The sequence below is a fragment of the Neltuma alba genome, unplaced genomic scaffold (assembly GCF_004799145.2).
Source record: "Neltuma alba isolate B1F8T4 unplaced genomic scaffold, ASM479914v2 tig00012284_pilon, whole genome shotgun sequence".
Lineage (NCBI taxonomy): Eukaryota > Viridiplantae > Streptophyta > Magnoliopsida > Fabales > Fabaceae > Neltuma > Neltuma alba.
Window position 1 is genome coordinate 146,670 of NW_021636805.1, and position 72,089 is coordinate 218,758.

General features: G+C 31.3%; 6 protein-coding genes across 8 annotated transcripts; 3 read left to right on the forward strand and 3 right to left on the reverse strand.

Moving 5' to 3' along the window:
- Window positions 1–5,000: 5,000 nt before the first annotated feature.
- LOC114725848 (transcription factor bHLH75-like) lies at window positions 5,001–6,273 on the reverse strand. Its single transcript, XM_028912418.1, has 6 exons — window positions 6,040–6,273; window positions 5,765–5,893; window positions 5,623–5,688; window positions 5,387–5,455; window positions 5,212–5,292; window positions 5,001–5,119 (listed from the first exon to the last, which is right to left on the reverse strand). Exons 1-6 carry the CDS (start codon window positions 6,271–6,273, stop codon window positions 5,012–5,014), a joined length of 687 nt encoding a protein of 228 aa, XP_028768251.1. The 3' UTR covers window positions 5,001–5,011.
- Window positions 6,274–9,120: 2,847 nt separating this feature from the next.
- Window positions 9,121–19,957, reverse strand: LOC114725854 (putative membrane-bound O-acyltransferase C24H6.01c). 3 transcript variants are annotated; one of them, XM_028912422.1, is made up of 20 exons: window positions 19,879–19,957; window positions 19,371–19,667; window positions 19,206–19,264; window positions 18,880–19,061; window positions 18,732–18,780; window positions 18,167–18,270; window positions 18,018–18,082; window positions 17,421–17,491; window positions 15,294–15,353; window positions 15,024–15,137; window positions 14,663–14,787; window positions 14,519–14,570; window positions 12,994–13,056; window positions 12,795–12,904; window positions 12,629–12,721; window positions 12,446–12,527; window positions 10,550–10,627; window positions 9,901–9,976; window positions 9,771–9,820; window positions 9,121–9,657 (listed from the first exon to the last, which is right to left on the reverse strand). In XM_028912422.1, exons 2-20 carry the CDS (start codon window positions 19,528–19,530, stop codon window positions 9,616–9,618), a joined length of 1,635 nt encoding a protein of 544 aa, XP_028768255.1. In that variant the 5' UTR covers window positions 19,531–19,667; window positions 19,879–19,957; the 3' UTR covers window positions 9,121–9,615. The 3 variants fall into 3 exon arrangements, with proteins under 3 accessions (XP_028768255.1, XP_028768256.1, XP_028768257.1); XM_028912423.1 differs by having other exon boundaries at window positions 19,857–19,882; XM_028912424.1 differs by lacking the exons at window positions 9,121–9,657; window positions 9,771–9,820; window positions 9,901–9,976; window positions 10,550–10,627 and adding an exon at window positions 11,506–11,679.
- Window positions 19,958–24,469: 4,512 nt separating this feature from the next.
- Window positions 24,470–25,943, forward strand: LOC114725855 (myb-related protein 305-like). Its single transcript, XM_028912425.1, has 3 exons — window positions 24,470–24,626; window positions 24,764–24,893; window positions 24,978–25,943. Exons 1-3 carry the CDS (start codon window positions 24,476–24,478, stop codon window positions 25,582–25,584), a joined length of 888 nt encoding a protein of 295 aa, XP_028768258.1. The 5' UTR covers window positions 24,470–24,475; the 3' UTR covers window positions 25,585–25,943.
- A 14,222-nt stretch (window positions 25,944–40,165) lies between these two features.
- LOC114725844 (uncharacterized protein DDB_G0271670-like) lies at window positions 40,166–41,278 on the forward strand. The gene has a single exon (XM_028912414.1). It carries the CDS (start codon window positions 40,392–40,394, stop codon window positions 41,217–41,219), a length of 828 nt encoding a protein of 275 aa, XP_028768247.1. The 5' UTR covers window positions 40,166–40,391; the 3' UTR covers window positions 41,220–41,278.
- Window positions 41,279–52,502: 11,224 nt separating this feature from the next.
- LOC114725842 (uncharacterized) lies at window positions 52,503–54,359 on the reverse strand. Its single transcript, XM_028912413.1, has 3 exons — window positions 53,364–54,359; window positions 53,018–53,095; window positions 52,503–52,815 (listed from the first exon to the last, which is right to left on the reverse strand). The coding sequence occupies exons 1-3, from the start codon at window positions 54,129–54,131 to the stop codon at window positions 52,810–52,812; spliced, it is 852 nt and encodes a 283-aa protein (XP_028768246.1). The 5' UTR covers window positions 54,132–54,359; the 3' UTR covers window positions 52,503–52,809.
- Window positions 54,360–68,770: 14,411 nt separating this feature from the next.
- On the forward strand, window positions 68,771–69,271 carry LOC114725849 (uncharacterized). Its single transcript, XM_028912419.1, has one exon. It carries the CDS (start codon window positions 68,771–68,773, stop codon window positions 69,269–69,271), a length of 501 nt encoding a protein of 166 aa, XP_028768252.1.
- The last annotated feature ends 2,818 nt before the right edge of the window (window positions 69,272–72,089 follow it).

A 72,089-nucleotide genomic window follows, 5' to 3' on the forward strand; every position in this document is an offset into this window, starting at 1 on the left:
TAATTAATTTAACTAATATTCTTAATCTGTTCAAATTAATCTTTTATTAAAGACCGGAAATAGTATGTAAGGAAAATTACTAACAAATTTCTCGTAACAAAATTTATTGCTTAAAGTTACAGCCTCCTTTAGATCAAGATCTAAACTTTTGAGCAGGTTATTAGACTACCTTAAATTATTTACAAAAAGAAAGATATTTACATATAATTGAATAATGTTACATACTTTGTATAGCAAGAGATTTTTTAGCTTTATATATATATATATATATATATATATATATATAAAGAAGCGGGTCATATTTTGTTTTTTTGAAAATTTATGACATAAGACATTTATTGAAACCAATGTTTAGAAACCTGAGCCGGACCGGACGGTCCGACCGGTCAGACCGTCGGCCGGACTCAGCCACGGCTCGGTTTTTCAGTGGGAGCCGTTTTTCATATTAGACCGTTTTGAACCGGAGAAAAGCAGCTTTCTGACCGGAACCCGCTTTTAAGCCGGAAATCGGAACGGATCTGTAAGAACCGGACGGCTAAACTTGTAGAGGGAAATGGGTGAAGAAAAACCAGAAAAAAAAATCGAGAAGGAGATGGATGAAGGTTTGTGGCCGTGTCTTGGTCCAGCTCCTCCAGTCCCTGCTCGTCTGTCAGTCGTCTGATGTGTGTTTCTTTGTTTCAAAATCCAAGTTGAATGAAATACAATGACCAAGAAGCTAACAGCAACGAGAATGTGAGAGATAAAGAAGAAGAAGTTAGGAGGCTGATGGTAAAAAAAGGTGTGAGAAGCAAAAATAAAAAATTGAACGGGGTCAGAATATGTGAATTGAAATAGTGTGAGAGATTAAAGTTGATTAGACTATTTGTCAGGCAACACCAGATTGGGGCAGGGAGTAGGCTGAAGCTAAACTAATATTTTAATATTTTTTTACTTGACGGTTGATATATGGACATGTATATATGGGCGAAGCATATTGTAATGGTAATTATATTACATTTTTTGATGTTTTATTCTTAATTTTTTATGTATCTGTTGTACTTGTATTATTATATATGTATATAATATTATTTTTATTTAATTATTATGTAACCGGTCCGACCATCGGTCTGACCGATCCAATCGTTTAAACCGTGACCTGTTGATCTTTCCGGTTTGATGTCCAGTCTGGCTTTTAAAACATTGATTGAAACTCCTTCGCTATTATTTTTTCTTTTCGAGAAATCATAGGTTGGACTCATTTAATTAAGATGCATTATAAATAATATATAACAAAATATGTTTTTTTACCTGGAAACAAAATATTGAAATGCCCCCCTTCCTTATTAATTTTTTTTTAAAGAGAAAAAAAATTGAAGATGTAACAATCTAAGTAATGATTAGGGGTAGAAACAGGTCAGGTTAGACTAGGCCTCACCCTTAACAGGCCAAGCCTGTGGTGAGACCTGTTGGCCTGAGCCTAACCTATGGTCTATGAAAAGCCTTTTATTTGGGCTGGACCTGGCCTGTAATCAAGCTTGCCCTGTTAAGAAGCGTGTATTTTTAACAAATTGTAAACATACATGAGTCAATTCAAAATTACAATAACTTAATCCAAATTATCCGAAATACAAACAAAAAATATAAAATAATCAAATTAACACAATTGTTCTTGTTACAATTACAACAAATCATCAAACAGCAAAACATTAAATCTTCAACACAATTTTTTCTTCTTGTTCAAACACCTGAGAAGAAAAAATCAAATATATATTTGATTATAACAAAATTTAATAACTAATAAATATAAGAAATGGTATTATTTTTAGAATTCAAAATTTGTACCTTTGATTTCTTTTTCAAACCATATTTATTGCGAAACCAATCCCTACTACAAATAAGTGTTTCAAATTTCTAACACTTGTAAATTTACAATTTTAACCTAAAAAAAAAAAAAAGCTTAGGTCACCTGACAGGCCTAACAGGTTTATTATCAGGCCTGAGCCTGGCCTAATAAGATAAATATGTCTTTTTACAGGCTCAAGCCTGTTCTGATAGTTAAATAGGCCAGGCCACAGGCTCCTGATAGACCACTTCTAGCAATGACAGAGGGTTTGGGCCGGCTGCTTTAACCAATAACCACAACCCATGAGCTGAGTACGATGATGGGTGGAAAACTTCATTGGGTCAATTGGGCCAATTGTGAGAGTTCTAATGGATTGGGCCGGTTGCATTAATCATAACCCATGCCCCCCAAGTTCTATGCATTATTGTACCCCAAAAAAAAGTGCTTGCGTTAACCATGTTTTGTTCCTTTGTTATTGGATCTAGAGTTTCAATTGAATTGTTGCAAACCATGACTTTAATTCCCTACATCTCTAATTTCAACTAATCAATCTTTGTCTTTGATAAAAAATAAAAATAGAAATTTAGTCTTTAATTACTATTCAGTTATTAATTTTGCCCTTAGAATAATCTTTTTAACTTGAAACAATTCGACTCCTACTATTTCTTATTCACCTAATAAAATACTAAATTCTAACTGGTTATAATTATTCTAAATGGATAATTTAAGAAAAGGTTTATGAGTTAAAGTTATATTTTCTCATTATTCTTTTAAACCCGTAGTATCCCGTACGTGTGAGTTCACCTTCCTTGCTAGTTAAGAATCCCAAAATTTATTCATGAAGCCATTGATCTATCTACAATCTACAATTCTCGTGTTGTTATCACACCGCCATACGTCTCTAATTCATCAGCTTGTCCACATCAAGGTAATTTCCATTTAGCATAGTTGACACTCTGATCTCTTTAACACTCTTTTATTATTTTCCAATTTAAGTTCATTAATTTATTTGAAATGAGAATTTAAATCTTTAACACCATCAAAGGAAGGGCAAGACTCAATACAAGAGAGACAAGTATATATTCATTTGCAAATATTCAACTAATAACAATATAAAATAATGAAGCAAATGTTATATACTACATCCGGTCCTAATTACAAGAGTTAGTTAACTAATTTGAGAAGATTAAAATAAAAAGTTAGGTTAGTTATTTGTAATAAATAGGTGTTGTTTTTCCTAAAATATCTTTACTAATCAAATGTATTAGCTATAACTACCATTGTTAGAAGGACTACCTTGAAAAAAATGCATAAATATGAAATACAAAGTAAATTGGGGTCTTATATTTAGGATCAAAATACAAATTAAATAAGGTCTTATATTAAGAATCGGAGGTAATATATGTTTATTGGCGTAGCATTATTTCTCCTGAGCTAATTGTACCAAAAGTGGTGAGGCTTGTGATAGAAGTCCCTCAAAAGCTAAATTAAATAAAACTTCGGAAAGCTATACTCTAATATAATATATATCATAATTAATCATATTCAAGTCAGGCAGGGTTTTAAAAATCCTCTAGCTACTTCAATTTTTTGTGTCGGACGGGTCACTCTGAATTGAAGTGTCCCTTTTAATCAAGTTGTCTGTAACATATATACATACATACCTCTATATATATGTGTGTTATTTAATGCAATGTATTTGCCCTTTCACAGCTCGGCTCCATCGATCCCACCGTTTCAATCTCTCGTCGGTAATTCAGATGTCCCCATCACCAATATATACTCTTCCGATCCTGAATATAAGACCCAATTATTAAATTAATTTTGGTTCTAAATATAAGACTCATTTCTTATATTTATTAATTTTTTTTAAATTACCTCTATAGATACTTCTTCAACCATAATCAAGTAGAAGAGGGAAAATGGGTATTAAGAAAGATTATTATGGTGTCTTAGAAAAAATGTATTACTTTTTTTATAATTAACTAACTTACCTAACTTCCTTAATATAATTAAATTAGTTAAATGGATCTTATATTAAAGATCGGAGAAGCATATATATATGGATCATATCTAAGTACACTTTTCTGTTTTTTGGTAGAAGTAGACTTTTTTTTTTTAAAATTAGGTGACAATATCTAAGTAGACTTTTTGGAAATAAATAATTGAGTGGACTCTATATGATTTCGATGAGTCCCATGCATCTTAATATTGCTAGAAACATCTTCATCATCTGTTTAATCTCCGTCATCTACGTACTGTCGTACATGCTTAGTCATTTGATGACCCACATTTCAAGATAAAATGTTCCGTAACTTTCAATTGAAGAAAAATGCGCGTGTTTGTGTGTGTATGGTTTAAAAGTTTATGATCACCGACAGTACAGAAGGAAGAGGGATCGTTTTCAAAGGTTTATCAAAATCACATGTTGTCCCTGTCAGGGTAATGCATGAGAAAGGGATTCATGCGTAGATGATTCTTTCTAGGAAGTTGTACTCCTTTATATTTAATGTGATAGCTTTGCATGCTTAGCCCCCTCTTCTATTGTGTACCAGCCTTCATTAAATTGTGAGCGATATGAAAGGGATTGCAATCGATCTCGTATCAGACAATATTTATAGATATATATAGTTAATTCCAAAAAAAGATAAATACAATAAGAAATTTTGAAAACAAGAAAAAACAAAAAGAGATTCATGAGTATCTACTGGGTTAAAAAGATCTTTTATTTTAAAGAAAGTTATTAAAGTGTAAGAATTTACGACCAACAATTCAGCTTTTTTTTTTAATTTAAAAATGGATTCAAAATTCACCCAAACATTTGATATCATGTTACTTAAAATGAACTGTATTTCGCTCTTTTCTTTTGGGAAAAAAAATCAATCAAAAAACCCTTTGCAAATAGTCCTTTTCAGAGCCATCATCATTCATCAACAGATTCTGATCGATATATCAATAGGCATCCAACTGAAAAACCTACTAACATAAAAAAATCAATATATTCACAGTCCATGAAGAAATTTGTACCACTCAATTGGAAACTAAAATCGCGTAGCATCTGATATTTTATCAGTCAAACATTAATTATTGAAGCTGCTTAAAAACGACTCTCCATGATATAGTATATGCCAACATGGCAGTCATATGCATTATCCCAAATAACACGTACGATTGTCCAAGTACAAGATATTAATGAAGTGGCCACGTTGGATTGAAATAAGAGTACCCTCCATAGCCTTCTTCTCCCATATTCTTCTCCATCTCTTGGGCTTGCCAAGTACTGTTATTATCGTTCCTCTGCGACATAGAGAGTTAATTAAGCTCATAAATTAACAACTTTAGGTCTGACCTTTAACTATAATTATAATAGTATAGGCAATGAAGGATACCGGGAAGGTTTCGGTGACATTGAACTCAGAAGCGTGGAAATCATAATGCATGGTTGCTGCTGTAAGCTTCATGGAAAGAAACTGAAAATGAAGGGAAGATCTTATAGTTCAGCGTGTTTGGATAAAATTCTCTTCTTTACCTTCAGAAAAGCAATATTCTGACATATGTTCTCACCTCAATCTGTTGTTGCAGAGATTGAACATAATCTATGATCACATCTAACATCACCGCCATACCCATTGTCTGCAAGTTCTCAAAAATGACATGATGATCGAGTTATTAACTTATTACGTCGTATATCGAACTAAGATTCCCCCCCCCCCCCACCCAAACACACACACACCCCAAAAAGGATAGGATAAGGATAGTTTAGAACATCTGATAATATTTGTGTGTATGTATATACTTACCTTGTAGCAACCTGGAACTAATTCTTGCAAACATCTTAGCTTCTCGTTGATTTTCTCTCTCCTCACCTAGCAAAGCGAAAACAAAGAAGGTATTATTTTCTGGAATAGATCCCTTGATTTCCTTTAATATTTGAAGGTTTACCCTTTCTGCTAAACTGTGGCTATCAGTTGCTTGGCCTCTTTTCGCTCTTACATGGATGACGTCTTTTGGTTTCTCTTCAAATTCTAGTCTGTCACTGTTTTTTCTCTTCCTTTTGCTCATAACCAGGCTCTGCAGAAATGGGAACAAAATATAGGTGAAAACATAAGCACGAAGAAAGAAAGGACAGAAGTAGATGATATGATGTGTGTGTGTGTGTGTGTCTCTCTCTCTCTCTCTATATATATAGATATATTAATATATGAGGCGTTCTTAACCTTGTTCTTGTCAGCAGAAGAAGTTGCAGAAAATGGAGGAGAAGAATCCAGCAAGGTTTCTGATATAGGCCACGTTTCTACATCTTGGTGAACATAATTAGGAGAGACAGAAGAGTGAAGAGCCTGTGGATAAATATTGTTGGGGCCGAGAGGGAGATTAAGGTGTTGATCCGAGAAGGAACCATTGAAGAGAGCCATGAGTTGTTGAATATTGGATGAGGAATTTTCCTCCATCTTTTGCTCATCACCCTTCACTTATACTATCTTCACAAAAGCGTCCAATTTGGTGGGATAAGGACATAAAGGACGGTCTTCATAAATAAAAGCACTTCCTTTTCATTCACCCTTTTTTTATTTATATAATTTAGATTTAGATTCTTTTGATATGGCAGTAACTGAAGTCTATATCAATATCATAGATATCATAAGTAAGATATATGTATCCTTTCCATCTGAAAAATATGAATATACATATATATGAGATAAAATATCCAGATCTATTAATTTATATATCATTTCAAGGGGACCTACAAGAACATGATTTAAGATGACTAGATTCATATATACCTCTCGCCTTTGAAATGACACTGCCAATGATGAAGATGTTATTGTCAAACTTTGTCGTTTATTGACAATTTCCATGATTTGCTTTTCAAGAAGCCATAGTTTTTCCTCAGTACGCATGGTAATAGAAGTTAAAGATAAAGTTCACGTCATTACATAATCTAGATATTTATAAATAATTGCATTTAGAGAAGTTTTTGAATTTCAATCTATATTTTAATTAGAAACAAGAGTTTATTTCCAGCTGAAATAAAATTTTTTGGAGGTAGTTACAGTTGTATTTTAATATTGAAGATGCTAAATGAATACGAATATTTATAACATACTCAATTATTCATATTTCAATTCTTGGCCTGAAAGAGTACAGTATCCAACTCAAAAGAAATATAAACTATGCTCCAATCTGACCTTAATTCGACAAATACACAATTTTTACTTGAAATTGGGTTCTTTTTACCATAATTTAAAATCATGCTCTAAACTGTTTCCACCAGAAGTCCTTCTTATTCTTAATTTGTCAAAAGTCTAGCATATTAATTTCAACTTCAAGGGGAGAGAAACCTTGATTATAAAATACTCTCTCATGTCTTTATCATTAGATCGTTTTTCACGATCTTTAATATAAGACCATTTGTCTAAAATCTTAACATTGTATTTAAATGTTCTTTGTTGTGATGGATACGTTTTAACTAACAAAACAACTTTCTAATCTATAATAGATTTTAAAATTTTAATTAAATTTAACGGGATTCTTTACTTATACTACCTCTGGTCCTTAATATAAGACCCCGTTTGACTTTTTGTTTGGTCTTAATTATAAGATCCCAATCTATTTTGTCTATCATATTTATACATTTTTTTCCAAGATAATCCTTCTAATAATGATAATTTTACCCAATACACTTAATTAGCAAGGATATTTTAGGAATAACAATACTTATTTATTACAAATAACTAATTTAACTTACTTCCTTAATCTCCTCAAGTAAGTCAACTGGGTCTTATAATTAGGACCGGAGATAATATAAAGTTTTCATTATAATGAGGGACCAAAAAAGTATTTCTTATAATCGTAATATTATTTGAGTGATAGACATTGGACAGCAATCATAGTTTGATAAATTAGTATTTCCTCTAGTTCAAAATATAAGCTAAACTTTATCCATTGCATTTATTAAAAAACTAATTAAATCAATTTAAAACAATAAATATGTAAGTCATATATTTGTTTTTCCTAATATACCTTTATTAACAAAGAGAATAAATAAAAGATATAATAAATGAATTAAAGAGGAGAGAGAATATATGGGGGTAAAATTGAAAAAACCTCATTGAAAAAACCTCATTAAATGCTTGGACAAAAGTGAATGTTATCTTATTAAAAAAAAACCCTTTTAAGAAAGTTTAGCTTATATTTTAAACCAGAGAGAGTATTACACAGTTTTGATTCTTTTTTGCTAACTATATAGTTTTTATTCAATAATTATAGTATGGCCAAAATGAACTCCATAATTAGAGTCATCCTAACTAACAAATTTGTGAGCAATGTTGACAGGAAACTTTCTCTTTATGGAAATCTACTCTTCCTAATTTTCTGGTTCTCCATCCCTTGGGAGAATAAATGAGTAACATCCCTGTCATTCCATAACAAGGTTATGTACTCAGAAAATTGTACAAAATCCATGTTTATCATCTTTCAAGTAATCTTTAGAAAAAGCTATGCCTTTTTTTTTTGGGGGATTTAGATTCTTAAATATACTTCTTCCTAACCTTTTTTTTCCTTTTATGGAAATGGGCATATTAAGCTTTGTTCTTTTACTTGAAAAAGGGATTTGCTCATTTTCAACAAATCTAAATTTGTTGAAACCAGAAGCAGCCTACAATATACTTTCCTCCCTAAATATGATCCCACAATTTGAGTCATTAACTTGAAACTACACTGTTCCATCCTTGCCTCAATTTTTAGTGACTTGAGAGACAATTATGATTTTGAATTTATAATTGATTTTGACACACACCCACACACGAGTATTTAATAAATTTTGAGATAACGATGATTTTATGTTGATAATTAATAAATCAGCAAAACTACTAAAGAAAGGATGAAACCTAGGAAGGCAAGAAAGAGCTTTTTTGACCAGATAAATACTCTTCTTTCTATAAATACTCTCCAACCCTCTTATCCAACAGAGTGATATAATAACGAACCCTATCTTTGTAGGTCGGGTGTGAAGCCCAACCACATGGATAAGTAAGGCTATTTGTCAATTTTCATTGAAGGGGAGATAACCAAAAACAAAAAAGAAAAACCAAGGCCACTTTTACAGTTTATCTAAGAATTATTTATTATCTGTCTCACTGAAAGATAATTAATTCTCAATTTAATCATATTTTAAGCGAGACTCTTTCACTTGTCTCTCAATAATTATGATCCAATCTATTGCCATTTTGAAGGATAATGTAAAGCAAATATTATTTAGATAAAAACAGAGAGGAAGAGAAGAAATGGCAGGTGAGTATGAGATATGAATATTATATCTTTTTAGGACCATACTTAAATCCCGCATATTGTCAAGTTCTCTTGCATTCACAAGTCATAATGCAAAATGGGGCAATTAAATGGGTTTCTTTTTTCCTCTTTCTTTCTTTCCTTCTTTCTTGACATCTGAAAGTAAATAAACAGGCAAACATAACACTACACATTATTCTGGCGAAACAAAGAAAGCAAAATGCAATTATCAAAATTCAAAAGCAATGAAGAATATTCGTTTTTCTGGCCAGACGAAACTGGTAGGTAAAATGCTTAATCCCGAACCATTTACTCATAATCCATTTCCAATCAGCTTTACTTGTTCTTTTTCCTTTGTCTTTGATTTTGGTTTTGCCATGAAAAAAATGAAGATCAGTTTGATAACATAACCCAGAGAACTCTGTGATGTAACTTCTAGCACATCATGAGAACATGGAATTTGCAGATTGGGATAAAGTAATATAGGCAACATATGTCGCCGTTCAAGGTGACCTTTGCTTTGCTTCAGCTATGTGGAACATAAGCTGCAAATATTTCGGTCAAATATTAAAATTATAAAAAGAAAGGGAAAAGATATCCATACTACTTATTTGAAAATGTGGGCTACATATCAAGTTAAATGCTGAAGATACCATACCTTCGTTCCCACGTAAAACGACAGAAGTAAGCCACCAAGAACTGGCAGTCCTGTGAGGTGGAAGTTCCAATGAGTAATGGATTGTATATAACAGCATTGGAATTCAAGGATAAGGATACTGACGTAGTACCTTCTTTTCGAATGAAAGAAGAAAGCAACCAGTTGATGCCTCCCGGTCCAATAACAAAGCCAACCAGATTTGCCACCTGTCAAGAAAAATACTCGAGTCTTACTCCAAAAAAGCACAAGAAACTGAAAGAGAGATCTCGGCTATAAAAGTTCTAGTATTTTCACCCAGCTTCCAAGCACACAACATTCCTCCTAAAAGAGCACAAATTTAACGTACTTCTGATAGAAGTCAATAAAGATCTTAAGTTACACAATGTTGTTAAACGACTGTTATTCTAACGATGACATACAACTTGGATCCCCTGGTTCTCGATCATTTTGATTGTAAATCCTAGTAGTCCACAACTACTATGCTTGCTTTACACAGGCACAACTTGTGTTTGTGAGGGTCCTCCTAGTTCATAGCTAATTTCAATTCGATGAAAATACCAGTGATAAAACAGAATCGAAATACAACAAAGTTATATTGCACTACTTTTTCATAACATTTTCAATTGCTCCTGATGGCACTTCTTTTTATACATTATTTGAGAAAAGACATCACATGCACAATACCAGATGCAAAATCATTCATGAAGAAGGTAAATAACACAAGGAAGAAATATGATATTCATATATGCCATAGTTTCCTAGTTTGATAAAGGGCAAACCATGAGACAGGTAATTGTGACAGCACCAGCAACAGCACTGAGTTCACGAAATAAATATTCCCCAAAACCATTTTCAGCCTGATAATCATAAACATGATCGCCAAAAGTTAGAAAGCAAGAATTATGACTTTGAACTAATATTCATGATTTAAAAAAAAAAAAAAAAGGGACATTGCTGAGGGCCTGAGGCGCTTACATATTCATAGGAAAGAAAAGGCCAGTGGGAGGGAGGCTTCAATGAAAACACAACTCCAAAGGTAATTCATGAAAATTTAAACGCAATTTGTATGCTCAAATTCGATCCAAATCAGGCTACTAACACAGTTAATCAGATTATGATTTAGTAATGTCGGAAGTCACATTCTTACCTACAGTAACAATATTAGACATCATACAATGGTATAATACCACAGTTGACTACTTATCCTATTTATTGACTGTATTCTACTCCTATGGTTAGGACTTTCTTTTTATTTCCTTTTATAGCCTGATTTATCTCGTGATTTTTCCTTTTCTATAGCATTTCTATTTTAGGTAGTTTTCTTGTGCATAGTCCATATCTATTCACTGTGCAAAGGATAAGTTCCGCTAGTGAAATTAATTTTGTTCTATTTCTGATGGTATCAGAGAAACAAGTACCCTATTTTTTAACAGTCAAAATGGCCTGACTTGGGATGCACCCCATCCCAAGATGGGTCCTCAGAGGCATCCTTCTCCAAACTCGTGTGAAATTTGCAACTTTCTTCCCAACTAACTAATAAGCACAAAACTCAACTGCGGCCAACTTTCTAGAATGGACTCGAATCTGTTCCTCTGGTGATCCACAGCAAAGGTAAGCTTGGCTGCTTCACGGGGTCAACAAGAGCACCAAAGGAAGGAGAAGCAGGCTACTCAGCCTGGGAGTCAGAAAATTAGTGATGTAGATTGGCAGACTCAGTTCCATATCAGGTTATTGTGCTCAGGCTGGGGGGAACTTGCTCACTTGACAAAGCAAGAAACAGTCAATTACAGTTCACATCAGTGTAGATGCAGAATTTTGAACTCTTGCTCAAAGAACTCGTGATATAATTTGATTGAAAAGGCTAGTGGAAGAACTGGAAAATGCCCAGTATCAACCTCATGAAGCTGTACTGCAACGGGAAGGTAGCAATAAGTATTGCTCAAATCTTGATTCACCATGATCAGATACAGTGCACGTTATGGTAGACTGATATATAATTATATAAAACATGGAAGATCAGGTAACTTGTACGACCTATGTTCCCAGTGAGGAAAAAAATGTTATATGTTCTAACCAAAGAGCATCCTAGACTAAATTTTGCGAAGCTGATTGACAAGCAGTGAATGACCAACAGCCTAGGCCAACTAGTGGATGAGTGTTGACTACTCATCCTAAAGTACTGGCCATGTTATACTCCTTATTTTTCAGAATTGTTTCAAGGATTTTATTTCCATTTCTAGTCTGATTAAATTCAAGGTTTGTTTCCAGATTTATAGCTTCCTTGTTAGGTAGTTTTCTTTCACATAATTTGCAGTATCCACTCTAATAGAATGAGACTAGAGAAAATGTCCTCTGTTCTACAAGAAACATTGAGCTGGTCACATGGCTTCCAGTGATGCTAGAAAATCGGGAGAACTGGTAGAACCAGTGAACTGGTCACATTTTTTAAATTATACGACTAGTAAATACATTTTCAATGAAGATTTTGAAGTATTAATAGATATTATTTTATTTCCATATAATACTTTTCTTTGGATATAATGATCATTTACTAAGTCAACCATGAAACCAGGAATTGGTGTCTTGACCGGTTCAGTGGCCAGTCCAGTTTTCTTAACATTGATAACAACTTGAATCAATTGAAGATAGAAAGGCACAGAAAGATATTGCATGACCTGAAATGCCTTTGCTGCTGACTTCAGCACCAACTCAGGGATAAAGAATAAACATGTCAACCAAGCCCATGACAGAAGCTTCCTAAGGACAATGAGGGTTATCAAACATAAGCTATAAAATCAAACAATATGCCCTTTCTATCTATGGAATGGATACAACTGACCAACAAGAGGAGAGACTACCACTCCAAATCATGCCAGATGGCAACAAATGTGAATATGACCCATACATTTAGCAGCTTCTTTTGAGACCCCCCAAGAGGAATGTACATGTACCTGCACTTCTCATCAGTTCAAGCCATCATAAGGGAGAAGGAGAAGAAAATCAAAGCAAAGGAGTCAGTTGCACCTCACAAGCCACTTGTTAAAGGAAGCATGCCAATTTTTCCAAAAACCCTCCAAGCTGTGGCAATTATTGATACACTTTGGCATATTCTCTGGAACCTCAATGCCATTTATCTACAAGGCATGGTTCCAAAGGTTAGATCTATATAAAATCATAGTCAAAATACAAGCCAGAGGCTTAAAGGTCACAGCAGGAAACATACCAGTGACCAGAACCGGAAATAGCGCCAGATCAGTAAGAATTTTAGCCACATGAAGTTTAAGACCTGAAACAAATTAATGATAAAGCCCTATGCTGAGTACATGATAAAATGAAAAGAAGGACATCTAATGCTCTAACAGAGCAAGACAGTAGGAGAGAAGTGAGGAACAAATCAACTTCTATCATTTATAAAACTGTTCCTGTAAGATATTAAGCTTTACTGAAAGATCACGGCCACAAGGATCCTAGCTTAGCTCATTATCAGCCTGTTTCCTTCTAATCATATCGCATACAAGCCATAAGTTGGATAACTTGTTACTTTTCAAAAATTAGCCCAATAACATCCAAAACATTATTCTTGAATGGTAAAATTACAGTAGAGGAAAACCTGAACTAAATATATTTTTGGCAATCAAACTATATATATTTCTATTCTATTAGGCTTATATTGGACCTGATAAGATTTAAGGGTTTCATATCAAAGGCTTTAAAACAAAATTTCTACTTTTATGATTTTACATTCTTGACATAATTCCAGCAGAATTTCCTATTCACAGCAGGTGTAGCAGCCCTAAAATCTCCGTGTTATTCATATCTTTTGTGTGTATATTATTAAAATAAAGATCAAGTTTATCCACACAATCATTGAATCTTTTAATAAATGTATGTTATTTGGTCCATTCCTCTTCTTTAAACAAACACAAATTTTAGAATAAATAAATTTCCCAATTGCCAGAAATCACTCCTTTCGGTCCTTTTTATAAGAGACTTTACACATTTCTAGAAGCATTAATTACTCATTTGCCTAAAACCCTTAATTATGTAGAGAGACAAAACAACACTAATTTAATAATTTTCACTGAGGAAGGGTAATTTTGGAAAATGATTGAAAATATGGACATATTCAATTAGAGTAACTGATTTTCTTAATCCGTGTGAAAGTTGTTAAATGTCTTTTATAAAAAGGACCAGAGGTAGTAGATTGAACACAATCAAACCTTAAAAAGTCTTCAGTCTTAACCAAAACTTGAACTTTTAGTCTAATACAGCCTAAGACACCGTCATCATGGTGGTGAATGTGTGACAAAAATGAGAAAACTAATAAACTGCAACACCTAGATAGGGTAACGCCTTAATGTCATGAGAGCTGAAGTAATCTTAATCGTTAGGCAAGGTTAAGATCTTGCCAAATGAGCTAACCATCAACTGAAAATGCTTTTTGACTTTTTCCTCATCAGAAGCATCATAACAGGTCCAATCTGTATACGGTGATTATTATTAGGTCACAGATGGGTTATGTGAATAAACCTTTCACAAAATGTGTGAATCCAAAGAAAATTCTCCGTTTGATTAATAGAAAATGTGTCACTAACTTGTTCCTGCTCTCTGTTTTTATATATACAATTAACAATCAACCTGTTTCAGAAACTAGGCCACAAGGACTGAGAATCAACACAAAAAGTAAACATTGCTTGACTTATATTGTACATGTTCTCATATTATAGTCCAGAAGAATAATATCTTACCCCATATCCAATTATGAATACATCCATGGGAGACAAGTGCTTCCACAGACCACTTATAAATCAAAAGAAGGGGGAAAAAAATCAGCTACCCAATAACAAACACTAAATATGACCCACTGTTTTGCTGAGTTTTAAGGAACTGACCTGATTGCGAAGGCATTATAATAAAACAAATGTGTCATTAACTCCATCAGAAGAAGACTCAATACCCAGCGGAAGCCATAGTATATCACATTTCTGTTTAAATTACTACTCCGAGGAACATCTAGCTGCAAGCACATCAGAAGAAGCATCATTGGCAAAATAACATATAATCAAACAACCGTACAAAACTATTGACAGCAAGTTATGACACATGAAACATTAAGAACACATCAGGCTATAAATAACTCGGCAATTAGACTTTAGTTACAAAAACATTTATATTTAACATTTATTCCTCAATTTTTAAATAACCAAACAGCCTGAACACGGGTATGCTACAAGAAGTAACTTAGTCACAAACCTGAGAGGCAAAAGCATTGAAGCTAACTATTGGACCAGCAATGTAAAGTGGCGCATATAGCAGATAACAAAGGTATGTGTTATATCTGAACTTGTCACTCCGCAAGCTTCTCTCCTGGTATTGTAACCACAGTATTGCACAAGAATGAGACTATATGTTTTACAGAAAAGATAATTATATAAAAGTAAGCCTAAATAAAAGCATAAAGCGGAATTCAGCAACTACTATGAAAATCACTTATGACTTGATCAATTAGCAAGCTGATCTAACCTGCAGAATTTGGTAGCAAGGTTTTCCTGATTTACAAATTTGGCAACGTTGATAATGCTTCTATAATCCACAGACAAAAAACATCAGCAAAACTAACTTTTGAGAATCACATAAATACCCAAAAGAACAGAGCTTTAAATTTATATAGAAAAAGATTTCTGCTGTAAAGTCAGAAAGAGGTACATGACACAATGTTCATTAAGTACTTGCAATTGCAAATGTCTTGCTCAAACAATACATGCATGGTAAAACAAGCCATGGCTACATTACCAAACATAATCTATGAGATCATTAATTGAAGCATGCTAGAATATAGGATGAGTTTGACTTTCTTCTTTGTTAAATTAAACTACAGAAGTCCCACATAGGTCATATCTCAAGTCAAGTATATACACACCTTTTTCTCTTTTACAAAATACAGGCAACACGAATCTACCTTGATATCAAGGCTTTACAAAGCATTCTCTTTCTTTTATTCTTTATATGGTATCCAAGCTTGCAGAGAGAGAAGAATAGGCCTAGCGAGTTTTCAATGGAGAAGCAGCTGCGATGGTGCCATTCGTGATCATAAAAATCAATGCATCCATGGTTTCAGCTGCCAATTAACAAGGGTAACACCAGCAGTTGCCAAGCTCGTTGGAATCATTCATGGTTTATATTTATGTTGGTCTAGAGGTTTCAGGAAAATATATCTTCTCTTTGATGGTATAGAAGCCATTGTTCTGATAACCAGCAGTTGTGATCACTCACACCCTTTCAAAGTTGTAGTAGATGAAGCTAGATTTCTTATTTGTAGGGATTGGCAAGTCTTAGTAAATCATAGGTCTAGAGAGGAGAACTTAATTGCTGATTAGCTAGCTTAGATCTCTCATGGTCTTGAGGGCAATTTTTGCTTCTTTGATCACCCTCCATCTCTTCCTAGGCTAGCTGATGGAAGTTGATGAAAGAAGCTTTAAATTGCTAGAGTCTGTTCCATTTGCATCACTTGTTGTTTAATGAATTCCAGGGTTTAAATTTAAAAGAAAAAAAATTTGCTCACATCTCCAGCAGATCTCTAGGCCCTCATAATCCCACATCTACCAATCACCCTCTAAGGCAGCCCTCTGGCCAGCTTCTTCAGTGGCCCTTCATTCACCTTCTCTGGTCTTCTTTCAGCCACCTCCTCAAGCCATCTCCTTTTTCTGTTTTTCTAAAAGAACTTTTTTCATGTTACTTTTCTTCAGCTGCACATCGCTCCAATGCTCGTCCCACTGCGTCTTTGTTGTAACGGTCCTTTTCTCCAGTTGTATGTCACTCTACCCCAAGTAGAGCTTTTCTCTAGCTGCATTTCGGTTTAACCATTTTCTGCTATACATATTACCATTCTGTTTACCGTCTTATAGCAGAAGTGCTGTTTCTCAACCTACTTGTTGATATTCCATTGGGGCACATATCACCTTTTTGATGCTCCAGCCAAGTTCAGATCTGTTTTCCTTACTCCAGGTCATCTCTTGGCTGATGATGTTCCCTGGTGATGAGTCAACATGATGCGCATGGAAGTTGTTGTCAGGTATTCTATTCGCTTTTTTCTGCTATGGAGATATTTTATTTGAGCTTCTTGTTTTCCACTTCAATAAGGTTTTATTAAAGGTTTTTCATCTCAAAGGTTGCATACCTAATAACAAGCTTGGTGCATTTGGTTTAGCCCTTCCATCTTAGATGGCAAGGGGGGGACCAGAATATAGCATTAGTCTGTCTTTCTTCTTTATTAAATAGACTACAGAAGTTCCCGTATTGGTTGTTTATCAAACTAAAAAAAACTTTTCCACCTATGAGTATATGTAACAAATGCCTCCCAGAATATCAAGACTTTCCAAAGCAGCCACTGTCCGTTTTCTTTCACTCCTTGTAGGGAATCTAATACGTTTTTATCCAAATAATAAGAAAATTTATAGCATAAGCTGCTAGAGACAATGCATGCCTACTAACTGAAAAATTTACAATAGTATATGATATTGGTATTACCACATGGCCATCGCTACAACTTCAGCAGTTTACACATATGATTGCAGAAATAACATATACACGTAACATATCCAACCAAATTACTCTGAAGAAATGAAAAGGTACCATAAAATAATATAATACCTCCTGATCAATATGAGACTCTTGATTTAACCCATGATAATCCAATCCAAAGCTTATCATACGCAGAACAACTGCCATAAATAACTGAACTTAGCAATAAAATCATACATACCAAATTAATATTTTCTTCTTGATGCAATATTTATGTAAATTAGAATGCAAAAATAAGCATATTTAATTTTTAAATGTTGCTATCAGCATAGGTTTCTCTTGGCATGCATGAATGGGATTTATACCATCTGATGTTAGTTTGGCTTCCTGTCTGATAGTATGGAGACTCATGTTCCTCGATGAAAGTACTTTTTTTTTTTTTTTCAAATTTCTTTTTGGGTTTTGAGTCCCATTTTATACCTAAAAAATGAAGTTATTAGCTTACAAGTGATTATCAAATAATGTAACTTGAAAATAGTTTTAAAGTTAAAAGAGATTTGAATTAAAAAGTTTCAAGTGTATGCTGATAACATAATAAGTTCCAATTTTCATATTGTGATAGAATAACAATTAAAAGACATGATAAATTAATAATGACACGTCAATAGAAGGTTCTGAGCTAAAGATACTATATTAAAATAAAGAAACAGTGAAGCAGACAAATACCAAAGTTGAAGCAAATGTGCCATCTAAAAGTGCCTCGGTGGTTGTCCAAAAATGCCAATTGTTTCCTGGAGCGTAAATGGATCATTTTAGTAAGGAACAACTGATAAATTGCAAACAACAGATCAGCATAATATATCTTACTCTCTCACCCAAATGTAGAGAACGGATATCCTTCATAAACACGATTGCAAAGAAGAAAAAATAAGTTATAACTCCAAACTATGAGTGTAAAATACTTCTTCCGTGCAAATATCTGCAATAACATGAATTTAGTACATGTAAATACAGAGAAGAATTACTAAATATGGTAAATAAATGACACAATACAATGCTCATCTGAAAAGAAATCCATTTTATTCATTTGGGAACAACATGAGAGGAAGTTAAGATTTCTTCAAGAAGCACTAACTGACTGTTAGGGTCCTAAAATTGTGTTTACATGTACAGTAAGTAGTATTACACGAAGAAACTTATACATTGAAATCCAAACAACAAATGAAGGCCATTAATACCTCAAAATATCCCACAGATGTTTCCTTATGGTTTCTGAATAGGGCATGCTATAAAGGATAAAGCAGCCTAAGGAGAAAATCTTCAGTCACAGAAACTATACTTCATATAGTATATCACTGTGATGAAGTACAAAATTAAAACAATAATACATGCATATGCTAATACTACAGTAATATTTGTTCATTCGCCCTTTACACGCACCTTTACTAGAAGAAAATTAACTGTGGCTATTGATAGGACAAAAACTATGCTACAGAGAAAAACAAACAAAATGTTAGAGTGAAGAAAAGAATAATGTCAGTAGTGGGAGAAAGTAAAATAAATGCATGATAATTTAAATAAACCGTACCATGCTCCATGCAGATATGATACGTATATCAAAGAAAACAAAAGCCAGACAGTGGACATTCCCCTCACTTTTAAGCTAAAGAACGATCTCATCAAGTTCGCCAGCAAAGTGAAAATTCCAAAGACAATAGTAAGAACAGGTATATTTCCTCGAAAGTTCCTCCACTGGGCATCTGAGACATCCTTTATACAAAAAATAACACCAAGGGTAATTGACAAGCCAATATTGATTGAATAAGTTAAGCAGTAGATCTTACGCAAAAGCAGAAATGGTTTCAATAGATGACAACAAAAAATTTGAAAGAAAATGAGCTACAGACATCATACATTGAGGAGATGAGGTGGAAGCCATCCTGGACGTAAGCCATAGAGCCGTTGGTAGTAATCTGTGAAATTCAAAAACCACAGCACATTGCCCACCAACCAGGCAGAAGGGACTGTAAAAAGAAGGGGGGGGGGGGAACTAACTTATATATGGTCGAAGAGATATACCATTAGAAAGTTGAAGAGACCGGCGGATTATGATGACATAGAAAACAAATGCATAAGCTATTAGAAGGAACAACTCCCTTTGCTTCCACCGTTCACTCATACTACGCTTATTGCATTTGCCATCATTCAATTTTTCCTTGTTCATTGCTGATGTGCCCATTTGCTCCAATTCTCCGATATTAGTTTCCCATAATTAACCCTTAGACACCACTCCTTTCATGCGTCCAGGTGTTCCAAATTTCTTTCTAAGTGAGTAACATGTCTGGAGTATCACTCCCAACTTTGAAGCAGTAGGGCCTATAGCGGCACATAAATTGGAATGATCAAATAAAACCACAAGATTAATTGATTCTGCGAAATACGTCAAACTTGCACCTCGAATAAGATGAAATCTAAAGAAAGTAGTTAAGAGCGCAGGTACTCCATTATTGCCCCAAAGCGTTAAAAGTTACATCTGAAAAATAAAAATCTATCGAAGAAAAAGACCCTGAGAAAAAGAGAAAGTGACCATGAGCGCCGGATTGCCGGAGTTCGCCTGCAACACCACCCGAGGATCGTTCCGTCGGCGAGAAGCTCGGCCTGAGAGAAGATCGGAAGGAAACTGCTGATGCTATCAAACGCACCGTTTTGTTTTTTATTTTTCGATTTTATATTTTCATACTCTCGGTTTATGGCCCAATGACTGGACCATCCGATGTTTTATTTTACTGGGCCGCTTCTTTTTAAAAAAAAAAAAAAAAAAAATTACACCTTAAATATTAAAAAAGAAAGAGAAAAAAGAGAATAAAAGTACATTCAACACTCTAACCTTATATTTTAGGTGCACTCAATATTCTAATTTCTTTGTCGTGTAATTTTAACCATATTTTATATAAGTAATCCAAATTGAATTTTATTTTTTTCTTTTCTAATCCTGAAATAATTTTGAGTTAAAAAAAATAACATTTCATGAAATTTATAATTTACATTTTAATCATTGTCCTTGAAATTCATGATATTTATATTCTTCTTTAAATTTTCTTTTCACCAAAACATAGCACTTATCTTGGACTGGTTTTATTGGAAAAATCTTAAATCTCAGGTGACAGTTAAGAAAATAGCTAATTAGGGAAAAAAAACAGAAAAAAAGAAACGAATAAACAGAAAGGATGTAAACCGATTTGAAAGTCATGGTTGGTCTATGCTACTACCTCCTGTCCTAATTATAAGAGCCAGTTGACTAATTTAAAAAGATTAAAAAAGTAGGTTGAATTAGTTATTTGTTCTAAATAGATATTGTCTTTCAGAAAATATCCTTGTTAATCAAGTGTATTAACTAGAACTATCATTATTAGAAGGGCTACTTTGGAAAAAAATGTATAAATATGCTAGACAAAGTGGATTGGGGTCTTATATTTAGGATCAAAATAAAAGTCAAACAAGGTCTTATATTAAGGATCGGAAGTAATAGATTGGTATTGATTTAGCAAGAAACCAACGAAAATTAATTGCTTTCCATTTTAATTTGCAGCATTGGCAATGATTGACATTTGCACTCCAATTTTCCATATATCATTTATATATTTCAATAAACAAATAAAATAACGTAAAATTTAATTAATCATCATAAATTAATTAGTATATGATGTATTAGAAAGTGGGCTGGTTTGCATTTCCCACCAAAATTGGCAAGTCACAAAGGCATCTATCTCCCACGATTGATTGGACTTCCAACCTTATATAGCAAACTCTATTCACATCTTTTATATATGTGAGGAAGTGACATTCTCATCACGAGTCTGATAATACCATATCCCCTTGCCGTTTCTGCTTTAATTATTGATTCCCCTCAACTTTTCTTCATATAATGTAAAGGAACATGTTACATATTTCTAAATTATTCTTATTATTTTCTCATATATATATATTAAAACTTGTGCTTCTGTTATTAATCTTGTCTCCAATTTTTCCCTAGTGAGGTTGAGATTATTTAATGATTGTGGTTTTTGATCAAAAGTCAGTTAGGACCAAGAAAAGATTGTTGGATGAGAGTAAACAATGTTTAATACTACCTCCGATCATTAATATAATACTCCTCCGGTCCTTAATATAGGACCCAATTAGAAGGTTGATCTTGGTCCTAAATATAGGACCCTTTTCTCATATTTTTTCATTCTTTCCTAAATTACCCCTATTAGATAATTAAATACCACAATAATACTCATTATTCATTAATAATACATCTATATATTTTATAAAGTGAATGAATACTTATTACTTATTGATTCCACACAAACATCAATTCTACCATTTTATATTTTTAATAAAATAATTTAAACATCTAAAAAAAATATTTTCATACAAATACCCATTCAAGGTAATTGGATTTTTTTACCTCCGAGAAATAGCATAATAATAATCGTACTATCTATTTTCTTTGTGCCCAGAAAATATAATCTTCTATTTATATTTACCCAATCAAACAGAAACTTAACTACGTTGGTACCGGATGGTGCGTGAGCCAGGAGAACTTGGACGAAGTTGGTACCGGAGGAGGCGAGTTAACCAGACTAATTTTTTTCAAATGTCAGTTTCTTTTTAGAAGTGTAAACCGAGGGTATTTTGGGATATCTATATTTATTACCTAACTTAACTACCATCCTTAATTTAATCAAAATAGTCAAAAGGGTCCTATATTAAGGACCGGAGGAGTACTCTATTTGATTTTTATTTTGGTCCTAAATGTAAGACCCTAATCCACTTTGTCTCTCATATTTATATATATTTTTTCAAAATAGTCTTTCTAACAATGATAATACCAGTCAATACACTTGATTAATAAGAATATTTTAGGAAAGGCAACACCTATTTAGGACAAATAACTAACTTAACTTACTTTCTTAATCTCCTCAAATTAGTCAACTGGCTCTTATAATTAGAACCAAAGGTAGTATGACTTTAGAAGTGGTTGACTTTTTGCCTAAAAAACCAATTTAAAGTTAAAACAATTTTTTTGGCTTTTTTTTTCTCAATAAAGTTTTTGAGATTGACTTTTCAGTTATCATCTAAACAAGTTTTTTTCTTTTGGTCAATTTGACTTTTTTTTTTTGTAAAAAGTATTATCTTCCGTCCCAAAGACAAGATATAATTTGTAATGTAATTTACACTACAAACTAGATTTTATATTTAGGAATGGAAGAAATATTTAGTACCAGAGGTAACATGTCAAAACATAAAGCATATTACACTAATTGATTTTTATCCTAATTTGAATTTGTAAAATTTAGTTGAGGTAAAAATCATTTTAGTACATGTTAATCCAACCAAGGCTTATTGAATTGTCAGTCATCAGCAGCTCTTCTTTCGCCGCCAAGCATACATTCTATTTCCAAAGTCGGCTAATTAAATCAATACTTTTCAATTTCATATTTTGCTCAGTCAAATACGTTTCTTATGTGGGGCATTCATTTCGAATATATATATATATATATATATATATATAAAGAACTATGATGATTTATTGATTAAGTTTTCCCCCCATAACCTGGAAAGAAAATTAAATGCTGCTTTAAATCATTTGAGTCTAATATCATGATGAATCTGGAGCTCAGATGACTTTTCTCTTGTAATAAGTTTCCCTCAACAAAATTAAATAAAGAATAAATAAATAAATATTTACATAAGTAAATATGCAATTATTAATTAGTTGGAAGAGGATGCTTCCCACTCTTCTAGAGCGTTTGATTGTTATTTTGTTTTTACCGTGTTTGGTAGCCGTCTGGGGCAGAGTAGTGATGGGCCAATCAACACGAAATGTCTTCATAGAATAATCAGCTCTTTATGCAGCATGTGCAAGAAAATTGGAACATCCTCATAGATTATCCAGGCGATGTTTAATTTCTAGTTTTCTTGAAAAACCATTGTTTAAGTAGTGAATGAGACAAGGACATTTTTTAAAATGAGTCACAAATATTTCATTAAATTTTAGATGGGATCTCATATATAGTGCTATTAATTATTGATGGACGGGATCTTATTATTAAGATAAGGAATAATATGTAAAGATCTTTGTAAATCTTGATTCCCTTGAATTTTTTATTATAAAACAATAGATAAAATTGTTAGTTGACCTCGTGTCGCTGCCAAAACCTTTCCATTAATTATTAGCCCAAGAGAGTTTTAACACCTTCAATATCTAGAACAGAATTATTCTACGTTAACAGCTACTCTTCATTCTTTAGCACTTGTCTAGATATCACAGGAAACCTCCCTCCTTATTGTCAACCATAAAACCTGTTAAATAACGCTGCTCCAGCCATAAATGTTAGGCTCATTTTTAATGTAATTTATACTATAAAATGAGTATTATATTTAGAATCTAAGAAAGGACTCCATTTTGATCCTAAACAGGAGTCCTGTCCATTTTATCTGACAAATTTATAATTCTCTCTCAAACCATACCTATTGATTGAACATGTTAAAAGAGAGTTTCGCATGAATGTAGTTTTTTATGAATTAGTAAAAAGATATCTTGGGACAACCAACATAAATTTTTTTATAAATAACTAACTTAATTATCATAAATTAGTTATTTAAATCTTATGCTATCTCTGATTCTTAATATAAGTGTTCATTTGACTTTTATTTTGGTCCTAAATATAATATTCTAACCCACTTTATCTCTCATAATTATTTTTTTTAAAAAAATAATCTTTGTAATAATGATAGTTTAAGCCAATACACCTTATTAGCAATGATATTTTAAGAAAAATAATATTTATTTATTATAAATAACTAATATAATTATTTTTTAAATCTATTTAAATTAGCTAACTAATTTTTATATTAAGAATTAGAAGAGGTAATTTGTAAGGTGTAAGATCAATGGGCCCAGTTCAGAAGTGTATGGTCAAACTTAGGCATTTCTACGAGCTAGCAGATAGCATATTGTGCAGTAAACTGCCACCAAACCCATCACTCAACAAAATTCCGTGGGCATTATATATGAAGCCTCAATTCCAAAATCTCTTCCTTATATAAACTCTTTATACCATACAGAATCTCACCTTCCCTCTTTCATTTCTCTTTCTCTTCAATCACACAGCAACTTGTTCTCATCATCAGCTATGTCTATAGCTACAAAACCAGGGGTTGGGTCTAATGAAGAAGAAACTGAGCTCAGAAGAGGACCTTGGACTCTGGAAGAAGACAGTTTACTCATACACTGTATCGCTCTTCACGGTGAAGGTCGTTGGAACATGTTGGCCAAAAGTGCAGGTACGTACGTAACAACAATCTTTGATCTTTAACATCAGAAAGAAATAATAACAATAATAAGTTCATCTTCTCTGTTTTTCTCCTTTGGAAATTCCTCATGTGGAAATATAGTGATGAATGATTAATGATTTCGCCAGGATTGAAAAGAACAGGAAAGAGTTGCAGACTGAGGTGGCTCAACTACTTGAAACCAGACATCAAGAGAGGGAATCTGACTCCACAAGAGCAACTTTTGATTCTTGAACTCCATTCCAAATGGGGAAACCGGTAATGGATGATTCAGAAAGTGATCATCAAGAGCAAAATTTTCTGTTGTTGGTGAATAACTAGAATATGGTTTTTATGGCATAGGTGGTCGAAAATTGCTCAGCGTCTGCCCGGAAGAACAGACAATGAGATCAAGAATTACTGGAGGACAAGAGTTCAGAAACAGGCACGCCAGCTCAACATTGAGTCCGGTAGTGAGAGATTCATCGATGCTGTTCGATGTTTCTGGATGCCTAGGTTGTTACAAAAGATGGAACAAAACTCTTCATCATCTTCCTCTTCCTCTGTCATGAACATGAACTCTCAGAATTCTGCAATTAATGTCCCTTCCCTGTCTCCTTCACTAGGAGAATTCACAGATATTGCAGCAAATCACACAAGAACCCACACCACCACCACCACCTACAACAACAATTTTGATTTCCCAGATCATTATTCCCTGCCATTACAAGAACCGTTTGAAATATCAGAAAACCCGACAAGTACTGCCCTTCCTCAAGTGTCTGAGAACTACAACAATGATGTTTGCTTCAATCCAGTTCAAGATCATAGTTATGGCATGGAAGGGCTAAATTTGGAGCCATTTTCAAGAACTGAAAGTAATTATGGGATTCCCAAGTTTGATTATTGTCAGAGTTCAGAAAGTGAATGGATGGGAGAATATTCTCTGTGGAACTTGGATGAAATGTGACAGTGAAGAACCGAAAAGAGAAGGGAAAAGCGTCTCAAGTTGTTTTTATCTTGGGATGCCTTCAAGGAAAAGAAAACAAAGACTCTTTTATTGAATATAATTACGGTCAGAGAGACCTAATTGGCTCCTTGATGAGCTTACTTGTCTACTTGATATATAGATTATGCTACTATAGGTTTTAAGGGTAATTAATTTATGTTATGAGATATGTTCAGTTTAGCAATCTAAGTATGATTAGTAGATAATGAGTGCCTTTTTAATCTGTTCAGGAGTATTATAGTTAAAAGTTATTGTAATTGGATAGATGTTGTGATGTTAATTGAGAGTACACTTTGTAGATGGGCTCTTTTTCACTTTTATTTGATCTTATCAAAAACTTTAATGATCCCTGACATGATATGTAAACTGATATTTTCGTTTTTGTTGAATTAAGACTCTTATAATCATTTGGTGGCCAAAAAGACAAAAGAAAATACTCCAATTTACTAATGTGTGATATTGCCTCTGTTACATTTTCATTCTGAATATATAATATTAAATATAAAAATTTGATAGTAGAAATAATAGGCGATGACATAAAATAACGATCAGTAACTGACAGGTTTAGATATCTACTCCTTCAGTTCTTAATATAAGACCCATTTAACTAATTTGATTGGAATAAGAAAATTAAGTAAGTTAGTTAATTATAAGAAATGTAACATGTTTTTCCTAAAACACCATAATCATCTTTCTTAATACCCCATCTCCCTCTTCTACTTGATTATGGTTGAGGGAATATCTATAAGGGTAATTTAGAGAAAATTGATAAATATGAGACATGGATCTTATATTTAGAATCAAAACCAATCCAACAATTGAGTCCTATATTAAGAACCGGAGGAGTAATAAATAAGAATACATTGGAAGAGAATTAATTGGTATTTTGCATGATTTAAACATTTTATGCGAGAAAATATTAAAATAAAAAGAAAATGCAGTCATATTCTGTTGTGATTCAGTGAAGGCTCTTATTAAGTCTTAACCTCATTTCTAAAGAACATTCTAGGTAATAATCTCATAACACTATAACAGTATCATCATGACAAACTGGTCAACCACCTGCCAAAAGTGCCCATCATAAATATGGAGATTTCTTAGTTTTCAACATTCATATATGCTTTTTGGCCAAAAAAAACATTCATATATGCTTGCAACATTTATGTAAAGAGCATAGTGCTTGGATGGTCTGTATACCAAAATAAGAGTCTACAGAGCACTTGAAGAACACAAAAACCAAATCCGAAGATAACAAAATAGTGGGAATAAAACAAATAAAATAAAGTATATATTGAAACAAAACCCCAGATACTTACTTCATATATCAAAGCCTATAATTCGAAGAGCACATCCCCTTAACCGCTGCAAAAGCAATCGAGTCTGCAGGTCGATCGGTTTTGACTTAAATACTTGCTTAGTGATTGATCAAGATCAACAAGTTATCCACAATATTAGTTAAGCAATCTCATTCCAGTTCTGACTTATACTCACACACATATGTTTAAAAACTAGTAAATACTCTTTAATATAAGAGCTAGTTTGACATACAAGTTGATCCTAATAATAAGACTCTAATTTATTTTATCTCTCATATTTATCAATCTTTTGCCAAAATAGTCCTTATAGTATTACTCATGTTAAAAGTTTCATTAAATGATAGTTTTAACTAATACACATTATTAGTAAGGATATTTTAGAGAAAATAATACCTATTTATTACAGATAACTAACTTAAACTACTCAAATTAGTTAACGAATTTTTATATTAATGATGTGAGGTAGTATATACCAATCTGTGTTAAGTGGAGAGAAGCAATATCCAGTTAAGGAAGGAGGTGGGTTTAATTAAAGAGGAAGGAAAAGGAAGGTGATATTGAACATGACAATGGAAAGGCCTTCACCACCCTATTTTACCAGGGAAGGAAGAAGGAGTCAAAGAGCGCCAAAAAGAATTGGTCCACGCATGTGAAGTGAACAGTTACTCATATTTCATTTCGCTACTGTAGATTTTCAGTCTTCCTCCTTTGATCTTTATGATTCCCAACGTTTATTGAGGGGTCAATTCAATAGCACTTACAACTGTCCTTGTCGCTCTCCAGTTCCGTATTGAACACGATCACGCTTCAGTATAGAATTATATGTTAACTGAAAAAATAAAAATACTTATATAAACCTAGTGTTCTGAAGATATTTTCTTCTTCTAAACACTGTAGTTAAACCTTTAGCTATTTTTAAGGCCTTGATCTTTGCGAAGATAAGAAAAAATGTTTCAAAGTTAATGTTGGTTGTGATTTGATTTAGGCTTCTAGTTTCATTCAAAATAAAAACCATTGATGTTTTGGCTCTTTCAGAAAGTAGCTAGAATTGAATAATCACTTTTGATCACCAAGCATATCATGATTCCAAATGACCCACTTCTTCATTGCTGAGATTTTTCCCTTTTACTTGTTATGTTGTCAATACATATTGTTTGACTAATATAATTAACGGAAGGAGAAATATATACACACATATATATGAAGCGACTTTTCCACACATTTTTATTCTGTGGAGGAATATGCAACAGTAACAGTAATTAAAATCTAATCAACTTTATATGGAAGTCATGTCCTGAGTTTAATAATAGAGAATTAAGTGGAAGCTTGGCTTTAACACAAAAGGTATACAGTAGATTGATTCACCAATGATATAGGCGAGCTAGTTCATCCATTTGTGAATGAAAATTGATTGATGAGATCAGAAAATGATGAGACAGCTTTTGATGAAGAATATGATGAGTTTGAATTATGGGGCAGCCAAAGACCTAGGAACAGTGAAATGCTGTGAAATCAAAAATCATTACGATCAGCTTTTTGCATAATTAGCGGCTGAACGGCACAAGTGTACAATTACATTGCAGCAAGTAAAAGCAATTGAAGAAAAAAATATATATGAACACATATAAAGCCCCGCGCATGGCCATGACTCTGACTAAACACATCAACACACAATAACCATTCATTATTCATATATGTGTCTTGATTTGACACGACTACTACCCTATATTTCTATGGAGTAACCCTATTGTAATAAGTGACTGCTTTAAAGTGATGGTCTTTTTGTGAACTTCAATAATACAACACACACTTCCTTCCCAATCATTGAGCATACTTCTTTTATATCCCCCACCCAAGGCGTACTATTTCTGTCTTTTTCCAAGTCTTGATAACTGTCACTGCGCCTTACATAACTTCCTCCACATAAAATCCCATCATCCATTTCTATTGATCAAATCAATATGTTTTTTATCTCCCTTAATTTGTTTTTCATATGATTATCTGATTAAGTCAGATTTAAGTATTGTTAGGTCTAATTAGAAATTGCTCTCTTAAAGACATATTTTTGTATTTATACAGATTCAAATTCGAAACATCTTGTTTAAGTGGCTAAAACCCTTTCTTCTAAAACCAATCTCATTAAGTGACGTATATTCCTATCGGTATAAATATTATCTTCACACGACCATAAATGTGTACGCATATACATGTGGTTGAGTGCATAAGCAATGTCAAATATTTAAACATCACAGATATATATGGGAGACTTGGTTTAGTCTTCTTCTTTCTCAGCTCGTCACTTTACACCGTACAATAATTGAAGTCAATTCAGATCCACCTTACACGTCGCACATCAATAATGGATGCTCTTGAAATCATGACATACATGAGGGCTAAGCTCTAGAGAATCGCCATAGGATTGAAGATTCTCATTGAACTGATCTTCCAAGCAAGTAGCAGAAAAAGGCAGTGCTGCTTTCCCAAAACGTGCTAATCTTTCAGCCCCTTTACAGCTCTACAGCAGAATATAGTCAGAATATATGAGATTATCGTTATATATATATATATATTTATAGTTTGTGTCAGTGAAATGAACCACCTTAGTCTGTTCGGTTCAGATTGTTCATTCTCTACGTGGGAAAAAGTAGCAGAACGAACCTCAGCATGTGGCAAACTATCCCTGTGAATCCGGAACCTTTAAGGCTACATAGATTAGACTGGCACGTACGTAAACACAGAGATGATTCCAGGATTTTCGAAACCATTATCCATCTACAGAATATAAATTGATGTGTCGAGGTCTAACAATAATTTGAAAATTCGTAAATAAAATTCTATGTTAAGAAACATTCTTTAACTCTTTTCCCACTCTAATCATGGCTAGATCATTATTAGTTAGTTGTCTAAAACAGTAAAACTACGGTTTAATCATGGTAATTAGAATAGTAATTTAAAGCACAACTATTGAAATTAATTGTCATTATTAAAAGATGTGACTCAATGATAATTACCTTCGGAATTGCTGCGGCGCTGCAAAACTTATGTTTTAATTGTAAGAGAACAATTTTAAAAGTATTTTAATAATTAATTGAACATGGACAATTTTTATGAATGATATATATTTATACCTGAACAATAAAGTGAAAAAATTAACGCTATGATGACTCTCTTAAAAAAAAAGTCATATCAAAATTAAATACTCTTTCAGTCCTTAATATATGAGATAATTGTTGAGTTGGTTTGGGTTCTAAATATAAGACCAATTTCTCATATTTATCAATTTTCTCTAAATTACCCCTATAGATACTCCTTCAACCACAATCAAGTAGAAGAGGAAGATGGGGTATTAAGAAAGATGATTATGGTATTTTAGGAAAAGCATGTTACATTTCTTATAATTAACCAACTTATCTAACTTCCTTAATATAATCAAATTAGTTAAATGGGTCTTATATTAAAGATTGAAGGAGTACATATTTGATAAACAAACACACACTTAGTATTGATGGTCAAGTAATTTCATCTAATTGATTTATCTATATGTAATTATAAATTTACAGCCTATTAAACATATTCTGAGACTCTAAAATATGAGGCCCACATTCTTGTTTTGATGACATAGTATTCGTGGGAGAGCTGCTTGACAATGCGTGAAATAAAATTATCTCTGATTAATAAGAGATTCTTTATGCCCAGAAAAAAATTATTTAATTTGTAAGTAATGAATTCTCTTCAACCGTCAATTAAATCAATCTCTCACCATAAAAATAATGTCGCGCGGTGATCCCAAACTCCTGAAGTTCCTGTTTGGCGTGATAGGAATTTTTCTTTTGAAAGAATTTGAAACAGAATTGAAATTGCAAATGGAGTAGAATATAATTTGGCTATAAAGACATGTTTAGCATGTACAATATGGAATTCAGATATATTTTTTGTTTGATATGTATTACCTTCGGTCCTTAATATAAAAATTTGTTTAGCTTTTAATTTGATTCTAAATATAAAACTACAATCCATTTTGTTCTTCATATTTATTCTTTTTTTTTAAGTAGTCATCGTAGTAATTGCACATATTAAATATTTTATCTAATAGTAGTTTTAACTAATATATATGATTAGCGATGATATTCTAGGAAAAGATAACACTTATTTGTTACAAATAATTAACTTCGTTAATTTTTTAATCTTTTCAAATTAGTCAACTAAATCATATATTAAGGACCAGAGGTAGTATATTTTATAATGTCAAAATCAGTGTAATATCCTTGTGAAAGAAAAATTCTTGAAATTCTTCACCAAAAAAACAAATTTCTTGAAACTCCATATCATCGATAGCCATGACGTCCATTTCCAGGAGTCAGGAGTACTCTTGCATACCAAACGGGGCCTAAAGGATTGATTGAAAGAAATGAAAGGAGCACCTTTTAACTTTGCTTGCCACCACGGAAGAGCGATCGATATATTGCCTGATATATATTAAATCTAACTATTCAATAAAAGGAAATTAAAAGGTTGAGGTTGTTTCACAAAAAGAACAATATTTCTTTGAAGTGAAAGCCACTACTATATAATCCAATCAGAATATATGTTACTTCTGCTACTTAATATAAAAGCTAGTTAGCTAATTTGAGTATATTAAAAAATTAACTAAGTTAGTTATTTATAATAAATATGTGTTGTTTTTCCAGTAATGTCCTTACTAATCATGTGCATTAAATAGAATTACTATTTGATGAAATATTTAACATGTGCAACTATTACAAAAATTATCCTGAAAAAATGAATAAATATGAGAGATAAAACTGATTCGAGTTTTATATTTAGAATCAAATTAAATATCAAAATAACTCTCATATTAAGAACCGGAAGTAATATATAGAGAGAGTGTGTGCGCTTGTGCCTTTTTTCCCCTGTGGATTTCAAGAAGAATTGCACCTCTTACATGAAAGATTGGGTGTGTTACATCCCTTCCTCTCTAATGCTCATCTCAGAGGATGATCTGAGGGAAGTCAAAATCTCTGGTTCGTGTGTTTTGTATCGTTTTGCTCTGTCTCGTTAGTACTTCTTGTTTAGATTTTTGGTTAACAATCTTTTTCTTCTTCTTTTTTCAAGTGAATACTATCTCCGGTCTTTAATATAAAAACTAGTTAGGAGTATTGAATTTAGTCCAAAATATAAGATTTCAATCCATTTTGTCTCATATTTTTTAAAAATATCTTTATTGATTGTAAGAAATTCCTGCCTACACATAATTAAAAAAAGTTATTTAAGAAAGCTAAATATATTTATTATAAATAATTGACTTAGCTAATTTTTTTTGTTTTTTTATATGTGTGTGTGTTTGATTTTAATAATAATATACACACCGAGGTGATAATTAAAAAAAGTGGGATTTTGCGGGGGATTTTGAAAAGCCAAACAAGATATATAGGTGACCATTTCATGATAAGGGATCCTGGAAAATGCTATTTTTTTAATGTCAAGTTCGAAAAGAAATAGCAATATAATATAACGTGAAGGAATTTGATTCATTCTTGATAATATGCCCTACTGACAGACAAATTAATATAGAGGTGCAGTAGACTGGAATCTAATGCGCAAGCACAATTGACAATTCATGAAAGATATATCCTTACTCAAAAAACGGAAAAGATAGATAACTACACATGGATGTCATTTTTGTACCATACTCTACAATTATTTCTTCTTGTCCCTATTATAACGACCCATCCTCAACTTCACATAGCCTAAGAAATACCACGTCATATTTTTAATATAAGAATTAGTTAATTAATTTAAGTATATTAAGAAAATTTGTTAAGCAAGTTATTTATAATAAATAGGTGTTGTTTTTCTAAAATATCCTTACTAATCAAGTATATTAGTTTTAACGTTTGATAAAATCATTAACATATACAACTATTACAAGGACTACCTTGAAAAAAGATGAATAAAATATAAAACACAAAATAGATTGCGGTCTTATATTTAGAACTAAATTAAAAATTAAACTAGCTCTTATATTAAAGACGGAACGTAGTAATATAATAAAAACTAGTTAATGTTTTCAAAATTACTTTCAATAAAATTTATTAATTAAAACAAAAGGTAATATATTTTAGACAAAACATCTCATATTAAACACCATAGATAAGAATTTTGTAATAAGGATAATATATATTACCATCGATGACCATGCCACTTTGAATTCAATATGATGAAATTATATACATATACATATACATATAATATCAGTTACTGTGCAATACCAACATGAGCAGAAGTTTTCAACAGTAATTAATACGCATTATCTGATATATATATATATATATATATATATATGTAAAGCACCAAGAAATTAAATTTCAATAACTAGAAATTGCAGAAGTTTGGCAAAAGCACAAAACAGACAACCGGGAAATATAGCAGAAAACAGAAGCAACTAATCATCATTCAATGACATTATCAAGTGATACAATGAACACAGACACAAGGCAGCAGAGGTCTTCAAATTTTTGTCTCTGAAATTTCACCAACCTAACTCTCTCCTAATTGTCGCATGAAATTAAAGCTGTTAAATTATTAATGGTCATAGGAATGACAGATGATGAGTTCCTAAGTTTCTCTACTTTTGACGACTTTGAATTTTGAGCAACCCTACAAGTTTTCTCTAATCAGGCAAATGAAATTGAGAAGTAGCCCAACATATTCCCCCTTTCACAAGAATACTTACATTATAATCATCAGCTAAAATAATTTCTTGCACTTTGTCATAAGCAACTACAAAAACCTTAAATGGACCAACATATATGTTAATTGTGTTATCTATCTTCTCAGCTTATGAACAAGCTTCTTCAAATTTCCCCATATCAATTATCAGCAAAAAAGGTGCAATTAGATTTTCATAAGGCTAAGTCCAATGTGAAAAAATTTAACTGTATATGCATATATTCTTCTGCAGCAAATGCCATGATATAAACCTGTCAACTGACCAGTAAAAAGTGCAAAGATATTATGTAGAATCATATCCATAATTACGTGAAAATTAACAGCAGAAAGTCAAATCATGACAGCAAACTGGACGATGTTGGCAACAATTACAGGTAAAATCAAACTCTAAGAAGAAAAACCAATACTATCTCGGGTCCTAGCTAGACATATTAACTAGACAAGGGATTTATTTGATCTTTAATACACTTTTAGTCCTTAATATAAAACTTATTTAATTAACTAATTTAATTAGATTAAAAAAGTCATGTAAGTCTAATTATAAAAAATATAACATGTTTTTCTAATGCATCATAATTGGTTGAGGGATTATCGATAAGGGTAATATAAAAAAATTGATAAATATAATAAATAAGTCTTATATTTAGGACCAAAATTAATTTAACAATTAAATCTTATATTAAGGGCCGGAGGAGTATGATATAAGATCTCAATTTAGTTTTTCTTCCAAATTTATAACTTTCCTCCAAAATATTCTTATTGATTGAACATGATAAGAAAATTTTCACCAAAAAATAGTCACAATGCATGGGATAAGAAAAGGTATTTAAAAAAAAATCAAAACATATTTATTACAAATTAACTAGTTTAACTATTCGTAAATTATTTATTTAGATCTTATACTAAATAGCCGCGAAAGTATCAAAAAATTTCATTGTGTAGACTCCATATCAAACAAAATGCGGTGCAAATTAACTCGCAAATATGAATCACGTCACTCAGTCCTAGACCATCCATATATTCACTATTTTAATAATTTCACTTGCTTTCATGCGGCCGACCAATAAGAATTACTTTGTTGGTTAGTACTGCGGGAATATATTTTTTTCACCAAAGGCTTATGTGCAATTTTCATTTGCTCTTATATGTCACCTTAAAAAAGCAAATCTGCATTCAGTACTTGTTGCTGGGCTTGTCGGGCCGAACAAGCCTTAGAATTGTGGGCCCGCTGCTTGCATGTCCAACAAATGAGCTCCTAATGGGCCACCGAACAAAAAGGCCTAGCATGGTCGTTGAAATTAATTTCATGACTAAAAATAATTAAAAAAAAACCAGCAAGAGTTAGTCCAATTAGTAAGAAGTCGTCTCATAATCTATAAGGTCATAAGTTTGAATCTCGCTGCCAATGTGAGGATCTTGTTGGTGGGTGATCTATAAATACCTCTATAAGCATTTTTTGAGCCTGGAGGTATGTCTTGGTCCTGGCGAGTTTTCGGAACCCAACTCACCTAAAATTTTTATGTAACAAAAAAAAATGTCTATGGATTGTCATTGAAATAAAATAAATAATATACAATTTACACTGAAATATAGGGGGAAAAAAGTGAAATTTAAAAAAAGATAGCAAATGCACCACGCATTATTAACTCAGGTGATAAGATGTGGAAAATAAAAACAGCCCAAATTTAAATTCAAATTGAAGCCCATTGGCCACTATGCATTGCCTGGATATCAGTCCAACCACTCCTGCACTGATTTTGTTAGATTGTTTATAGCTGACGCATAAATGTTTGAATTAACATCTTTTTCATTTAAATATTATTTTAATTATAACCAGTCTTACCCTAAGTTAACATTGAGTTTAATTACTAACCCTTAAACTTAAACCATTGTCTCGATTAATTCATTTACCGATCTGATCTTCAGTAGCCAAAAAGAACATATTTTTTCATGACGGTATTTTTGGTTAGAAACTGTTAAAACCATTTTTTTTCTTTTCTTTTTTCTTTTTTTTCAAACTTATTTGATCCCTTTTCTCACGTCTTTTGGCTGAGAGAAAATGATGTTTTGATGTAATGCAACTTGCAGGGTGATTTACAACTGAGCATATGACGGAAAACAGTTGGGGAAAATGGAAAGATGATAAAGAAGTCAATCATATTTCATGGTTTCCTTCTCCCATTATTTTCCCAATTTATTTTCTCACTATCATATATACCAAACATGTGGAATACATATTATGAGTTTGAAAATGTTGGCCTATTGTGGACTTATTTGGATAGCGGTGAAAATCAATCATAAACACGTTTCACGTAAATCGAGGTAAAATTTATCTCACATCTTGTCCTCGCATTTCGTAAATCACGATTGAAAAAGTTACTTATAAGCTGTTCCAAACATGTCCTGTGTTGTGAGGAAACATTATCATATTCTCTTAGCCACAATGCTACCAATATGGCTTAAAATGGTACTCCTCCAATTCTTAATATGTGATTTAAGGGGCGTTTGGCAAAACCAAAATCACGGTTTCAGAATCACTTTTCCGCAAAACGAGGTAATCTTCTCCACATATTTACTTCGTAATCCATAAAAGCACTTCTGAAACCATGATTTGGTTTCTATCCAAACACCCCCTTAATTAGAGAGTTAATCTTAGTCCTATGTATATAAGACCTATTTTATATATCCACTAATTTTTTTCAAGTTAACCCTATCAATATTTCCCAACAATAATCAAGTAGGAGAAGGAATGAAATTAAGAAAGATGCTTAGGGTGTTTTAAAGAAAAACATATCATATTAACTAATTTAATTAATATTTTTAATTTACTCAAATTAGTTAATTAATTTTTGTATTAAAGTCGGGAGACTATTATCAAACTTGTGGCTCCGGTACACCTGATTGTGCTTTCTCATCCAGCAATAATTCATCATTTTCCCTTCAACAGCGACTAGTTTGGGACTTTGCTTAACTTGGCGAAAAAACTAAAATTAACTGCCCAGATATTTTTTTGAATACAAACATTACGCTAAACAATCTTAAAAATAGTAATTATTACCCCATAATAATGGTTAACTAATATCAATACATTTATAAAATATATTTATATTTTTTTAAAAAAGAAAAACTTACTAACAAATTTAAGAGAACGATCAAATTTAATGAAAATCATATTTTTAATATTTAAAAAATAACATTCTCAAGAGGGACTTACAAGTTACAACTTAGCAACAGTTTTGATTCTTTAAGAAGTGATTATGTTTTTCAAAAAAATATTTAAACTGAATTAGAAAAAAATTAGCTTTTTAGAAGTATTTCTCCCTTTATTACCCAATAACAATCTTAAAAACTGTAATTATTACCGAGTAACAATGGTTAATTAATATCAGGACATATATAAAACTATATAAAAAAAAAATCTTTCCATCTATAAAATTATAAATTATGTGTGTTTGCATTAGTGCATTGGATACCTTTTTATCTAAAAAGACATATAACTCTTTAATGTTTAAAAATAATCATCAAAATTTATGGAAATAATAACTTTTAATATTTAAAAACAGCCTTCTCAAAAGAGACATATAACTTAGAAATATTTTCTTTTGGCGAAGTAAGTAATAATTTTATTTTATTTTTTGTAAAGTAGTATCTAGCACATTGACTTATTTTCTAGCCGCATTCAATATCCTAATCTTATTTATAATTAATATAATATTCTGATATTATTTTTATAGTGCTTTCAATACCCTAATCATATGTATAGTGTATTTAGCACCTTAAACTATAAATAAAATCAGGATGTTAGATATACCTGAGAAATAACATTAGGGTATTAGATGCTACTTTACCCTTGAAAATATTTAACAAATTTATGAAAATAATGGGTTTTTAGATGTTATTTTTCCTTTAAATTGTCCCAATTGGGTCCTCCTCTACATGGGATGGGACATGATGCTGAGAAGATCAATTATGAACGTTGTGTTACCACCACTCATGTTGACAACGTCAACATATATGTTGGAAAATGTACAAAATCCACTCAATAAAATAATTTCAAATAATTGACAGCACAAAAAATTATCTGCAGATCTGGATGAGTTCATGTCGTTCAGATCCATCGTAAACACATGGAGAGCTATTTTGTTTCTGCAAATTATCTGACATTTTATTAATACTCATCTTCGTGAAATAATTGATTAATGAGTACGTACTCTGCTAGCTAACTCAAAAGACATGTTGTGTCTTGAATATTTACTTTGTCTTTTGTTTGTATGATTATTAATTAAGACAATAATTATTAAACATTTGCTTTCGGGAGTAAAAGTTATTCCTTTTTGTGTGATGAGACCTGGTTTGAGAATCTTCCTTTATTAAAAAGTTGAAAAACATGATTATGGGAATAAAAATTTCCATGTCTAGTTCAAGAATCCAAAAATGATTTTGGTAACTTTCCTTCAGAAAAGGATAATCTTTTATGGAAAATGACAACTTAACTCTCATCGGAATGATGGGGGAGTTCTTTTTTTTTTTTTTTTTGCCCTTCTCTCTCTGTTTTTTTTTTTTTATAGTGTTAATAACATATAACGTGTCGTCTAATCATATGTACGTCAGATTTGTTTCTATAACCATAAACGGTGTCACTTTTAGTGACAACATAAAATATGGTTTTGCCAAAAAGAATGTGGAAATGTGAGTTTTTAGTTTTTACTGAAATGAGAGCTTCGATTAATCATATCTATCTTATCTCGGATTAATAATTGTTGATGTTTTAGTTTGAAAATTATATGCAAATTTATCAAACGTAAAACATGATAACTTTCAAGGATGGAAAAAAATTTAGCCTGAAAATAAAAATAAAACCATGTACTTATTCATATTCATTTATATAGTTTAACACTGTCCCCCTAAAATATTTCTAAATCAATCAACATGAGTTAAACCTAATCGAAAGGATTAGTCCTCACAATACAATATTCTTTTAGTTCTTGTGTAAGATCTAATTAAAGAGTTGATATTTATTCTCTATATAAGATTTATTTCACATATTTATCAATTTTTTTCAAATTAATTCTATTGATGATATTCTTTTAATAATAATAGAGTTGAAGAGAAAAAAAGAAATTAAGAAAGATTTTAGAGTGTTTTAGAAAAAAACATATGATATTAAGTAATTTAACTAATATCAATACTTTACTCAAATTAGTTAATTAGGTATTGCACTATGGATCAAATAAGTAAATTAATGCGAAAATCATGTTCTCAAATATTAAATGGATACAAAAAAGATACAAGTATTGCATTCATTACGACGCTCCCTTTTGAACTCGAAAAAAAAAATCTAAAACCAAAGTGCCCATCGAAATGTTTGTTTTAAATAACTTCTGAGAATTGGTCCTCAGCCGGCCTGCATTATAGGTCTATGGAGGGTTTTTTGTTTTTATTTTTTAAGTTCATATCTGGGCATTTTAAAAGCTTGGCATGTCCTCAAGTCTAAAGGTTTTACTAACAAACAACATTTTTAACTAGTGTAATGTAAATAATTATTAAAAATATCTTTTAAACAACGACCATGAAAAAAGTTTATAAAAAGTAAATTATATTTTATATATTTTAATATATAAATATATGTTTGTATGCTTATATATATAAGTAGTTTATTAATACATCAATGTATTCCGGTCAACGTAAAAGCTTACAAATTACAACTCTATTTTAAAATAGGTTTGGTTTATTTACTTAAAAAGGGTTAGGTATCAGTATCACTCATCTCATTTGATCTTTAATATAAGACCTATTTAACTAATTTGATTAGATTAAGAAAGTCAAGTAAGTTAGTTAATTATAAAAAATGACATGTGTTTTTAGAACACCATAATCATCTTTCTTAATATCCTTCATTTCTCACTTACTTAATTATGGTTGAGGTAGCATCTATAAGGGTAATTTAGAAAAATTGATAAATATAAGAAATAGATTTTATATTTAGAATCAAAATTAACTTAACAATTAGATTCTATATTAAGGATTGCAGAAGTACCATTTAAATATATTTTTTGTTAAACAGCTCAAACTTAAACTAGGCTAGTTATAATCGCTACAAACTACACTTTTGATAAGAGATAAAGAAAAATAAATATAAAATGTAGATTATATATGCAAATAATTTTTTTTTACATAATTCTAAGTATCTTTAAATCATTTTAAATTTGAAACTAATTTCTATCAGGTCAGGAATGTTAAGTTTAAAGCACTCTGAACAAATATGCTTTTCAATATTCAAACCTGTGTTATTTTCCTTATAGAAATTAGGCCGCTTACCATCTCAACATATGCAACTAATTTTTTTTTTAATACAAATACAACTAAATTTTTTAATGTATGACTACATGACTATAGAAAATGTAATTACTAGAAAATTATTAAAAGTTGGTGGGGAAGAAATCCCTGTAACTAAGAAAGATGCCCTCTCTCTCTCTCTCTCCCCCCTTCCCATTGATAAGATAGAAGAGAAGGAAAAGAAAAGAATCCAATCCACCCAAAATGCCAATTTTCGCTACTCCTCCATTTATGGAACATGCTCCTTCCTCCCTCACCCCGAAAGCTAAAAGCTGCAATTTCTGACTTCATATCCCCTTAATTCCCCACAACTTTCTCTCTCAGGCATTCCATCGAACACTTCCAAGAGATTCAACAATTTCTGATTCTTAACTTTCCCCACTCTTGATGGCCATTGAGCCCTCCTCTGAGACATCCAGTACTGGAATCAGCCCTCGAATCTCCTTCTCCCATGATCTGAACAACACCGACGATGAGGATCATACTGAACGGGGATCAGACTCCGGCTCCGACTTCGTTTTCTGCGTCGCCAGTGGCTTCTCTCAGAAAATCTCTTCAGCCGACGAGCTTTTCTCCGATGGCAAGATCGTGCCCATGCAACTTCACAGGGTTACCCATTCCCCAAATGAAACACATCAATCTCTCCAATCATCTCGTCTTGGTTCTCAGTCTCAGCCTTCTTCAAATTCCACATGCTCCGTGAAGAAGATGCTCAAAGAGTTCTTATCCGAAGATACTGAAGAAGAATACGACGAGGATGATGATGAAGAAGAGGAAGATAGAGTTTCGTTTAAATCCCTATGGCAATTCGGACGAAGTAGCAGTTTGAATTGTGATGCTACTACGCGAGGGAAAAGCTTGATTCGATCGCTACAGTTTCTATCACGAAGTAATTCGACTGGTTCGGCATTAAATCTGAAACAAACAGAGACTTCGAAGGGAGCACGGGAGAAGCAGGGTTTGCAGAAGCAATCCTCTGTTTCTAGCAGGAGATCGTCATCATCTTCATCCTCTTCAAGTTCAAGTACATATTATTTCTATAGCTCGTCTCAGAAACATTTTTTACAGAAAAATCGTGGATTCTCTGGTAATGGAGTTCGAATTAGTCCTGTTTTGAATCTTCCGCAAGCATATATTCCTAAAGGTTCGATGAGTTTGTTCGGATTCGGTTCGCTGTTCTGCAATGGGAAGATCAAGAAGAAGAAGAAACAGTAGAGATTGTGATTATTAATTTTTTTTCAAGTGTTTTTGAAGTTATTTGATCTTTTTCGTGACCAAATCCTCGTGAACTCTGCTGTTTAGGATTCTGTTCATGTACTTATCATGTGATCATACCTGTACATTCAGAAAACTGCAATGAAATTTTCAAAATTTGGTCAAAAATATTATCTTTTTTTTAATAATTGTATTAAAATTAGATGATTTTTTTTAATTTTTAATACATATACAGCCGTCAGCCGTCTTACTTAAACTATATATTAACTGGAATTCTTAGTATGAAAGTGAGTTGGACGTTGAGTTCTAAATATAACATTTTAATTTATTTTTTTAAAATTTATAATTTTTTAAAAATATTATCTATTTATGGTAAAGGGTTATTACTGAGGAGTTGTTACAGTACATTATTAAATTGGGTAGTTCAGATAAATCAACACATATTTATTATAATAATAAATTTAACTAATTGTTTAATAGTTATCTAACTTTTACATATTGTAGCACTAAATATACCATATCTTTTATTAACCACTTTGCTTTTAATAATTTATATTAGATTGGACTAATTTAAATTGAATTAAATAAATAGACTTATAGTTAGAAAAAGAATAGAATTAGTTCTCTTCATATCATCATGGCTGTAAAATATAAAAATATTGGAATTCAAGTTATTTATAAACCGTTACATAAAAATATAAATCGCATAATTTATTTTTTTGACCTCAATCATATAATTTATTTTAAACTTCCTAAGAATATAAAAAAGAAAAATACTTATATCAAGTTTCTTATATCTATTATAATAAGTTCTCCTATCACACATGACGATGTGTTATATTTTTTAAATATTAATATTTAATAGTATTTAATTATAAATTCATGTGAAACAAAAAATATATATTAATAGATATAAGAAATTTGACCTAAATATTTTCCTATAAAAAACTCATTCTTTTTCTTTCATATAAAAGACAAAATGATATTATAAAACCAAAGTTATTACAGTCTACAAGAACTCATTCTTATTATGCAGAATGGCAAAATATTTTTTGTCACGAAATAAAATAAATTTTATTTTGATTATTGTTTTATTATAACTTTTGGAATCTCGTGAGTCGTGATTCATTCTCGTGTTCAGTGCATAAAAGTGACTCCAGTTAATATTCCTTCATGTATGTATTTATACGCTGGTTCGTGTTTTTAATATAAAAACTAATTAATTAATTTAAATAAATTAAAAAATTTATTAAACTAATTATTTGTAATAAATAGATATTATTTTTTAAAAAATATTTTTACTAATCATGTATATCTTCTAGAACTATCATTTGATGAAACTTTTAATATATGCAACTATTATAAGAACTATTTTAAAAAAATAAATAAATATGATAAACAAAATATATTAAGATTTTATATTTAGCATCAAACTAAATGTTAAACTAACTTTTATATTAAAAACAGAAATAATAATATATGTACACATATAACTAGAATAGAGGCTAGGATATATTTACCCAGGTCAAAAAAGACCTCTGGATAGCCTGCAAGGGTCGGGTCCGACTGGTTGCAAACGGGAACGCAAGGCGCCTTTCCTACCATGTCATGGCCTCGATACCTGCGAGTGCACCTGGGATTAGTCTGGCCGGATGGACTGGGATACCCTGAGTTAGCGATACCATCCTACTCAAAAAAAAAAGACCTCTGGATATTTTTTGGGACGAAATAAAACCAAACTCCCGTGCTAGTACTGAAATATGCGGACTGTGCTCATACATTGCATTAAATTATATTTTAGTTCAATTTTATTTTTTTGGTCGAGTTCAATTTAAAATCTTTAATTAAAACGTCTTTCATTAATCAAAACTGTTACAACAAATATTCTTATATTTTTATGGAGAATCCCCTTTATATACTGTGGTGGAAAAAAAAAACCTTTTTATACTAATAAATTAGGGACAAGTGAGGGTAAGATTGTAATTTAGGGAGGTGAAAACTACAGGCGAGGGGACTTATTGAAATGGACAAAAATAGAAAAAGCATATTGCATATCACAATGCTTAGTGCTTGGGAGACACATAAACCAGCCCCATATGATCTCCCTCCCTCCTTTCTTCAATTCTCTGTTCATTATTACATGTGCATTTGTTCTTTTCAGGCTTTATTATTTATATATGGTATTTTCCCCCATCTATCTGCTTCTTTCTAAGAAAAAAAAGAACATAAGTCTCTTGAATAATTAATTTATATAATTTTAAAATATGATAATTTTTTTTATTGTAGTGTCCAAGGGGCCTCTAATTTTTGTTTGTTATGTATTATTGTGTGGCTTGGGACCAAAGTCAGTAGGAACAGGCTGCGAAATAAATCAGTGCTCCATCATTAATATAAGATCCCGTTTGATTTTTATTTTGTTTCTAAATATAGAACCCCAATTCAGTTTGTCTTTTATATTTATCTATTTTTTTAAGGTAGTTTTTATAATAATGACAGTTTTAATTAATATATTTGATTAGTAAAGATATTTTAGGAAAAATAATACATATTTATTATACATAACTAACATAACTAGTTTTTTTAATCTACTCAAATTAGTTAACTAGCTCTTATATTAAAGACCGAAGGTAGTATTTATTATCTCTCTGCAATAAATTTTCACCCATTAACTTTATATAGAAACAAGAGTATAATTGGAAAAAATATATTTTAAGTGTTTATTATTTTTAACTAAATCTAGCTAACATTTTGAATTGCATGATTTTGGTAATTCTTTCTTGTAATAAAAGATGTAGGAGGGAGTAACAAATAAGAAGGCCGCTCTAACTCCTAGCTTGCTAATCTACCTACTTATGTTTATGGTTTTCCTAATTATATTATGGTCCATATTAAGACGGCGCCGTCTTGACCGAATCACGACCTGGTGGGAGGATATTTAACTTTTGTGACTTGTGAGTGCTTGTCTGTTTTCCATCTGTGAGCCTATAATTAGTTGTAATCCCATGCGCCGTCTTTTCTTTTCTTTTTTCTTTTTAATATTTTTATTCCTTCTCTCGGTTTGTTAAATTATTCAGAATTTCAGATTGAATATGAATTATTTATATTTGATGTTCTAAAAGAGTATAAACAACGAAATTTAGACGAGAAAACAAATCATCATAATCAATATAACTTGATAAAAATAATAGAAGAAGATGAGAGAATTAATTTAAATTAAGATAATTAGATTGAGGAGGACTTAAATATACCATCCATAGAGAGAACGCGGTTACAAAATGGATTCATCCATCTCGTTTTTCTTGTGATAATTTTAATTAAAATTAGATTAGTGCATCTTTATCTATTTGGGCTGGGCCTGGCGTGGAGGTTGGGCAATGATATGAATCTATTATTCATAGGGGCCATCGCCTTAGTTCCTTCCCCTAATTTTAAGTTCAAAGCTTAAACTGTACGGTCCAGATTTGTTCATTATGGATTGGGCCGCATTTCTTTATTGCCCGGCTCTTTGAAAGATCCAAGTCTCCAATACTCTAGTAAGGGGTGCTTTCAAAAGTACTTCTTAGAAACCTTTTTTTATAAAATAAGACAAACTCCTCCACGTATTTATTTTATACATTGTAAAAATATTTTTAAAACTATGGTTTTGCTTCCATCCAAACACCTCTTAAATCTTACCTACACAAAGGTGCTGCTATGGGGAGCCCTAGAATCCAACTCACATAAATTTTTTTATATGAAAATAAATCTTCATCAATACCTTAATTGCCTTCAATAGAGAATATGTATGCAAAAAAAAAAACTTTTTTTAATTAGTGCATCCATTTTTCATGGATTGATAGTCATCACAACCACAAATACTACATCTAATTCTAAATATAAGAATAATTAATTAAATATTTGATTTGGTCCTAAATATGACCGAGGTAAAATTATGTTTTATGGAGAACATTAGACCGCTTAAAGAGTGGATATAAATAACCATTCCTAAATATGTTTATGCTATGTTTATGCTTGGCTTGATATTTAAGCAACACAATCTTTTTTATTATGACCAGCAAAAGAAATTTAATTAAACGAAAAAAGGCAAAGTACTTAGCAGCACAATATCCTTTTAAGTTCTTAACTTGAAGCCTAGTGAAATTTAAAACAAAAGGTTAAGGGAGCTTTCTTGAATTAGAGCAAACTTATTTTTGGCCAAATAGTGGTATCACATTTTAAAGTATCTGATACTCTTCCTGTGCTTAATTTATGACTTAATTTGATAGGTAAAGAGGCCCGCCGCTTTTATACCTATTCTTTGCAGATGATCTGATCCTATTCAGCACCACTTCGCCTAGCCAGGTCGATTTGATAAAAAGGTGCTAGATGACTTCTGTTCTGCGTTCGGCCACTCTATCAGTCAAGCTAAAACATGCATATCTTCTCAAAGAATGTGAAGAAGCAAGACTCAGATGCAATTTGTGCTCAGTGGGGATATAGAAAAATAGATCAGTTGGGCAAATATCTCGGCGTTCCACTCCTTCACTCAAGAGTCACTAAAGACACCTATGCCTACATTTTTGAGAGAATCCAGCAAAAACTATCCCCTTGGAAATCTTGCATTCTCTCTCTTGCTGGAAGAATTATTCTAGCCATGTCAGTGCTCTCAACTATATCTTATTATGCCATGCAAAGCTCGATGCTACCTGTTTCCTATTGTAACCAGATTGAAAAGTTAATTAGGGACTTCATATGGGGCTCAAGCACCATGCATAGAAGTATTCATTTAGTGAACCGGGATGAATTATGCCAACCAACCCAGAATGGGGGCTGTGGTGTGAAAAAAAAAATGTAGAGTCAAAACAATGTCTTTCTCTTCAAGTTTGGACTCCACCCAGTGAGCAAATCGAACCTCTTATGGGTACAAGTTCTTGGAGCAAAATACAATTGGTCTACTGAGAGAAATTTTGAATTCAAAACCCAGGCATGCTCACATACTTGGTGAAGCATAGCGAAAGCCCGGCCTAACACTTCTTTAGGGCTCAAATGGCAACTTGGAAATGTTAAAGAAGTGAGATTCTGGTTTGATTACTGGGTAGGTGAATTGGGACCCTTAAAGAACCTTGCTTTCAATATCCTTGACTCCCAGGCTCCGGCACAACCCATATGAGACTTCATTGATGACGGTGGGAATTGGAAATGGGATCTATTTCAGGACCAACTACCTATGTCCATTAACCCCTTGATAGCCACCACGACGCTACCCATTCTCTCAGATGGAAATGACATTTGCACTTGAAACCTGACATCTAATGGAGTTTTCTCAGTAACTTCAGCCTGTAAGACCATTGAAGAAGACTCTTGGGCGAAGGAAGAACGTTGTTGGAAACTCATTTGGAAGTAGCCAGGCGCTCAGCGGGTACGATCCTTCCTTTGGCTAGCATATAAGAATAAACTTCTTACCAACACTGAAAGGCTGCGAAGACACATGATCTTGGGAGCAACACGTAAATTCCGTAATGGAGCAAATGAAAATTCTGACCACGTATTTTGCCACTGTCCACTTGCTATGGGATGCTGGAAGTTGATCTTGCTTCCCCACCATCTCTCTAGTTTCACATTGATCCCCCTCAAAGATTGGTGACTGGACAATTTGAAGACCAAACGCACTAGTTCAAGATGGATCCTTATCTTCGGAATCCTCACCTAGAAGTTATGGGATGCACAACACAAAAGACTATTTACAGGAGAATCTTTCACAGCTCACTCGATTGTTGCGGTTACAAAAGCCATAGCCAATTAGACTTTCACGGTTAGATGGCTTATTGGCACTCTTAACACCTGCTCTTAGTGATGTTCGGTATTTTATCTGTTGTAATTTCATTTTTTGTATTCTATTTTGGGCTGTGGTCTTTGTTTCTCAGTAAAGAAATTTCTCCTTCCGCTGAAAAGATTTATAATTTAATTTGAGAGTTGATATTAGTCTTACATGTAAGACTTATTTCACATATTTATCAATTTTTTCAAATTAACCCTATTTATATTTTCTTAATAATGATCAAGTAGAAAAGGGAGGAAGAGAATTAAGAAAGATACTTGTGGTGTTTTAGAAAAAAACATACTACATACGGTCCTTAGTATAAGAGCTAGTCTGACATTTAATTTGGTCCTAAATATAAAATCTCAATACACTTTATCTCTCGTATTTATCTATTTTTTTTTCTAAAGTAGCTCTTGTGATAGTCTCACATGTTAAAGGTTTTATCATATGGTAGTCCTAGGTAATACAAATTATTAGTAAAAGTATTTAGAAAAGACAATACCTATTTAATATAAATAACTAATTTAATTTTTTTAATATACTCAAATTAGTCAACTAGCTTTTATATTAAAAGATTGGAGATAATATCATATTACATCCAGTTCTAAATATAAGACCTAGTTGACTAATTTGAGTAAATTAAGAAAAGAAGTTAAGTTAGTTATTTGTAATAAATAGATGTTGTCTTTTTTAAAATATCCTTACTAATCAAGTGCATTGACGAGAACTACTATTATTAAAAAGACTACTTTAGAAACAAATGCATAAATATGAAAGACAAAGTGAATTGGGATCTTATATTTAGGATTAAAATAAAATTCAAACAATGTCTTACATTAAGGACCAGAGATAGTATTAACTAATTTAATTATCATTCTTAATCAATTTAAATTGGTTAATTAGATCAGATGAGTACATACCTGCCACGCGCACTCCTGAGGAGAACACTGTAGCAGACCATCTTGCCGAACACGTGATGCCTTTGGATCCTGGCATTCCCCGCACGATGTTACCCTTTTGAATTCTGGTTAGTTTTTGCTCTCCTTTGTATCAACAAAAAAAAAAGGTTTAATATCAAGACTTTTTTTTTTTGATAAATTTCAGGACGTATATATTAATTTTATTAATTTGTTTTATTTATAATTATACTAATAAATAAAGATAACGTGCTCTCTAGATGTTCAAATAAAGCAAATATATTTTTGAATTCCCTTCAAAACTATTTAACCATGTTGATGTTGATATTAACTTAATTTATACTAATTAGTTGTATTACATATATATCGACTCAATCTCGTTTAATGATTAATTAAATTGAAACCAGTGAAACCACTGATTTATAATTTACCAATTGTTTGTATAGTCATCAAATCAATCATAATTAAACCAATATGTTTCTAAGTTTATATGTGTTAAAAATATTTAACATAGATTAAAACATTTAAATTTCATAACTCAGTATACACACAAGTCAACATTTATCCATAATTTTAAATTGAACTTGACCAGATTAATTTTCTTTTTTTTTTCTTTTTAATTTTCAACAATATTCTTATTACTTCCGAAGATTACTGGATCTCTCTATGGACGGATGTTTGCTTGCGCTGCAATTAATAAGGCAAATTACTTGTTTATTTATCCCATTCCTATTTTTATACGTACACACGAAATTAAATGAAGATTTTTCTTTTCTAAAACCAGTTTCTTAAATTCTATTTCATTCTGACCTGGTAAATATCAGTCTTCGTACAAATTATAATAATATTATTAATAAAACAATTCTTTTAAGTTTGAATTTTTATGTAGAAGAAATAATTTAAAAATTGCACTTTCATATTTTCGAATCATAAGATATTTAAAAAAATTCATAGATAAATATAAAACTTTTTCGTTATGTTTTTTTTTTGGGTGAAAACAAAACAAACATGCAATTTCCTGATTAAAATAAATTTAAAACTTCAATGTGTCCACTCCTTCCCATCCTGAACGTAAAGTCATTTTAACTAGATGGTAGAATGAAAAATAGGTAAATTAATTACTTATAATTAGTATGTAAAGAATCTATGATATTTTGAAAAATATTTTTATCATTTAATGATCAAATTTAACCTATCGAGATAAAATATTGAAAAATTGAGATAAATTCCTCATTAAAAAGATTAAATGACAAATAATTCATAAATTACACACAAAGAAAGTCAAGTTGAATAAAAATTTAATGTTACTTAGACATAAGGGACTAATTTACACAGTGAATATGGATTGTAAAAAAAAAAAAAACAAAGAGCAAAAGGTAAGATGTCACACAAGAAAAGATAGACCTCACGCAAACAAAATTAAGTTGTACAAAATCTTTAGAAATCATTTGCCAATTAATTTCTCAATCAGAGATTTATTCTTAGTTTTCTCAAACGATGTCTTATTAATAAATAGAGAAAAAAGAGATTAATGAGAAAAAGATATAAAACCATGTTATTAATTGGGGTAAAAATAAAAAAAGAATATGTTAAATTTTTAAAGAAATACAAAGAGTTACTCATATATAAAAGAAATTCTACGGGAAAAATGTTACTTGCGCATGCTAATTTTGGTTCCTAATATAAGAGCCAGATAATTAATTTAATGATATTAAGATAATTAGTTAAATTAGTTAATTATTTGTAATAAATAGATATTATTTTTCTTGAAATGCTCTCATTAATCATATGCATTAGAATTACTTTTTGACAGAAACTTCTTAACATATGTGATGAACATAGGAATTACTTGAAAAAAATAATAAATATTAGAGATAAATATATTATATTCTTATGTTTAGAACTAAATTAAATCTCAAACTAACTTATATATATATATATATATATATATATAAAAGTCAAGTTACTAATAGGAGTGTTCAACTTATCTTATTCTGATCTTGGCTAATTTGGGATAGGATAAGATTACTATAGAACAGGAAAAAATAGTAATCAGGACGAGATGGGATGCAAGACGAGATCATCCCATTTCAATTTTTTAAAATTACTTATTAATAATTATTATTAGATTATTCAATTATTTTTCAAGAATAATTATTTTTTATAGTGATTTTCAGTTATTAAGTTGTAATAATATCTCAACAAAATTTCCTTTCTTAATGACATTATCCATAAAGTCATTATATAGTATTTTTTATGATAGACATTATTGTTATTATATTTTTTTCCATCTAGTAGGATAAGGGTTATTATTATTGTTTTTGTTATATTTTTTTTCATTATATAATTGGACTTTTTACATAATATAGTATTTTTATTTTTATAAGCCCAATAAAAAACAAATATTACCTCTGATTTTAATTATAAAATATTATTTATAAACTATAAATAAAATTTTATAATTAGGATCTGAGATAGTATTACAGTATAGAAAATTCAGACCCAAATTATATTAGTTTGTGAAAAAAAAAAAATTGAAACGGGACGGGTTACTAGAGGGAAGGGGGCAACAGAAGTGAGAGAATGTAGAATAACAACGTTGTACTGAAAGCAATAATTAAGAAAAAGTGGCCCTGCAAGCAGACATCAACAAACTGTCACGGCGACGAGCCCAACGAATTTGCCGATCCCACCAATGACCATTAGAAGGACTAGAAGTAAACGCGCCGCCAGATCATCTGGGCATGGTTCTCACTTTGAACATTTCAAATTGCCCCTGACAAAAACGATTGGCCTCCTGTTCCCCTCTGCCAAACGACTCCTCCTGCCTTTTTGTTCTCCTGGCCTTCTTTCAACCAACTCGAATTATATTATCTGAATATTATGCATTAATTAATCTAGATATTTATAATTATTCTATTTTCTCATTTCTTTTGAAAATAAAATAAAATATAGAATGAACATAATTTCATAATAGCAAAATTAAACAAATGATGATTAAGAATAAAAGATTTAAACCCAAAGTTTAATTTAAATGTGAATATAGGTCAAATTAAAATACGAAGAATTACAATCAACTCCCATAAAAGAAAAAAATTACAAAACAAGTCCTACATGTTGTTATTTTTCACTGTAGGGCTTGTCATTATAAGTTTTCAGGTTGTTATTAAGACTTTTTAGTAATTACTTCTTTTTTATGAGACTTGATTGTAATTCTCTTGTTAAAATAGTAAGCCTGGAAAACATTAGTTTAACAATGTGTTCTGAGATCAATAACCCAACCGACTAATCATATAACCAATAACTTAATCGGGGGAAAAGTTTAATAAAAAAATAAACAAACATTTCACTCATGCCTAGGCAAGGGATAGTCAACCAATAATAAACATTTGAATTAGATGAGAAATAATATACAAATACTAATTATAGATTAAAAGATTTTTATTGTATAGTATAAAAATTCCTGCAAGTAACATTTTTTATTAGGAACAAACAATGGAATTCATTTGTCAATCCTTGTTATTATTAAATATTAAAAAAAGGTCCAAAACACGATCCTTGAAATTTGGACTCAAGTCGATCCTCAACCAATGAATGATATATCCCAATCATTATACTATCCCAAGTACCCGACCCGGCAACTACATTCGATTCAACAAATCAAAAATCAACATCCCTCACCCACACGCATGCAAAGCTTAAACTTGGAGGCATTCAAGTCGCAGTAAACAACTCTATCAGGCACATAGATTCCTCTGCACTTCAACTTTACTACATATTCGCTGCTTCATATCAAGGAGAAACGAACATGGAGCATACTATTTTTAATACCAATTGAATGATTTGATCAGGGAACATGGAAGACATGAATGAAGAAGAGCATTGAAGCAAAAGGCAGAATTTTTTTTTTCATTGATGGGAAAAATGAACAATGATGGAGAAGCAGCTGGAATGAGGAATATGGATGCAGTTAAAAAGACAAAACACGCTCAACCAACAAGAACACCTATGGAACAGTGTGATAGAAAGATTTTGGGGATTTCTTCCAGATTATGGCTTTAAAAATGAAGCAAGTATACAAAAAGAATTTTGTCTCAACTTTTATAAAAGAACTACTTTTAAGTGCTTTCTGGGTAAACCAAAAAACCTCTTACAATCATATTCGTACGTGTTTGGTTTCACGGACCACGTTTGGGTCGAAGTAACTTATGGTAATTTTGCTAGTTTTTGATGTGAAACTAAACACAATCAATGGTCATTGTTGTTCCACAGTAAAGTGAAAAGCTATATATGCAATGCCTCGGCAAGATGATTTGAGTAGAACAAGAACCATAATGCAGAATACAGAGTATTTACTTGTGGGAGTTTGGAGACTGATACGGATCAAATTCTCTGCAACAATGGTCCTAAAAGCAAATATCATGGACCAATAAGGCAAACAAAATTGTGATGAGGCAGTGAAGACGTTTAAAAGCAGGCATAAAAAAACTGATGAATACCATAAATTTGTAGTTAAAACGAAAGGCCAGAACTTAAAATTTGGATATTTCACTCGGTTCCCAGCAGTTATAATCAACTAAACTGCACTTTCCCATCATATTATTGATGTCATTTCTCAGTAGAGAATTATTCTTATAGACACAACGAATGAATTATATTTAACAAAAACAAATCAGCATTCGGAGTAACAAGGCTTACACCAGCTGTTACTGAGGGGGAAAAACGAGAAAGGAAAATAAAAAGATCCATCAAAATCCCTCATCAGAGAGATGTATCCTACACATGAATTAGTTCTCGTCACAAAGTACCAGTGATCCACGAACAGAAAAGCAATTTTGAAGTTCCCAACTCTGGCTGCAAATCCCATTTACTGCTACCTCTGCAAGAAGACCATTAAAGAGTCAGTTCATAGACAAATCGAGAAAAGCACAGCAAATTAGAGTAGTTCCCGAAGATGAGATTCAAACTGCAAGTGTAACAAAATTTTCCTTTCAGAAGCAAATATCACAAAGATTCAAAATTTTTCCTACCCTACAAATGACGAATCACTACCGGAAGAAGTAAATGGAAGAGTAGAATACCTTGCCATTTTCAGGGGCTTCAGGAACTTTATATGTATCGAGCGTAATCTCCGATAACCACAAACCAGGAAAAACGGCCTGCACAGAAATCAAGTATGTGAATGGGAATTTAAGCTTTGCAAGAACAGAGGAGGTTACCGGAAAGAGAAGCAAAACCAGAAACACAAACAGCCAATACTCAACAGGAGATTTGACACAATACCATATCACGACATCAAATGTAATGTAAAGTGCAGTGACGATTCTAATTTTGAAGCGTCGGTGGTTCTTGGCCATGGAATTGGAATCGTTGAATTGAATTTAAAAGTCAAAGGGGAATGCAATTGTAAGATAGAAATCAACTTACATCTAAAGCCTTCTGAACGTTTCTGGGTCTCTTCTTCGGCCTCCGCGGCGGCCGGTGACCGACCATCCCCATGTAATCTTCCTCAATCTCCTTTTTCGAGAGAGGCACTGAAATTTTGGGCCTTTCTGGCTTGTCGGGAGAGGCTCTCGATTTCGGCGGCAACTTCGCGCCGTTAGCGTTGTCAGTCCTCGGCGGTGAGTGATTAAGCTTCTTCTCCTCAATCTTCAAACACTTTCCACTCCCGTCGGCAATCGGAGCCTTGCACGCAGCTCTCCTCGTCCTCAGATTCCACGGCCTCGCTTCCGCCGCCGCCGCCGCAGAAGATGGAGCAGAAGCAGCCGGAGGCTCTTCCTGTTCTTTTTCATCCACCTCGTTCTCCTCCTCACCCGCCTCCTTCCTCAAAATTGCATCCTTCATCTTATCCGCCGCAGTCTTCAGATCAAACATTATCTTCTCCCTCACCGCCTCGATCCCGTCCTCTCCATCGCAGCCATCTATTCTTGATTTCGATATCCTCATCCTCTTCTCCGAATCCCTGCCGCTCAGAGGAAACTGCTGCTTCATCTCGCCCGCCAATTCCCTCTTCCGAGTCACCGTCGAGTTCTCAAACCTCATCCCTGGAGATCGCCGATCGCCGGTCGATGGAGAGGCGGCGGCGGCGCCGTCTGAAGTCACTTTCATGCACCTGAGGTGCCTCTGATTCCCCCACTTCAAACACGGCAATGTGAAATTGTGAAGAGGCTTAGATCTTTCGGGACCCATCGCCATGGACTCTGGTGCTCAAACTCTTCCTCTTCGTTCCGCCAATCCTACAAACACCATTAACCGGAAAAACCAAACCAGAAAATTACCAGAGACGAGCAGAACGGCGAGAGTATTCAGAACAAAGAAAGAAAGCAAGCAAGCCGAATCAGAGCTTCGGGAGCTGGGGATTTTGTGGAGAAAACGTGAGAATCATTCGAAAGGAAAGAAGAGGTCTTTGAGAGAAGATTTTGATAATTTTCTCTCAAGTTCGCCGGGAAACGCAAGTTTATATATGAGTGAGGGAAAAAGGAAGGAAGAGGGCGGTTTTAACGTTCGGGTTATGCGACCTTGGACGCTAAATTGCGCCGTAGGTGTCCTCAACTTTTTTTTTTTTTTTAAATTTTTATTTGTTTTTATATTCTTCTTGTGTTCCGTTTGAGAATTATGAGTAGGAGTAAGAGGGTTAAAGAATACCGTCGACGATGTAGACTTCAATATCACGACTCAATCGCAGCCGCACATTTGAGCCCTCCTACTGCCAAGTGCGAAGTGAATTTTAGTCCTTTAAAGACTAGGATCCCAATTTTGGCAAAAAAACGGAGAAGTGGTTGTCAAATATTAAAATTAAAAAAGATTTAATTTCCAGTTAACTTAATTTTTTCTTCCCCTTGGTTAACTTAAAGTTGAAATTAACATAATTTTAATCTTAAATTAATGATTACATAGATTGGTTATAATGATCGTTTAAGGAATTAAAGGGAAAGATGATAAAATAAATCCTTTGTGCTAAAATAGATTTAGGAAGTGCGAGCTCTTAAAACAAGAAGTAATAATGCTTTATTATGAGATAATACTCACTTTAAATAACTTTAAGATTTTAAATTGATCATATAATTATTGAAGTTATTATCTTTTTTTCAAGTTGTTGCTTTTGTTTCTCAAAATTATTGCTCATATTATCTAAAGTTATCCATTAAAGTATTTTTATAATATGAGATAATAAGTTGTATTTTAGAAAAATACAAGTGATAATTTTATAGATATAACCGATAATTTTTTTTGGGAAAATTATTTTAAATATTTTAAAGGATTAATACAAATTTTGGTCTTTTAAATTTGTCTTCATTTTGATTTTAGTTTCCTAAATTTAAACCATAGGTTTTAGTCTTTCAAATTTCTTTTTATTTATAATATTGACCCCTATAATCCACTAAAAACATAGATGACTTTGCCCTTCCGGGAATCAAAACTTATAGTTTAAAATTTGAGTGACTAAAACTAAAATAAAACCAAACTTAAAGGACCAATAAAGAATATATTAACCCTGTTTTAAACGACTTGATTTTTTGTGTGTTTGTTGTTATTGTTTTATGTGATTTTTCCTTCTTCCTTTTATTTAAAATATTATACCATCCCATCATTCCCCAACGAAGGAAAAACAGAAATTAGTGTTGCACTTTAATCCCTGATTATTGATCAGCCATAAAAATTTAACCCTGCTCCCGGATAATTATTTGACCACGAGGAAGATGACATCTCGTGTATATAGTTTTTTTTTTTGACAACAAAATTATTTTGATACAGTATTTGATATCTGGAATTAGGGGATCATATCGGAGCATCGTTGGAATTTAAAATTTTAAGAGTTCCTGCTTAAATAATCATGCTCACTCCCATTAAAATGATCATCTATTGGTAGTATTTCATAAACTCATTAATCAATTTTTTTGGGTTCGAATGTTTTTGGGGAAAAAAACAAAAAATTAAAAGCTTAAAATATATTTCGAATGAACCTGATAGCTAAAGTGGGGAAACTTGAGATTTAAGAGCAATGGGCAGACATATTTTTAAAAAATGATCAAGACAGAAATTTGCAATTCATCTTAATGTATTCTGCATTTTTTTTAATATTCTGCAATCCAATGAAATCTACTTTGCCCAGATATGTTTGTCGATGGGATGGAAAAATTTTGGTTAGAGTATATATTTAGTCCTTTAATTTTGTATAAAGTTTCAATTTGGTCCCTTAAGTTTAAAAAGTATATATTTAGTCTTTTAACCTTCAAATCATTAGGCTTAAATGATAATTTTTTGTAATAATTATGCTGTTATGAAAATTAAACTTAATATATTAGCATTTGAGATTATTTTATCAACATTTATTATCTTAATGTTATCATTTTTTTATTAATAATTTGAGGGTTGAATGACTAAAAGTATACTTTTTAAATTTAAATGATCAAATTGAATTCTCTATAAAGTTAGAAGACCAAATATATACTTTGGCTAGAGAATTTTTTTATTGATTGTAAAATTCCAAGAATTTGTTCATGTTTTTAGTTATTAATCAGCCACACACACACATATATAATTTTATTGATTTTAAAAGTTGATAATAAACTTTTTAATTTATACATAATATATTAATAATATGTATATTATTAATCAATCTATCACTTTACATTGAGAAAGTGATATGTTGTAAAGGCTATCTTTTTCATGAAATAAAGCTTAAGGAGTTATCTTCCCATAAGTAATAATTATTTTTGCCAACAACATAAACCAATGAACCTTGAGGGATTAATATATCGCATTAATAATAGACTAGTTTATCATTAAAAAATAGGTAAGTGAAATTACCACATTTTTATTGATGCATATTAGTTATATTGACATAATCAATATTGAATATATCGAAATTAACATCAGAATCAATAATTGAAACCATACAGTATATATATTCCCTAACCAATAGAAACTAATTCTCTTTAAGATGCAAAGATGATCAAAGTGGGTCTTGCATATCTCAATAAAGCATTTTTCATACACACCGCCTCAAATCTAAGACGTCATTTTTAAGGGCCCGCAATCTATTAAATTAAACCCTAATTACATTTAAAAGAATTTCCATGTTTTTAGATTGATTTTGTAAATCTTCTTTTATAATTTGCCTTTAAAAACAAAAGGAACTCGGATAATATAAAGCCCATTTATAGATCCATCAATAAGATGCGGGCGAAATTCCACTTACATGGAATTTTCTTCTTTGTGAAGTCATTGGCCTCATGCTTTGCCTGAGTATATTGTAGCAAGAGCGTGAGGAATGAGGATAATTAAGGATGTTCAATCTTCAAATTCACCTTATCATTCAAAATTTTGATGAACTATATTAGCTCTACACAATGTAAATATATTACATCCACCACGAGGTATGTATTGATAATATTTTTTTTTTATTTAAGTAATTATTTACCTCTATTTCAATGTCAAAATTCAACCTATTTTCAAAATATAATTCTTATTTGAATTCAAGCTCAACCTCAACAGAATTGATACGAAACCAAGCGTTTCAGGAATTCACTTGACACCAGTCTTGATTGAAATCTTTTTTCTTGTTAATACAATTTTTAGTTCCTCTAGTTTACACTAATTTTAGCTTTATCTCTCGGATCTTCAAAAGACAAAATGGTCCATGTATTTATTAACTTATAAGGAACAATATTTTAAAAGAAAGGAACTTGAGAAAGTAAAACCTATAATTTGAAATTTAAGAGATCAAAATCAAAATGAGGACAAACTTAAAGGATAAAAAAATATTATGAATATTTTTTTTTGGGGTGCTTAGGGAGGATCGAAAATGCTCTTGCCCAAGAAATTAAAGCATGATTTATATTTAATTTTCTTGTAGTTAATTAATATTAATATTAATTCTCAAACTCCATCTATGTATATTATGTGGAGACTTCAGTTTGGCAATTAACTTGGCTTCCTTCCTCTCTTCTCTCTCTTCTTTTCTTTTCTTTTCTTTTTTCCTCTTCGTGAATTTTTTTTTTCATTTTTTGAACATTCAAAATAAATTTTAATTGTCTAAGTTTATTTATTTATTAAATTTTGATATCTCAATTAAATATCTGAACATGATTAAAACGTATTCTCATTTCTCTAAGTAGGAGCTATGTATGTACACACTACCTCCGGTAATTTTTATAAAACTTAGTTAACTAATTTGGAGATATTAAAGAAGTTAAATAAACTATTTTAAAAATATTATATTTATCATTTTCTTCAAACTGATTTGTTTAACTTATAGACCGGTATATAATCTAATAATACATATAAGCATTTTAGAGTAATTAAGTAATTTTTAAACTTCATTAATTTTTTCAAATTAGTCAACTGGATCTTATATTAAAAATATGATGTAATACATGCAAAAGTAGAAAAGAGGGAAAACCAGATAAACTTGTCTCTCAGTTAATTTTTTGTTTTCATTTTTTGGATGGAAAAAAATTACGTGAAATGGGTTGTGTTACTATGTTTGTGATTTTTGTCTTTGTATTTCACTATGTTTTCAAATAATTAGTTGTTCCTTGCTCCAAAAAATAAAGTTGTTTGGTTTTAGAAACTAAAATAATAAGACAGTTTACATAAGTCATCATTTATATTTTAGGAAGAATTACAACAGAGTTCTAATAAAAGGAAATAACTACCAGTAGGTTCCAATAACAAGTAAGTAGTTATTATTTACTACCCTAGTATTTATCATTGCAGAATTCTCATATTGTTACTGAAACCTTTTGGTAATTATATTTCTTATTTAAAATTTCGTGGTAATTCTCCTTATATTTTATTTTTATTGTTGTAAGGAAATTGTGAATGTGAGCTTGCATTGTGCCAAGCCTTTCTCTTGTAGCATCGCGTTTATTAGATCCGAGGTGATGAAAATCAGAAAATGATGATGTCGATGACCACATGATAGGAGAACTGGAGAAGACAGCAACCACAAGATTTTTTCACTTGTTTTTTATGCGAAGTTTTAGTTGCTTAATATTGTTACCCTATTATATGGTCTAACTTCGAACATTGTTAAATTTAATTAAAGGTTTTTAAAAAAAAATAATAGGTATCAGTCTTATAAAATAAAATAGTATGACTGTTTAAGAACAAAATTTCAAGTTTAAATTTAAATTCATACAAATACAAAAAAATGATTTTAGGAATTTCTAAATGAACCTAACCACGCTTAAATCTGACGTCAAATAATATTGGATATGAGATAGTTATATAAGAAAAACTCAGTAAGTTTTTTATCCACAAAATTTTAACCCTTAATGTTGTTTAATGAACCCGACCATTATATTGTTAATGCTTTATTTTTTATATTTAGGTATCTCGCATCCTGTGTAGTATATACAATAGCTAAATAAGAAAAGGTAATTTTTTTTTTTTCAATGTAAAATTTTCCATATACAAATTTCAAACCGGCAATATTATTTAATAAAAATTGAATGTTCACTCGACTCAGCAGCTTAATGCTTTCTATTTCTTATTTAGCTATTTCGCATCCTGTAATATTGAGTTGGATTCAAGTATTAAGTTTAGTTAAAAATTATTATGGATATTATAATATTATGTGAATGTTTATTATCTCATATCTTTCAGTATCTGTATTTCCATTATCTTACAATATCTCTTATTATATTGTCAGATTTGTGGGTTTTGGGATTAGATTGGAGTTATAAACATTAGCCAATAAACAAATGACTTATTCTAAAAATCAAAATATTAAAAACCTTTTCCTCATTAGTTACCCGTCCAATTCTTAATATAAGATATAATTAATTAATTTGAGTAGATTAAAAATGTTAGTTACATTAGTTAATATGATTTTTTTTTTAAAACATTCTAAGCATCTTTCTTAATTCCATTCCTCATTCTCTTTTTTACTTGATCATTATTGAGAGAACATAATAGGGTTAATTTTTTTAAAAAAATAAACATATAAAATAGGTCTTACATATATAATTAACGTTAACTCTCTAATTAGGGTTTATATTAAGAAATATTTTATTCTCATATGTTCTTCTTCTAAATTTGTTCTCCCCACATCAATCCGTCGTGATTTTTTTCCCATGTATTCTTCTCTTGTATAATTGATAGCAAATTAAAAAAAAATTCATTGAATGAGATTGTTGAAGACAGCCGAAAACTGATCATTATAAAGCTATACACTTTTTAAGTAAAAGATAACTATTTTTATGAGTAAACCATCAAAGCCTTTTAAGAAAATCTAAGGAGATTTGTCACTATTATCAGCAGTAGATATTTTAGAAAGAAAAAAAAAACAACTAAAACATTAGACAGCAACATAGCAGAATATATGGCAAAAACAAACTTGCTACTACAGTAACAAAGGAATATGAAGTCGCCTCCTTCTGATTTTACGACTTCATGCTTAAAAATTAAAGATTCAAATTTACGATTACATGGTTTTAAAAAAAATCTTAAAAAATACTCCTTCGGTTCTAAATATAAGACTTTTATACTAATATATATAAGAGTTTTATATTTAGAATCAGAGGAGTATGTTGGTATCGATTAGATTATAAGGTATTCAAGTCTTTTAGTATGGTTTGGATTATGTGATTGTTTTATCCTTCATTAATAATATTGATCTTCATATAAATAAAAAAAGAGCATAAATAAATAAAAAATATTAAAAATAAAAGTCTTATATTCAATAATATAAAAATAATTATTAAATTTTTAATACAGTAAAAATTGTTTTCTTCGTAAAGGACAGATTACTAAAGAATAGAGATTGAATGAGGACGAGCTTATCAAGAGAGGATGGGACAGGCATAAGATATAAATTCAGAAGAGACAAATCAGAAAAATGACATAGGCATACAGTCTGATTTCTTTGTCAAGGGAAAGATTCTTATATATATATATATATATATATATATATATATATATCATTATCACCACAGTACTAATGTTATTTATGAGGGGGGAAAAAAGCCTTCCTTCTAGCAAGCTAAGCATCTTTGAGGTTGATCTTAATAATTTTGTTTAAAATCAAAGAACGATAAAATTAAACTTCGTTAGTCGTCACATAGATATAGAACTCTTTGCACTGCAAATAGTAATATTTTATGTTTGAGCTTTTGCTGACAATTTTAATTTCAAATATTCTTCTGGCACCCTACTCCATAAATTAAATAGTAAAAAGAGACAGGGAAAGAAAAACCAGGTTTTAGTTTATTTTTTCAGCGTATTGCCTAATTTATTATGGTTGATTTCTTTTTCCTTTATGCTCGAGTTTCAACAGGGACTATTTATTAGTAGTGAAATCAAGAGTTTTCACCCAATTTTTCGGTCTAATAATTAATAATCATAGCATAGGAATATTAAAGTGCATTAAAGCCATTAATGACATTAATGATCAATGAATCTCTGATCCATTTGACGATCAATCTTTACTTTCGTGTGTGTAGACACAGACATAGGAACAAGGATAACATTAAACCAAAAAAAAAAAAATCCCCCTATCTTAATTTTTAGAGATACAGGCATCACATTACTTCAGTGTCAGCTCATAATCCTCAATTTCTCTTAATGTTGAGGTCAAGCCTTCATTGTTATCAAGAAATCATATGTTATCATAAATTCATAATACCATATAGGTCATAAATATAAGTCACTTTTATAGGAGGAATTTTGATCCTAAATGTAAATCACTTTTAAATTTTTGTTTTTTAATTTTACTCTTACTTAATTCTCATTGAAAAAAAAAGGAATAAATACGAGCATGATTTATAAATATATAGAGAGAAAATTTTTATTAAAAATAAATTTTTAAATTTTTATTAATTTAATGTATTTCTTGATATTGATATTTAAGAATGTCTTATAAGTGGCACTTTCATAAAAGAGTTCTTAGAAAAGAATCAACATATTTCAGCAAGTGTTTGCAAACCACACTTTTTTGGATTCTTAACGCTGACACAATAGATAGATAGAGTATTCAAGCTACTATTAAGAGAACTCAAGGTTGCGATTCGCTGGATTTAAAAGGACGATTTAAAGTTACTTCAAATTGGTGCAGGAGTCTTAAAATGGGATTTAATTAGATTTATATGTTACAAGAGTACTCAATGTTGTAATTTGTTGGATTTAATTTATACTCTTAAAAAACTAAATCGCAATAATTTGAAATAAGATCAAGTAACGAACTTGCTTATAGGAAGAATGACCCATAATATCAACATTAGAAATATTAATGGAAGTTAATGTTTAGTTTATTTTTTGGGAAAAAATAGGAAAAATGACTGTAAAAAAAAGTTGAAAATTGTAATATTTTAATTCAAGCACTTAAGAGGTCAAAATCACAAGAAAAGAAGTGGTGCCTGAACTAGTATTTTGCAAATGTAGTTAAATGACTAGAATGCCCTTACACCAGTTTTTTTTTTTTTTTAGGAAAAAGCTATCAAACTTGTCATTGTCAGTATATTTCTTGTCATTGGTTGGTTAACACTTGTTATTACTAGTTCACAACTTATTACTAAATAACTTGTCATTATCACAATATTTCTTGTCATTTACCATTTAATACTTGTAATTGCCAGTTTACAATTTGTTAATAGATTTTTTGGTACAATGACATTTTTGTCATTTAATTACATTTGTAAAATATCAAGTCAGGTATTATTTTCTTTTTTAGGATTTTGATCTCTTAGGTATCTGAATTGAAACATAGCCATTTTTAACTTTTTTTGAAGGGTATTTTTCCAAAAGAACGCGAAAAAAATATTAAAACTCAGATGAAGTGAATACGGAGGTGATGGGATGATGACGCAGAAGGGATATCTTGAAGAAGGCGTGGAAGCAACAGAAGAAGAGGGAGAAAGGATGGGGTGGAGGGAAAGGAATCCAGTGCGTGCGGATCCCCATGTTCCTACGGTATGCATCCTTCCGACGCAACACAATGCTCCATGTCCTCCACCCGGAAACAAACTTACTGTCCGGCGTTCGCCTTCACGCAACCACCTGTTCTGGCCCCTATATATATATGTGTGTGTGTATGCGCGCGTGTGGGTAACTGGAAAATTTTATTCTAGATCTTATTTTTCAAGTACATCTAATACCCTAATTTGTTTAGTGGGACAATTTTGCCCATATCCTATTAAATATTACTCCTCTGGTCCTTAATATAGACATAATTGTAGAGCTAATTTTGATCCTAAATATAATATCTATTTCTTATATTTATCAATTTTTTTCAAATCACCTCTATTGATACTTCATCAACAATAATCAAGTATGAGATGGAGGGAAGATATAATAAAGATGATTAAGGTGTTTTAGGAAAAACATATCATATTTATTATAATTAACTAACTTACCTAACTTTCTTAATCTAATCAAATTAGTTAAATAAGTCTTATATTAAGGATCGGAGGACTACTACTAGATTGGAATATGCTGGGAAATAAGATTAGAGGAAAAAATTGCATCTCCTTCCAAAACTTCATGATGATATGAGAAGGGTTTAGCGGACACTTCATAAGTTGGAGGCGTGAAACACAGTGCCATTCTATACCTTTCTGCGGCTATCTAGGATCTCAAATGGACCACTTATTAATTAATCTTGCAGTTAAATTATTAAATCTAACCGATCACCTCCCAAATGCCAATTATAGATATCTCCTCCCTTGGTTGCATCATCACTTTTCTATCTATTATCTATTTTCGGTTGTCACAACAATTTCTGTTTAATTAATCATTCTAACACTATTCTAAGTATAGTTCTAATCACAAAATTGGGACCCAGTATAATTCTCTTACTCAATTCAGAAATGCTTTATAACGCGTTATTTGAATATTTAAATGAAAACTGTTGTTGTTTGCAAATTCGCCAAAAAAGTAGATGATTCTCAGTTATTCTTCAATTCAATTTAATGGCACATGTTTTCAACATCGTGTTTAAGTGTTTGTATGGTCCCCTCAGCTTTTCTATCTGTTCGTGTGCGATAAGCAATGCTGAGTTTCACTCTGGTAATCGTAGCTTTGTCCAAATCTCTCAAAAAGTTTGATCTAAACCTTAGATTATAATAGATGATCGGATGCTACGCCCCCAGGCATCCCATGTCTTGTTATCTTTTTAACAAAGAGCTGGGCATTGTCCTTGATAAAAATTAAGAGAAAGTTTAATTAGTGTTATAGATAGATGGATTTATTATCTTTGCAAAAAAAAACTTATATTATATATTTTTATGTATTTTACCTTTACGAATTAAGCTCGCATAAGATGATTTGAAATATTTGTTTTTTATTTTTTATTTTCACATTAATTTAAACTTTTAATAAAATAAAGGCTATGATAAAGATCATACAAGAGTGGGAATTGATTGATTTAATTTAACCCTTAAGAGTATTTAAGCTCTATCAAACGATTAGCACCTTTCTAAACACATATATTCAAGTTCGTAAGTATCAAACCACTTGTGTGCAAGGATGTATCTTTATTTTGATATTAAAGAGTAATTTGAAATTGAGATCTCCATCAAAGCTAACTTTATTGTGAATTGAGATCATATTTGTATGGATTCTTTGGATCTCCTGATATTAGAATATTGTGATAAACGGTAGAAGAATAAACTGGGATATAATTTTCTTTCTTGAATCATATCGGAATCCATTATTTTTATTATTACATATCTAATATAGGAAGAAGAAATAAGGAGAGGACGTTATAACTTACAATACCTTGAAAAGTTTAAGAATCCGTCAAATTCCTTTCCTTTTAGGTCAAGAACAAACTTCTAGATAATATAAATTGAATATATCTTGCATCATTCTGAGCCACAAATTCATAGTTCGTGGACTAAGATAATCAATTTTCAGATATTAACAAATTACATATTTATAAAGAAAAATATATATGTGTTGATTTTTCACCCTTAAAATACTCAATTGAATCATTAAAACTCACTACTACATAAAAAAAACATTTAACGACGGTTTTGAAACCGACGTCTATGCCATCGACGTAAAATGTAGAGGATTTCGCGACGGTTTAAGAATCGCCGTAATATGTGACTTTTCACGGCGGTTATATAAATAACCACGATAAAAAAAAAATTTTTAGTCTACGTTTCACCCTACTGATCAGGATGGAACGGGAGAATAAAGCCTCAAAGGAAGTCTCTCACCAGTTAAAAGCATTCTGATGGAGCAAACATATATTCTTTCCTACCGTCATAGTGTCACTTAGCTTCACCTTCAGCCACCAGATCGAAGCCACTAAGAATTAATAAAGATAAAATCAAAGACTCAAATCTGCTAAAAATTAGATCTCTTTAAACTCAGATTAAACATCATATTTTTAACCAAAGAAAATAATTATATCAAATTACAAAAACTATGAAATCCATGGACGAAATGGAGGTGAAATACTCACAAATAAGAATGAAGAGGATGAGGCAATGGCAACGGCCACAGCGATAGCAATGGTGATGGAAGAACATGGCGGGAATGATAGAAACAATGGATAAATGCCGACAAATGTAGGAGGAGAGAGAAAATCGAGTGAGGATGGTATGGGGGACTATGAGCTCTGACTCTGAAAAGCAAAAATTATCACGTGATGGATTTTAAAATTATGATAGACTTTTTACGGCGGTTATTTAAAAAACCGCCGTTAAAAGTATTTTTTACGGTGGTTTTTTAAATAACTGCCATAAAAAATACTTTTAACGACGATTATTTAAATAATCGCCTTTAAAAGTATGCCTATAATTACAGAAATATCACCGTCATATTTTTTACAATGTTTTTTTTTCTAATAACCGCCGTAAATTAGCATCGTGAAAACTTTTTTTTGTAGTAGTGACTACTTACACTGGTGAAAAGTGAAAAACCAACTTTGGTATATGCAATAATAAAAACAGTTTGAGAAAAATTATAAATTTATTAGATAAAGTATATTAAGATTTCGTATTTAGGACTAAGCAAATTTTCTCAATTAATTTTTATATCTAGGACAGAAAAGAAGGAGCACATAACATATAAATACACTCTTTTAATAAAAGAACTAAATATAATCCATTTACACAAGGGTTTAATCATAGATGTGCACATTTTACCGAATACTGAAGAATAAGTATGCATATTTTACCTAATCCATTTACACAAGGGTTTAAGCATAGATAGAAAGGAATTGAGACTCTCCATTGATTCCAACCACTCCGTGCCTGATTTTTTTTTTTTTTTACCACTAACACATCCTCTCTTTAACTCACTTTTATTTTTTAAAAAAATCTTAATTTATATTCTCATTAATCAACGGAATATTTTTTAACACATCCTCTCTTGATTTCTTGTACCTAAAATAAGAAATTATCCTGGTGCTTAAGTTTTGAATTTGGATGACTAAGACAATATTTTGAAGAACCAGGCATATATATAGTTGACTTATAATTATTTAGTTAGATAATATGGTAATCGAATGATAATTGTCCATTTTGAACATGATAGATAGTGCTTTTGATTGATGGCCAAAAAGAAGAAGAAGGAGAAGATAGTTATTTCCATTGAGTGGTTTTTAATTCGTCCCATATGGTTCTTCATTTTTCAATGAAGTAGCAGGTTACTCTCGATAAATCAAATCCTATTTGCCTTTTATTTTAAGTTATCCAATAGCTACAAATTTACCTATTTATTAGTTAGATAAATTAAGCTTGAAGTTTTTCTCCAGTGAGATTTATTTAGTCAGTGGACGTGGCATAATTCGGGCCGATAGTATAACATCAATTAATAGTTTATAAAACACATAAATTTATTTTTGCTGGTCAAAAAATATAAATTTATTTTTGTGCCTTGATATGTTAAAGTAGGGGAGAGAAAAAAAATGTTTAATTAGTTTGATTCTTGGCTGATGGCCTGATCCCAAAATTAAACTTTGATTCTTGGCAAGCAAGTTACTTAGGTAAATGTTGCAACGTTAATTGACTAATTATCACCCTAAATTTCTTGCGGGAGAAAATTCAAAATATTTCTTTGAAATATGGGAAGGTCTCCTAGAAATGTTGACAGATTGACAATTTTTTATTGGTTAATTTTGGTTCTCATTATTAAGTTTTGAATTTGATACTTTTGGGGATTGTATTTCAAATCGAATTTGTAAACATACTGATTCTTAATTTTTAATTGCATTGTTAAATAATACTACTTCCGGCCTTAATTATAAGACCTCATTTGTAGTCTATAAACAAGCTCTTATAGTTAGAATCAGATGTAGTATAGGGATTTTAGAACACACACTTCAGTATATAATTATGTTAGGAGTTATAAGGAGGAAAAATTGTACACTTAAACCTGTACAACTATTTTTCCTGTCAGATTAATACAAGCGGATTTTTTATAAACTATTTATTTTATATATTTTATAACTAATACTTATTATTCATATTTTTAATTTATTTATAATTTTAAAATTGACATATTTTGAGTTGATTCTCGCTAAAATGGTTTAGGACGAAGCCATGCCATGTATGGTGGTTTCATTTGTTTGACTGATTTGGAATGCGGCTATATATATGTGTGTGTAAACAAAGCAAGCTGTATTGTTTAAACAATACAACTTATTTAAGGTAAAAAAAAATACAAGTTATTTATCATATTTTCTGCAAGTCACAACAGGACGGGTCTAATTATGATAATTATTCATCTTAAACTTTAAAACTTTAATTTACATATTTTTATTCCAACACTTGATTATTCACATAATTTTTCTAAAATATCAGTCCTTCACAATTTTATACTCAGTTATTTAAAGATCCGATTATGTAGAATTGTTTTGAACAAAATAGATTATGTATGTAGTATTGAACTGTTGAAAAATTATTTGTCACAGACATTCTTCCTTACAAGAAATTGGACTATGACTCCTCAAAAATATATTTAAATTATGTACATAAAATAACATTTAAAACCCATAATAAGAAACTATTTTTTTTGCTCTGTGTTTACAGGATGCTTAACTTATACGGCACCCTCGTGGCCTCACACATTATGACAATCTGTATAAACCCTTCTATGCCTTGGTAAAAATTACACATCAATTAAAACGAAACCATAATCTCTGATTATAGTAATAACATGCTACTTCCGGTCCTAAATATAAAATATCGTTTGTAGATTACAAAAGAGATCTTATAATTAGGACCGAAAGTCTATAAACGAGATCTTATAATCAGGATCGGAGGTAGCATGTAATAAGTCGTTAACATTTGAGTTTTTTTTAAAAAACTTTTATGCCTTGGTAGAAACTATACATTTTATTTATATATTTTAAAAAAATTCCATTGTGACTAAAATAATATAAAAATATTTAATTTAATAAATATTAATACACAAGAAAAATCAATTTTAAGTGAGGAAAGAGAAAATTTTTACCATAAAATGTAATTTGATCCGTTCTCAACATTAGTTGTGTGTGCATAATTTTTCTTGCTTTTATTATACCATTCAAACATTTACTTTCCTTAATTATGAAGTCAAAAGGATTCACAAGATGCACTTGATGAAGAATTTTCAGAAGAAATTGGGGGATAATAAAAAAGCAAGCGGATTCAAATCGGAAAGTTTAGAGGGAAGGCTCCAACGGCTAGTTTGGTATATCCCACTCACTCCCATCTGAAAACGCCACCGACCACAGCTTTTACAGCTCGGCTCCGCCATGGCCATTTTCATCTTCCTTCTCTCACTTCACCTTTTTCTCCCCTTTAAAACCACTCTCTCTCTCTCAACCATGACCACCCAGCTTCCTTTCTCTCCCAACCCTAAAGATCGATCGATTCGCAGTAATCTGAATAAAAATGCACAGAAAAAAATCTCTCCTTTTCCAGAAAGTCTCGACTCTCCTGAGGATTCCCCTGTTCGTTCCCAAACTCAGAAAGCCCATCATTACCAAGCTCCTTCTGCTGAAGAGATTCAAGAAACGCAAGGACTTCAAGCTTCTCATGCATTACAACAATGGCTTCCATGGCGAGTATCAGTTCTCGCCTTCCAGCACTCCCCTCATTCAATTCCCTCGGGAAGACCGCGTCAAGAACAGAGACTACGGAGATTTATGCTCGTTGATGTTTCTGGTTCGGTGTTTGGGTGATTTCGGAGCTGAAGTTAAGGGCTTTAATGGCGGATTTGCAGAGAACCAGCTGGAGGAAGCTCTGTCGGTTCCCGCCATTACAGATGGAGAAGAGGACTTGCGTGAGCCGTTGGATTCAGAAGACGCAGATGAGTCGGTTGATCTGAGAGCTGAGAGGTTCATTGAGAGATTCTATCAAGAGATGAAGATGCAAAGGCAAGAATCCATTTAACAATTTTGGCAATGAATTTTTTTTTAATATTATTTGTTTCTTTTTGCCAACCATTATATTATTTGTTTGATTCTCTACAATTATATTTTTATTTTTATGTATATAATTGTGGAATTGGTTGTATTTTTTCATTATTATATTTTTTTATCACGAAATTTTGTTATTTGCCACAATAATGTTGTTCTGATGATCAATGGGATGGTTGAATTCAATATCATTTTTCCGGATTTCTTTGTAATTACTGTTTTTATGCTTACAATCCATTGTATCCTTGTTTCGCTGACTTAATCTGTTTTTTTCCCCTCGCCAACTGTTTTGCTGACTTAATCACTAGGTAGTATTTTGGTTATGTTTTAGGTAAATTTAACCACCTAATTTAATCTTTATCGACTAAGAAAGTGATAGTTTTATGTGATGCAAAGAAAATATGTCCCACTCCCAAAATAATTTCTTGTTCAATTATATTGTAAAGGCTCTTATTTGTAAAGTACTACTTCCAATCTTCAATATAGGACCTCGTTTGACTTTTATTTTGATCATAAATATAAGACTCTAATTTATTTTGTCTCTAATATTTATATTTTTTTTCAAGATAATCATTCTAACAATAGTAGTTTTAGCTAATATACTTGATTAACAAGGATATTTTAGGAAAGACAATATATATTTATGACAGATAACTAATTTAACTTCTTTTCTTAATCTCCTCAAATTAGTCAACTAGCTCTTATAATTAGGATAGGAGGTAATATAACTATAAAATAAACTTGACTTGACATGAGAAATCTCACATCGGTTAGAGTTAGCCTTAACAACATGCCTATAAGTGCAAAACGACTCAATTTTCGGCCGCATCAATCAAGATATTTATGGAAGACAAGACACACACATATTTCCACAACGTCATAAAAATTGGATTAGACACCAAATAATCGGTATATTGGTTATGGTTATGGTTAGCGGTTGTGGTTGAATAATAGTCAAATATATTTTAATATATTAAAGGAAAATCATATATGTGTCCATATATTTAATTTTTTTTAAGGTAACAATTACTCAAACTATATGTTGATACTGATAGCCAATATATAACTAAAGTTTTAGAAAAAATGAAAAAAAGTTTCTCGTTAAAAATTTTGTTAATAAGAATGAATTAAGTTAACATATCTATATTTTATATCTACAAAATTTACAGAGAGTACTGATACTTTCTATTTAAAAAATTTATCATATCATTTTTACCAGTAAAATTTTTAATGAGGGACACTTTCCCTCATTTTCCCAAAAAGCTTTTAATTTAGCCTGAGTTGTAATTTGTAGAGGGCCCTACCAAAGCGAACTAAAATGCGTAGAGCTTTTTTGTTTGAAGTCTTTATCTTGGAATTAAAAAAAATATAGAAAAGAATGCATTGAAACATATTTAATTCTAAATGGTTATCTCATGGAGTAGTCAAATGAAGTGGGTTAGATAACTTGAAAATGAAGTGGATGTCCCAATTATAAACAATTAAATTGAAGAGGATGGATTTTTGAAGGCAATCATTGCTGCAGCTGTGGTAGGTAAAGTGGCAAACTCAACCTTGGAGGCTCATGTTTCAATTATTAAAGTCTTTGATGGCCAAAATACAAATTATTAAAGTCTTAATCTTGAGCTTAATAATAATTTTAAAAGTCTCTCATTCCTAGAGAATTGAATTGTCCTTCTCTCTTCACCTGCATTACATCATTGCTTCCTTAGAAGATCTCGTTGAAAGAATTTATCTTGATGATGAGGAGGAGTTAAAAAATTGTCTATTTGATATCCGAGATCTTCAATTTCAAAATTTGAATGGTACAAATAAGAAATAAAAAAATAGTTAAGAAAAACTTATTAAAAATTCCTGCTTAGAAAATTAATTTAGTAGAGATGCTTATAATTTGTTCAAAAACCTGAATACAACAATTTTTTTTAGTGGATATAGCTCTTTTTCAACTACGTATAAAGGTTGAAGACATTTGCACATAATCAAAAATACTCTTCCGGTCCTTAATATAAGACCCATTTAACTAATTTGATTAAATTAAGAAAGTTAGGTAGGTTAGTTAATTATAAGAAAATTGACACATTTTTCCTAAAACACCATAATCATCTTTCTTAATACCCCTCTCTCTTCTACTTGATTATGATTGAGGGAGTAGCATAGGGGTAGTTTAGAGAAAATTGATAAATATGAGAAATGTGTCTTATATTTAGAACCAAAACCAACTCAAGAATTGAGTCTTATATTAAGGATTGGATGAGTATGTTGCATGAAATTGAAGAAGAGTTGCGCTTGTTTGAGAATAATCCTTAGTATGTCTATACAATTAATTTTCTAATTTGGACTTTTAATCATTTTTTGTATAATAATTATTCCTAGCTCTAAGAAACCATATCAGCAACAAATGAGGATCTCAATGACATGAAAAAGCGTTTGTTATTTTCACTTACCAATGATGTGTTCGTGGTTAAGGAAACAAAATGCACCTCTCTAGCTGCCAAATGTTCTTTCACCAATCTCCCGAAACACCCCCCCGGCAAAAAAAAAAAAAAAACCCTTCTTTCATTCATTTCTATTTGCATCTTCTTCATAAAAAATTAGATTCTTTATAATTAAAATAGATTGAAGAGGGAAAAAATTGAAAAAATTTAAACAAAGAGTACCGGTTCACACGCTGTAAAAATCTAAAAAAAAAAATACATTATTTATAACTTCCTCGACATAATATTTTTATTTTTACATAAAAATTTATTTAATAATAATAATTTTTTAATATTAAATGTGATACTAAGTAATAG

Coding starts and splice junctions, on each gene's coding strand:
- LOC114725848 (XM_028912418.1), bottom strand. CDS start 6,273: ATGGAGGAAAATTCCTCATCCAATATTCAACAACTCATGGCTCTCTTC. Junction 5,894..6,039: donor CTTCTGCTGACAAGAACAAG/GTTAAGAACGCC, acceptor CCATTTCTGCAG/AGCCTGGTTATGAGCAAAAG. Junction 5,120..5,211: donor ATGTCACCGAAACCTTCCCG/GTATCCTTCATT, acceptor TCTATGTCGCAG/AGGAACGATAATAACAGTAC.
- LOC114725854 (XM_028912422.1), bottom strand. CDS start 19,530: ATGGGCACATCAGCAATGAACAAGGAAAAATTGAATGATGGCAAATGC. Junction 17,492..18,017: donor GCACATTTGCTTCAACTTTG/GTATTTGTCTGC, acceptor TATTTATGGCAG/TTGTTCTGCGTATGATAAGC. Junction 15,138..15,293: donor CTTGCTACCAAATTCTGCAG/GTTAGATCAGCT, acceptor TTACAATACCAG/GAGAGAAGCTTGCGGAGTGA.
- LOC114725855 (XM_028912425.1), top strand. CDS start 24,476: ATGTCTATAGCTACAAAACCAGGGGTTGGGTCTAATGAAGAAGAAACT. Junction 24,627..24,763: donor CATGTTGGCCAAAAGTGCAG/GTACGTACGTAA, acceptor TGATTTCGCCAG/GATTGAAAAGAACAGGAAAG. Junction 24,894..24,977: donor CATTCCAAATGGGGAAACCG/GTAATGGATGAT, acceptor TTTATGGCATAG/GTGGTCGAAAATTGCTCAGC.
- LOC114725844 (XM_028912414.1), top strand. CDS start 40,392: ATGGCCATTGAGCCCTCCTCTGAGACATCCAGTACTGGAATCAGCCCT.
- LOC114725842 (XM_028912413.1), bottom strand. CDS start 54,131: ATGGCGATGGGTCCCGAAAGATCTAAGCCTCTTCACAATTTCACATTG. Junction 53,096..53,363: donor ACGTTCAGAAGGCTTTAGAT/GTAAGTTGATTT, acceptor ATTTCTGTGCAG/GCCGTTTTTCCTGGTTTGTG.
- LOC114725849 (XM_028912419.1), top strand. CDS start 68,771: ATGCACAGAAAAAAATCTCTCCTTTTCCAGAAAGTCTCGACTCTCCTG.